This window comes from Chelonoidis abingdonii, chromosome 23 (assembly GCF_003597395.2).
Source record: "Chelonoidis abingdonii isolate Lonesome George chromosome 23, CheloAbing_2.0, whole genome shotgun sequence".
NCBI lineage: Eukaryota > Metazoa > Chordata > Testudines > Testudinidae > Chelonoidis > Chelonoidis abingdonii.
The window spans coordinates 18,472,624-18,537,307 of NC_133791.1; the positions used below are offsets into that span (position 1 = coordinate 18,472,624).

General features: G+C 45.8%; 1 protein-coding gene across 1 annotated transcript; it reads right to left on the reverse strand.

Annotated features, from left to right (window-relative positions):
• Positions 1 to 33,074: 33,074 nt before the first annotated feature.
• LACTBL1 (lactamase beta like 1) lies at positions 33,075 to 59,940 on the reverse strand. Its single transcript, XM_075060240.1, has 7 exons — positions 59,920 to 59,940; positions 56,250 to 56,394; positions 54,431 to 54,540; positions 46,543 to 46,700; positions 44,586 to 44,833; positions 39,037 to 39,142; positions 33,075 to 35,720 (listed from the first exon to the last, which is right to left on the reverse strand). Exons 1-7 carry the CDS (start codon positions 59,938 to 59,940, stop codon positions 34,742 to 34,744), a joined length of 1,767 nt encoding a protein of 588 aa, XP_074916341.1. The 3' UTR covers positions 33,075 to 34,741.
• Between the last annotated feature and the right edge of the window lie 4,744 nt (positions 59,941 to 64,684).

The following is a 64,684-nucleotide window of genomic DNA, read 5'->3' on the forward strand; positions in this document are numbered from 1 at the left end:
ATTAGTTACACAGATTAACATAGGGCACTTTAGCCATTAGGCTGTCTGTCACAGACTTCAAAGAGATCTATAGACAACGACATTATTTCACCCAAGATTAATCTAAAAGTTAATATTCCCTTGTGAGCTCTGAATTAGTAGCTATAGCATAGAATGGCCCTAATTACCACATCTAACATGTCTTTAAAGGTGGGCTTTGGGCTAATTAGCCTGCAAGCTGTTTAACCCTTTCTGGCCACGAGTTATATTTTGTATAAGATTTGCTGCAATATAGCAGGGGTAGCGAAAATGATTTGCATGATTATATTTTAATTAGACAACATCACAAGTGGGAACAACAAAGAAAATGGAAAAAGAAGGCATCGTTGCTAAAGTTGCAGCTTCTGCAAGTTGGATAAGCAGCATGGTAGCAACTGAGAAGCCAGACAAGCTGCACATTTACCTACAGGAGAACCTCAAAATTACAAACACCAGAGTTATGAACTGGCCAGTCAACCACGTACCTCATTTGGAACCGGAAGCCCACTCTCAGGCAGCAGCGGAGACCAAAGAACCAAACCACACCACAAAAATCCCAAATACAGTAAAGTATTACGTTAAATATAAATGGCTAAAAAAATTAAGGGAAAGCAGCATTTTTTTTTGCATAGTAAAGTTTCAAAGCTGTATTAAGTCAACGTATAGTTGTAAACTTTTGAAAGAACAACCCTAACGTTTTGTTCAGAGTTATGAACACCGTGGAAATGGAGGTTGTCTGTAACTCTGAACAAAATATTACAGTTGTTCTTTCAAAAGTTTACAACTAAACATTGACTCCATTTCCAAGGTGCTCGAAACTCTGAGGTTCTACTATAGATCTAAACAACTGAAAGCATTAAGCACAAATGCTGACAACTGAAGACTACCTGACTTGCCAAAAGCACAAGTATTCTCAGGATTTGTTGCCAAAGACAGACATTAGTGTGCTGCTAGCAGGGCCGGCTCCAGCTTTTTTGCCACCCCAAACGGTGAAGCAAAAAAAAAAAAAAAAAAAAAAAAATAAAGTTGCAATCAGTAGCACTTTGGCAGCAGCTCTATTGTTCCGTTTCATTCTTCGGCAACAATTTGGCGGCGGGTCCTTCCCGCCAAGAGGGAGTGAGGGACCCGCCGCCAAATTGCCGCTGAAGACCCGGACGTGCCGCCCCTTTTCATGGGCCGCCCCAAGCACCTGCTTCCTTCGCTGGTGCCTGGAGCCGGCCCTGGCTGCTAGATTTCACAGTCACCATCACCATCCTGGTCAGTAATATACCCCTACTACTATATTCTTATTATTAAAGCATGGAACTTCTATCCACAGAGATTTTATGGTACAGTTTGGTTTATTTAAGATTTTTATTACATTTGCGTCTCTGCGGTCTTTTGTATATAGTGCCACACCCGTGCCAGTACAACCAATTCTGTCATTCCTATATATTTTATTCCATGTTTTAACCATGTGGCACCCACCTCTCGTGAGCTCCCTCTGGCTGGGTGTGTGTCTGCACTTCTTTCAGTCTCTGATGACCCTTTCTGGCAGTTTCTCCAATGGTTTCTGTGACTCAGGCCTCCAGCTGAGTCTCACAGAGTCTGTATGGAACACAACTCAAACAGACCTTTCCAGGGCATTAGTCCAACAAAATATTGAAAGCCTCCGGGCCCTGTTAATGGGCCACATCCCCAGGACTTCCTCCTAGGAGACCTTTAGCCCATTCTGGTCTGTCTGCCTCATAACACAAGAACTAGGGCCCACCAAATGAAATTAATGGACAGGAGGTTTAAAATGAAGTATTTTTTCACACAACGCAGTGTCAACCTGTGGAACTCTTTGCCAGAGGATGCTGTGAAGGCCAAGACTATAAAAGGTTCAAAAAAGAACTAAATAAATTCATGGAGGATAGGTCCATCAATGGCTATTAGCCAGGATGGGCAGGTATGGTGTCCCTAGCCTCTGTTTGCCAGAAGCTGGGAATGGATGCCAGGGGATGGATCACTTGATGATTACCTGTTCTGTTCATTCCCTCTGGGGCACCTGGCATTGGCCACCATTGGAAGACAGGATACTGGGCTAGATGGACCTTTGGTCTGACCCAATATGGCCATTCTTATGTTCTGTCCTGGCCCCAACTCTCCAGCTGGGCCTCTTGGCTGTTCAGATCCCCTTCTGTGGATTTAATCACTGTCCAGTTGTAGGCCACTTCCTCAGGGGCTTATGGGAGCCAGGGGAGGGGGATGAGAATGGACCTGGGCCCGCTCACTACTCCAGTTCCTACTCCAGGAACCCTATGAATAGCAGCCACCTGCTGCATTCCTTTGACCACTTATGATGCTGCTATATTTCCCTGGTTACTTCCCTGTAGTCCCAGTCTTCACCGTTACCTCAGGGCCTTCTATCTTCAGTCCCAGCAGCCAGCCAAGAGCACCTTCTTGCTCCCCTGGTACCTGCCAGCACTGACCTTTCCATGGTATTCCAGTTCCCTTGGGCCAGCCAGGAGCACCACTGCACTCCTCTGGCTCCAGCAAGGTATTGAATCTGTTCTGAACTGCAGCTCCCTTTATATGGGTCTGCAGCCATCCTATTGGCTGCTCTCTGCAGCCTTTCCCTGATTGGCTGCCTCCTAAAGACTCACTAGGCCACTTGGAGGACTTAGCTCTACTGCTCCTTTCTGGGACAGGGTGTGGTAGGACCCTGAGGCCTCCAGCAGTGGGCCTCTGGGCCTGGTTCACTCTGTCACTCCCTGGTATTACCATGTCCCATTGATTATCATTGTTCCACCAAGTTTCTGTGATGCGTATTATATCAATATAATTTTACACCAGGCATTCAAGTTCACTCATCTTAGTATTTAGACTTCTAGCATTTGTATATAAGCACTTACAAAATCTGTCACTTTTTAACTGTCTGCCATTATGTGATGTAAATGAATAGGACCCTTTTACACTTGACTCTTTCTTGTTCACTCATCTTAGTATTTAGACTTCTAGCATTTGTATATAAGCACTTACAAAATTTGTCACTTTTTAACTGTCTGCCATTATGTGATGTAAATGAATAGGACCCTTTTACACTTGACTACCTGTACTTTACCATCTTCTTCTGAAGCCCAGAAAAGGGGTTCAGAAGGATTTCTTTCAGGATGTGGTCCTCATTGAGTATGGGTTTTAAGGCTTTAATGATACCCTGTATGGATTCCAGCGTGGAGTGGCAGGTGACAACTTGTGGTGTTAGAGGGTCAGTATTGAAACAGGTTCTCTTGGGTATTTGGGTGGTCCATTCCATGATGTGATCTACTTCTCTGCTGTAGTGTCCTTGTCTGGTGAAGGTGACTTTAAGTGTCTTAAGGTGTGTAACCAGGACTTTCTCCTCAGAGCACATTCTGTGGTATCTGAGTGTCTGGCTTTTGATAACCAATTTCTGGGTGTGTTTGTGGAGTTATGCTAAACAATCTGATCCCCCTTGTATTTAGCTCTGACACTCTGAGTATCTTTTCCAGGAAGAGCTGTGTGTAGCTTGAAAGCTTCCCTCTTTTGCCAACAGAAGTTAGTCCAATAAAAGATATTACCTGATCGACCTTGCCTCTATCAAATATAAAGGCAGTTAAATCATAACACACAAATCACTCAGTACGGAACTTCTCTTGAAAAATTTTTTTTGAGCATCTTGGAATAAAAGTCTGTATCAAAAAGCCAGAGATGCTCTATGCTGGCCAAAAATGACCAAGAATACTTGAGACCCGGTGAGCAGCTGTGAAATGTGTAGAAATGCAGACTAAGCAGCTAAAAGAGGCAACGAAAAAGCACGGCATCACCAACAGGCCTTGGAGAAAACTAGGAATGGACTTTTGCACCCAAACAAATTAATTATTGTAACAAATCATCCAAACAAATTAATTATTGTAGACAAACTGTCAGACACTATTGTCAAGCTGTCTGGAGTTTCTTGCCTTTGTGATAGATAGTCCAGTACATCAAAAATTCTATAATAAATTAACTAAAGATTTATTAACTAAGAAAAAGATATGAGAGTTATTTACAAGGTTAAAGGAGGTAAACACACACACGAATTACAGTCTTAGGTCTGGTCTACACAATAGAGTCTACACTAAAATGTAGCTCGAACTACACCCACTACACTGACTTAATAACTTCACCTCCTCAATAGGCGCAATCCTTAAGTCGCTGTAGTTAGGTTTAGTCGAGGTCTACATTGACACTTTGTTGCTTACATTGGCTGATGCTGTTTTTCAGAAACCATCCCACAAAGTCCCACAATGGCAGTTCAGTTGGTGCAAGTGCTCGTGGTGTGCACAGCTGACAAAAGGAGCATAGTGTGGACGTGTAAAACCGATTCAATTACTGGGGTGGCTAAGTAGATGTAACTTAAGTCGACTTAATTTTGTAGTGTAGACTTGCCCTTCAATTCTAAAATGTAATAGAAGCTTCTATAATAAGCAAGCTCTATATGTCCTTTAGAGCTAACCCAGGCCAAGCAGTGGGGATCTATTGCTTATGCTTAGTAATCCTTGCCCCTCAAAATCCAAGCAGCATGAAGATGCAGTATCTTCCTGTCGTAGATTTTTATTCCCTTCTCTCGGAGTTCAGGCTTCTGCATCTTCTCCTCATAGGCATGGGGGGAACAAGTAACAAAGTCATTTGTCCTCTCATGTTCCACAATGTTGGGTGTTTATCGACTTTCTTTTGTTGGGCAGGAGACAACAGCTCCTGTGGTAAACTGGTATTTCACACTTGGTAATGCTCCTCTCCTGACTGTGGGTGTTTACAGTTTCAGCGCAAACACTTAAACATTACCTTATAACACGGGATACAGCTGTTATAAATGAGATTACTGCATGCAGCAATTTACAAGGATTCCATAAGATCTAAACCATTTTCATAAACCTCATACCCATTTTAACAATGCTAACACATATGAGAGCCAGACTGGTTTCCAGCTATGCATTTGTCGGTCTTCAGCTGAGGTCTAGGGGCCTTGGCATGAACTGGCACCTGGTCTGCCAGCATCACGACTACCACAGCAACCATCACAGGCAAAAGAATAACGTATTTCAGCAAAAGTGGTATCTCCAAAAGTGTAATTTCAGACAACGGGCAGCAGTTTACTTGCAGTGAGTGTGCATTCAGAGTCAAGCATCAAGTATTGAACAGATAAATCCTTGTTCATATAATGTAGCAATAGAGGGCATATATTTAACTGAAACTGCAAATCCACATGCCTGCTACAAACACAAGATGAAACCACAGATGTGGAGGAAATGAAATACAGTCTGTTGTGAGAGTGGATCAGTAGGACATGGAAGGAACACAAATCTTTGAATGGCTGATAGATATAGGAGCAGATACTCAAAACGCCACCCCACTAGCACAGCCAAGTACAAGATGACAGGCTCCTGTTGTCACAAGTTCTTGTCGGTAGCTAGGAATGCTCCGAGTTTCATAGTTCTGACTTTTGTCATTATTCAGTTACAGCAAGGAAACCTTCTCAGGTGTAACATATATTAATTACCATAAGTGGTTTCACTTATGCCAAGGATGCTGTCTGAGAAAACGTTTGCCAACAAGTGAGTGAACTGTTCTATGCGACCTGCTGGTGTCTAATATCTTTTAGAAGTCTTGCTATCTATCACTTTAGACTATAAAAGTATAAAACCCTGTAGATAAAGAACAGGAAAGCCAGCACATTGGGACTCCCTCAGGCTCAGGCTGCCAGCAACAGCCCCTTTACATGCCAGAAAGGATTCTCAGCCCCTTTTAATTGCATGGGACAGGGCAAATTGCCTTATGTTCTCATACATGATTTAGCTTTTGATGACAGTACAAGTATACAGGCACATACTCCATTCTGAGCAGAGCGCAGCCCAAATACGAAACCATACTTACCCTGAATGTCCTCACACACTTTTGTCTATGTCACAGACATTTTAGGGTCTTTGCAGTGAAACAAGTCTATTTGCTGAAATGTAGGCCAAGTGGCTACAAATCCAACAGGGAATAGGATGTGCAGTTTTCCAGTTTTTCTAAGTAGTCCCGAACCATGTCTTTCTCCACAGAGGGCTGGTCACCTTCTCCCCATACTGTGCTGCCCAAACTGGACTAGCACAAGTCCATGGGGCCGGATGTGCTGCATCCGAGGATGCTAAAGGAATTGGCAGATGTGATTGCAGAGCCATTGGTCATTATCTTTGAAAACTCATGGCGATCGGGGAGGTACCGGATGAGTGGAAAAAGGCTCATGTAGTTCCCATCTTTAAAAAAGGGAAGGAGGAGGATCCGGGGAACTACAGGCCAGTCAGACTCACCTGAGTCCATGGAAAAATCATGGAGCAGGTCCTCAAGGAATCAATTCTGAAGCACTTAGAAGAGAGGAAAGTGATCAGGAACAGCCAGCATGAATTCTTCTGCTTTCTTTTTTTAAAAAATGTACCTTTTTTTAAGAACAGGATTGAGGTTTTTGTGTCCTAAGAGGTTTGTGCATGTGTTGTTTAATTAGCTGGTGGCAACAGTTGATTTCCTTTGTTTTTCTTTCTCAGCTCTTCCCCAGAGGGGGGATGAAAGCGCTTGAGGGTACCCCACAGAGAGGAATTCCCAAGTGTCTCTTCCTGGGTCCAAAGGGCTTTTTTGCACTTGGATGGAGGCAGCATCTACCCATCCAAGGTCAGAGAGAAGCTGTGACACCCTTAGGAGTTTAATACCAGCCTGGAGCAGCCAGTATTCATTTTTAGAATCCTTGCAAGCCCTCGATCTTCTGCACTCGAAGTGCCAGAGTGGGGAATCAACCTTGACAAAGACACGGGGGATTACATGCTTGGAGACATTTTGTAGCAGTACCTGCAAAGCAACACATATGTTTTTTTGTTCATCACCACATTCAAGGGGCCCTAAACAATTATTCTACTATTTTATATAACACTTTTATACAAGCTGTAACCGTAAAGTCTTTGCAGCATTAAATAATATAAAAGAGTAGATCAGAGATCTGAGAAATCACTGAACATGGAGATGTTCTGATGACTAACACCCAAATGCAGTGGGGGTGGGGGGGAAGGGAAATTAAAAGTTTCAGCTGAAGTGGAAAAAGGCCTGATTTCAGAGCAGATTTGAAGAAAAGGGTGGGGAAATTGTGTGGTTCAGAGCTACTTTGTGATGGCCGAGATGCCCTGCTGCTTATATTCCTAACACAGACACATACAATCATACAGGGGCCCTTGTCAGAAGAACAGGTCATTCATATGCCTTTTGATGTTGACAAATGGTAACTAACAACATGTATAAGATATGAAAATAATACAAAACTAAGTGTGCAACCTACTTCCCTTTTGACAACAATCCTCCTCCCACCATCTTACCATGACACAGACAGACGTTTTCTCCTTACCGAGGAAGGGAACCTGGTGGACTTTTGAAGTGTTGGCCCAAAACTACTGGCTCAGCAAGTCCTGCACAACCATTGGATGAGCTGTTCAAGTGGAGCTGTTGATTAAAGATGGAAGTGCCTAACTCCATCCCACAAGGAAATGAAGAGGCTGATTCTCTGAGAGTGCTACATTATAATTATACAGGAAAATTTATTCTAAGAGAAAAGCCAACTGATCTCATAGACTTAACAAATGTTGCATTTTTAATCATATGCACTTTCATAGCCTTAGATAACTTGAAAGTATCCACATGGACTCCTCCTGAGGGTCGAAATGACAGTCTGGACCTATACATTGAATGCTTCCGCCGATGTGCACAGGCAGAAATCGTGGAAAAACAACACCGCTTGCCTCATAACCTATGTCGTGCAGAACGCAATGCCATCCACAGCCTCAGAAACCACCCTGACATTATCATCAAAGAGGCTGATAAAGGAGGCGCTGTTGTCATCATGAACAGGTCTGACTACCAAAAGGAGGCCGCCAGACAACTCTCCAATACCAAATTCTACAGGCCACTTCCCTCAGATCCCACTGAGGAATACACTAAGAAACTGGACCATCTACTCAGGACACTCCCTACACTAACACCAGAACAAATCAGCATACCCTTAGAGCCCCGACCAGGGTTATTCTATCTACTACCCAAGATCCACAAACCCGGAAATCCTGGACGCCCCATCATCTCGGGCATTGGCACTCTCACTGAAGGACTGTCTGGATATGTGGACTCTCTACTCAGACCCTATGCCACCAGCACTCCCAGTTATCTCCGTGACACCACTGATTTCCTGAGGAAACTACAACGCATTGGTCACCTCCCAGAAAACACCATCCTAGCCACCATGGATGTAGAGGCTCTCTACACAAACATCCCACACACAGATGGAATACAAGCTGTTAGGAACAGTATCCCTGATGATGCCACAGCACAACTGGCTGCTGAGCTCTGTGCCTTTATACTCACACACAACTATTTCAAGTTTGATGACAATATATACCTCCAGATCAGTGGCACTGCTATGGGCACCCGCATGGCCCCACAATACGCCAATATTTTTATGGCTGACCTGGAACAACGCTTCCTCAGCTCTCGTCTACTCACGCCCCTTCTCTACCTACGCTACATTGATGACATCTTCATCATCTGGACCCATGGGAAGGAGACTCTAGAAAAATTCCACCACGATTTCAACAACTTCCACCCCACCATCAACCTCAGCCTGGACCAATCTACACAGGAGATCCACTTTCTAGACACCACGGTGCAAATAAGTGATGGTCACATTAACACCACTCTATATCAAAAACCTACCGACCGCTACGCCTACCTTCATGCCTCCAGCTTCCATCCCGGGCACATCACACGATCCATTGTCTACAGCCAAGCACTGAGGTACAACCGCATCTGCTCTAACCCCTCAGACAGAGACCAACACCTACAAAATCTCCACCAAGCATTCTCAAAACTACAATACCCGCACGAGGAAATTAGGAAACAGATCAACAGAGCCAGACGTGTACCCAGAAGCCTCCTACTGCAAGACAAACCCAAGAAAGAAACCAACAGGACTCCACTGGCCATCACATACAGCCCCCAGCTAAAACCCCTCCAACGCATCATCAGGGATCTACAACCCATCCTGGACAATGATCCCACACTTTCACAGGTCTTGGGTGGCAGGCCAATCCTTGCCCACAGACAACCTGCCAACCTGAAACGTATTCTCACCAGCAACTGCACACCGTACCATAGTAACTCTAGCTCAGGAACCAATCCATGCAACAAACCTCGATGCCAACTCTGCCCACATATCTACACCAGCGACACCATCACAGGACCTAACCAGATCAGCCATACCATCACTGGTTCATTCACCTGCACGTCCACCAATGTAATATACGCCATCATATGCCAGCAATGCCCCTCTGCTATGTACATCGGCCAAACTGGACAGTCTCTACGGAAAAGGATAAATGGACACAAATCAGATATCAGGAATGGCAATATACAAAAACCTGTAGGAGAGCACTTCAACCTCCCTGGCCACACTATAGCAGACCTTAAGGTGGCCATCCTGCAGCAAAAAAACTTCAGGACCAGACTTCAAAGAGAAACTGCTGAGCTTCAGTTCATCTGCAAATTTGACACCATCAGCTCAGGACTAAACAAAGACTGTGAATGGCTTGCCAATTACAGAACCAGTTTCTCCTCCCTTGGTTTTCACACCTCTACTGCTAGAACAGGGCCTCATCCTCCCTGATTGAACTAACCTCGTTATCTCTAGCTTGCTTGCTAGCATATATATACCTGCCCCTGGAAATTTCCACTACCTGCGTCTGACGAAGTGGGTATTCACCCACGAAAGCTCACGCTCCAAAACGTCTGTTAGTCTATAAGGTGCCACAGGATTCTCTGCTGCTTTTACAGATTCAGACTAACACGGCTACCCCTCTGATACTTGAAAGTATTGCTTGCCCTATTGAAAAACAACAGATTTCACAACTACGTCCTTTTTATCAGCAGTCTAACTCGCTGTGATTTGCCAACTAGTCTAGTTTACAAAGTAAACATTCTTATGTCTGGAAAGAAAACGCCGAGCCTGCCCTACACGACTGGTTTATTAGGGAAGGTGATACCTTTATCATAGTAGGAGGAACTGCGGTTTTTAGTTTCTTAGCCATAGCCATTATGATGCAAATAAAGTACAGGGTCTTCCGTCTTATTGGAATGTTAGCTTTCCTCGGTTTCCCTGGGAACCTGGCCAATCCTCGGCTGGAACTGTATCAACAGCTTACCAGCCTGCTCAATGGTTTTGCCTCAAAGAATAACAAGTGTCACCAAAACAGTTATAAAGATACTTATGCAAAATAAAACATATTTCTTGGAATAAAGAGAGAAAATTGTTGAGCACTGATACAGATGCTTCTTTTACTGGCAGGCACTGATGGAATCAAGCTCATTTCAGCAGGATCACATTTCACTTCTGAATTTTCTTGGAGAATGGGGGTTGTTTCCCATTTTATTGTTTATCAATGCTGGATAATTATCCACTCCTAAATCCTCAAAGGAATCCCAGAGTAAAACAGTCATCAAGGAAATGCATAACTGCAAAACTCCCCCACAGCGGAATTTCTGGTTTGTGGATGAATTAGTGTCCTCTGCAAAGATTAACCAGCTTTCACAGTAACCTTGGAAATTATGAAAGTAATTCAATTTCCTGGCCCAGTAAGTGAGAAGTTTTCTCTGAAAAGGGAAACATGGGCAGCATTTCTCTAGCATATTTTTCTTTATTTGTAACAGCTTTATTCTTGCCAGCGAAAAATGAAGAGATGGAAGGTCATTTGAGTTTAAGAACGAGAGCATGTATTTCAGTGCTCTAGAGGACAAGAAGATTTCTGTTACTCATACATGCCTTTCAGCTCAAGTATTCTGAAAAGGTCTTGAATTCATTGAACTGTAGATCCCAGGCTGAACCTATTGCAAAGCTTTCACATGTAATACTCCACACACAGTGCAAACCAAAACGCCCTTCAGACAGGACTTTCTAGGGGTCATAGACTGGGCACAACATGGCTAATGAACCCAGATAAATTTAACTTTGACCTGGAGTGACATCATGCAATAACCCCATGATTGTGATTAAACTGATTTTTAAAAAGACACAATAGATATTTTTTCAGTTTGTCTGGGTGCCTTACTGTGCTTTTCTTATCTTCCCATGTTTGAATTTCTTTTGAATGTAACTTTAACTTTCAGTTTCCTGGGTTTGTAATGTTTGGCTTGGGTATAATTACAAAATCCCTGTAATGTCTTTTACCTTTAAAGTTACTGATACAAACTTTCAACCTTAGCAAAGATGGGAATTTCCTTGGTTTCTTAAAATTATTAAAAATGTCAAACAAACCCCCCAAAGAGAATGCTGCCATATGCCTGTGTCTGATGGTTTGAAGTTATGCAGTGTCAACTGTAAATCACTGAAAAAAATCTTAACTTTTGAGAACAAGCTCACGGGTACAGCAAAACAGCCAGAGCTGAGTCAGAACCAGGGGTGCTGGAACAATTTCTGTAGTGGGGGTCCAGAGAGCCATTGAAGCAAAATGTAAACCCCATATAATGAAAACTTCCAGCCGGGGGTGCAGCAGCACCCCCGGAACCCCTAGTTCCAGCACCTATTGTCAGAAGAGCACAGAGCAGCTGAAGAGCACTGGTGAATAGATCCTTAGTCCCAGCTGGTTTAGGGCTGTGTCAGTGAGACCAGAGCGATAGGAAGGGTGGGCAGGGAGAGCCCACTCCCCGAATCCCCGTGTCGCTGTGCTTTAAGAGACTCCTCAGTTCCCCCAGCAGTGCTGCCTCGAAGCACAGTGGAGCGGTTGTAGAATTGCCACAGGGGCCTTATGCCCAAACTAGGCTGCGACGATGGCATCGTTAAAGACAGATGGGGCTAGGTCTGCCGGTGAGAGCCCTTGACAGATGTGCCCAGTCTCCCTCATGCCATGGAGTCATTACCACCAGTAGAACTGTTGCATGCACCTTACCTGTCCGGAAAGGGCTCTGATCAGCTGAGTTACTAGTGAGACCACAAAGAGCTTGAATCCCTGGTTTAAGGGCAAAAGAGAACTCAGCCTTACCCAGTGCATCCATAACCAGGCAGGCATCTGCTCCCACAAGCAGTGCATCTTCTAGCAGAGTGTCGCCAGGCTTCCTACCCCGGCGGAGAGGGTGGGGTGCTGTGGGGTGCACTGCAGTGAATTGTAACTTACTGCCCAACACCTCTCACATTTAAGTGTTGGGTGGCCTGTCTTTCTTGTGTCCCTTCCTCCCCCGACTCTTTCAACTCTTCTCATAACAGCTCAAGATGAATCTCTTACTGGGTTTCCTTCAGGGTCTGTTTCTTCTTTTCCTTTGCTCTCCCCACTACCTTTCCTTGCTCTCTCTACATCACACACTCTCTCTCTCCTCTCTGAGAGTTTCTCTCTCTCACCTCAAACGGGACGCTGAAGTTTTACTCCACGCTTAACAAGCAAATGACTAAACCAGCCAAAGACTGATACAAAAGATGGGGGTGGAGACAGTGCTCAGGGATAAGAAGCAAATTTTTCCCTTAAAGTCACCGGGAAAGAGGATGGTGCAGCGAGTGATTCCTTGGGGTGCGGTCTCGGAGCCATCTCTGGAGCTGCATCTTTGGCCTCAGACTCTAGCTAGTAGGTGACTGATCCAACGGAAGCCTCCTTGGCCCCCTCCTGACTACTGGCATGGAGAAGCGACATGCGGCAAGGGAGGTTTAGGTTGAACATTAGGAAAAACTTCCTACCTGTCAGGGTGGTTAAGAACTGGAATAAATTGCCTAGGGAGGTTGTGGGGTCTCAATCACTGGAGATTTGTAAGAGCAGGTTGGACAAAACACCTGTCAGGGATGGTCTAGCTAATATTTAGTCCTACCGTGAGTGCAGGGGACTGCACTAGATGACCTCTTGAGGTCCCTTCCCGTCCTATGATTCTCTCTCTTCCCCAGTGTAGATCCCCAACCCAGAGTCTCTGGGTTACCAGGAGAGTGAGTGGGGGGCTTTACTATTCCTCCCCTCTGCCAATCTCTTTTCATGAGCCTACCTCCCCTATAAATAATTGATAAGGCTACTCCTGGTCCTGCTACTGCTCAGAATGTCCCAGAAAACAGCAGATTGATGAAGCCACAGAAAGCAAAGCCAGGACTGGAACTCAAGACCCCTGGCTGTCAGCCCCACACTTAGACCATACTGCCTCTTAGGAAGCTTCCATTACTGCAAAGAATGAGCACTTGGGAAATCTCTGTTCCAAACTTTCCAGCAGCCTGAGTTGATATTGGCTGAGGCAATGCTAGCACTGCCATTTCTGCATGTTCGGTTGTTTCATATTTCCTGACCTGGGTTGTTTTTGTATTGCACTGTGATGAGTGGCAGGCTTGCCATTCTCACTGACTGATTCCTATTTCCAGAGAGGCCTCTCACAATGGCTTCTGGCAGCACATGACCCAAGGGGACAGTCCCATTATAAATATGTGTCTTCTGACCCATTACTAGATGGGAAGCATGGTACTTGAAATGCAGGCCGGGGAAAACAAGGAGACCTTTGTCGCTCTGAGAGAAGTCAGGGAGACTGGGACCTGATACACACCCTCCTAGAATCCCATGCAGCTTCCGGATGCAGCCTAGATGGATAAGGGATAAGCAGACCCAGTGTTGAGGTCGGTGGGAGAAGAGTGTAACTGAACATGCAGATAACGACAGACAAAGCAATGTGCTGCCCTGGTTCTGACTTCTTAATCTGCAGCTAGGTTTTGTTCTCCCTGTTGAAAGGTGCTTTTTTCAGATAGATAATTAGCATGCAGTAGCGATCTCGCTGTAAGACCCGTGTGCAGACACGGTCCCTGGACTGTTTAGCAGAGTGTAGCTGACCTTGCCTAATTTACATTACAGGAAAACTTCAGCGCCTTGTCTCCACATGGGTTTTTTAATAGTGAAGACAAAGCCTCAGGCGTTTTCTAGGGATCCTCTAAATCTCAGTCTCATTGCTGCAGCTTTCCAATGAGATAATGCAGTCAAGAGAGGGTGAGACTTACCGACAACAGTAAAATGGCATCCTCCCCCTGGACTCCGCAGCTGACCCCACCAGCGTGCCTCCAGGAACAAGGCCCGTGTAAAAAAGAGCAGTCCAAGAAACTGCATTCATTTAACATTTGTTCTTCCCTTTTCCTGCTGCTAGCAAAGGAAAAAAAAGAAGATTGGGAACTGCCTCCTAAGGAGCCATCGCTCTGCCCTACAGGGGATGCTGGAGAAAATTGTTGCAGCCAGGAGCTTTGTAACTGAAATCTCTGCAGTGGCATCACTTAAACCACGAGGGTATTCAAGCAGCTGCAGAGACGGGAATGGCTGGATTATGTGTGAAGGGGGAGGGTAGGCGCAGGAGAAGGAAGGGGGTATTCATATAATTTCACAGATATCCAGCAGCCATCATGAAAGGCAGGCAAAGAGTTCCCAACACTCCTCCACTGCCCTGTACTGGGTTTGGCGCTACTGTAAAAAGCATCCCTGGCTGGTATAATCGCCTAGCCCAGTGCTCCCTGAAGGGTCTGGGGTCCGCACAGAACTGGAATTCTCAGGCCGGCTTGTTTATCTCTGGGTTTTGCTCATTTGTCATCTGGAAAACCATTGAGGTATAAACAAGTCCTTCCCCTCCTATCCTGGGCTCACTCTGCGTCCCATGGCTGGTTTTCACTGTCATCGCACAGGGCCTTGCATCTCTTTGTTGCTCCCTCTCATCACTCCTGCTGCATTTGTAACCTTTCACCTGCCCCATGTCTGAGGCTTTGCCAAACTCTTCTGGGTGGCACATTCACAGCCTGGCCCGTGGGCAGCTGTCACTAAAACAGCACATCCCAGGCATGGATCACCTATTGCCCCGTGCCTCATGTGGGTATTTGCACCAAGACAGAGTGGGTCTAAAATGCTGCCCTGCTGATGTGGTAGCATTTCACACCTCTTGTCTTTTCCTTATGGGCCCAACTCAGCAGACCAGATTCTCCCCTGCTGCTGGATGTCAAATTCCACCATTCTGACTTGGTAGCTCTTTACATCCACTTGGCATTGTTTTACATAAAAAACATCATCCCTGTTTAGTGCGGGCTGATCTGAGCTACCTACCTGAGTATCCGTTTTGACTGGAATCTGCCCCTTTTGCTAAATAGCAGCCCCTGCTCCTAGCAGTATTTCCTGGTGTCTAAACCCTTCATTCCTTCTCTAACAGACACACAAAACATTTCAATTTATCTGTTGACAATATTTGTTCAGCAAGTTTCTGGCTTACTTGGAGAAGGCTATTTCCAAGTCTGCCAACAAAAGACTATAAAGATAGAGTTACACAGGGTGACCAGATGACAGTCCTGATATTCGGGGCTTTGTTTTATATAGGCTCTTATTACCCACCCCCCTACCTACATGCACACACACACTCCTGTTCCCAATTATTCACACTTGTTAGCTGATCACCCTAGAGTTAGAATTGAGGGTGTAAAGGCAAAAAAGAAAAAAAACTTGCAGATGTTTTAATCATCCCAAAAGGATGCATTATAAACCTAGGAAACTCAAAGTTAAGGTTACACTAAATAGAAATCCAAACATGTGTAACCCTTCTGCCCATCTGAGTTGGCAGCAACAAGGGCCGGGTTCAGTATCTAGGGGTTCCGTTTCAATAACATGATGCAAAACTAGCTCGAGCCCCCACCCAGTGACCTGGGACAATTACCTACCACCCTCGGGTGCCTCTAAGACACTATACTTCCCCTCTTGCAAGCACGGAGTCTGAGTGTAGCAAAATCCTTTTAATAAAGGAGGGAAACAATATGGCATTATGTTGGGGAAACACCACAAACAGGATTCATAACACAAACAATGAGCAATGAGACTCATCCCCAAGTAAGTTTGGCAGTGTCCTTTTCCCATCAGGGTCTTAAGTCCAGCAACCCAAAAAATCACCCAAAGTCCCAAAAGTCCAACACCCTGAAGATACTACTAACACCCTGAGTCCAACAACCCAGAAGTCTCTGTCCCTGGTCAGTGCAGCTCCAGAGTTCAAAAGTTTATCTGCAGAGTTTTATCTCCCAGTCTAGGGGGGTGGCAGCACAGTGGTGTTAAGGGGCACCTTACGTGGTCCAAGGCCGACTGCCCCACTTCTCTATGGGGTTCTGCTGCAGCCTTCATCGTGAGCCACTCCACCAGCTGCTCTGCTCCACCAGCCATCCCGTGAGCCACTCCAGCCATTCCACAAACTGCTCTGCCAGCTGCTCCACTCCACTAGCTGTCTCACAAAGTGCTCTGCTCCGCCAGCTTAGTTGATGGTGAGTCCCTCTGTCATAAAACAGTTTCATTGTCCTTGATTCACATAATCAGGGTAATACCACTTTATTCTTCCTGCCCCAATAACAGAGAAACTAGGGATCCCACAGCAGCCAAAGTTACTATTTGGACTGCTGTGGGCTCATGGTAGATGGGGTGGGTGTGCCTATGCAAACTAGATCAGCCCCTGAAGTTCTTTTCCACACTCACCACAATTCACCCCCAGATGTCAGGGTAGAGCTCATCCTGACTCTGCTTACACATGTTAAGATAAGAAAGGGTGGTCAAGGCCCTCAAATTACCTTAGCACTGCCCTAGAGTCAAGCCAGGTATTTTTTCTTGAAGTACATTTAATGAAAGGATTTTAGTGTTTTTTCTCCCACATTTGATTACACTACTTTTAAAAGACACATTTCCCCTAGGGTAGATATAAGATTGTTTGGATGCCCAAACTGTTCATTTCTCATCTTGACATGTTTGGCTTTCTTTTTCATGTAACCTCATCTCTGAATCTCCTGGGTTAACTACTGATATCTACTGTCAAAACTTTTTGCCTGGGAATTTCTTTAGCTTTTCCTCAGTATCTTGAAATTACTAAAAATCTCATATAAGAACACTAAACAAAAATGTGCAAAGAGGATACTGCTGTGTGATATGTCTAATGCTTTGAAGATCTATACTATCAACTGACACTCTGTCTGGAGTGGCTCATGACCAAGAGTGCCAACCTCAGAGGAGACTGTCAAAAGCCAGAGCAGACACCCCAAATTGGTGGTATATTCTCTAATTAGATTTCACCAACCCAGTAACAAATGTCAGCTTCCAAAATACAACAATAGTCCTATAATGGCGTCACAGACAGTCCCTTTGGACACTCCAGCCTATCTTGCCAGCTGGGCAAGCTGGACTATGTGATAAATAGTCACTTACATCAAAAAACAAAAAATCAGAAAATATTCAGATTGCTTCCAATCCCAAGAGACTGGCCACTTACCCCAGGTCAATTTGTACCTTAAATCTCAAATCAAATACAATGCTTTTAGCCAATCTTGTAATAAACTAATTAAAGGTTTATTAACTAGGAAATGAGAGTTACTGGTTAATGCAGGCGACATATACACACAATTGAGTTCAGTCTATGATTTCAAAAGGTGACAGATGTACTAATCTGTCAGTAATTCAGTTTCTTCTTATCATGGATTTTATCCCCTCCTCTCCAGAGTCCAAAATTGATAGGATGAGTTCATGCATAGGTCTGAACTTCCTGGAGGGAGTTAGGAATGCAGTCAACAAAGTTTGTCCTTTGATGCTACATGATACCTTATTTGCCTTCAACGGGCCATCTTTTATGCATGATGAGCATTTGACGTTAATTAATGCTTCTTTTCCTGTTTGGTGAGTTATACAATTACAGAAGTTTTACAGTGCAAATGCTCAATATAACTTTATACTCTGGGCTATAGAGATTATACATAAGATTAATACATACAGCATCCTACATGCATTTTTATAAAGTCTAAGCACATTCTTAACAATTTAACATCTAGTATCTATTCTGATAATGGTAACACACAGGTGAGCCAGACTGGTTTCCAGCTAAGTGTTCAGTGCAGCCTGAGGCCTTGGCATGAGCTGGCACCTGGTCTGCCAGAATCACATCAACCTTAAATCCTTTAAAACTTCTTAACTGGTGCAAGACTTTGATGTTACAAATGAGATGCAGATAGTGCATGTGAAAATCCTCAAGTTGTTTCAAGTGCCTACTGGAGAATGTCCATGTTTCATAGCTGTAGAGAAGAGAGCTTAATATGATCACACAATAGACACTAATCTTGGTGTGGAGCTCAGTGACTCTTACATCTCACAGGTGTTGACAAAGTCAACCATAGGCAGAACTGGCTTAAGAAATGAGCTACATGATTTCATCATCAATCATGGCATTATTGGATAAAGCTAGCAAAATTTTTCTACCACATTAAGCAGTGTCTCATCAGTTGCAATTACAGGGGCAGAATGCATTTTCCGTGGCTGATAAAGTACTTCGGTTTTCTTGAGGCTGATAGCAAGTCCAAATTGCTTTGCTGATCTAGAATAACAGTCAGTTAGATGCTGCCTGTCTTCACTGGTATGTACTATGAGTGCACAGTCATCCGTGAAGAGGAACTTCCTATGAGCAGGTCAATCACGTTGGCGCGAGAATGAAAATGCTGGAGATTGTGTGGAAGTGCATGTAAATGCCCCGGTCGCAGTCTTTGAAAGAATCTAGTAGCATAGCACCAAAGAGAATGATAAATAGGGTAGGAGCTAGCACACAGCCCTGCTTAATTCTTTTTATGACAAAGAAAGGCTCTGACAAAGCACCATTTTCCAGCACTCTAGCCAGCATATGATCATGATGGTGACGAATTTGTGTGGGCATCCAAGTTTGTGCAAGATCTGCCTTGTGACTAGCAGTGTTTTTTAATTGGAGATATACCTATATCTATCGGCTAGAACTGGAAGGAACCTTGAAAGGTCATCAAGTCCAGCCCCCTGCCTTCACTAGCAGGACTAAGTACTGATTTTTGCCCCAGATCCCTAAGTGGTCCCCTCAAGGATTGACCTCACAACCCTGGGTTTAGCAGGTCAATGTTCTTGCAACTTTTCCTGTATTGGCAAGCAGCAAAAATCACACCTACCATTTTAAGTCTCCCGTGCGAATGCCACACTGACTCTCTGAGATGATGTCATCACCAGCAATGGTGGCGAGTCTGTTCAGCAAGCCAGATGCCAAAATCTTCTCAGAAATGGAAAGATACGAGATATCATGATGGTTGTTGCAGACTGCTTGGTCACCTTTGCATTTATTTGTATATAAGGACGACTGAAGCATCCTTGAAACCTTGAGGCATGGTCTCCTGCTCCCAGATAATGTTGAAGAATCACATGAGCATTTGAGATGTGCAATAACCACCATGCTTATAGAATTCTAGCAATATTCTATCTAAGCCAAGTGCTTTGCTTTGCGACAATTGTTTGATGGTGGCTTCTGTCTCCATAATACTTTGAGGTCTAGTGAGTGCTTTGTATATTGGAAACTATGGTATACCATCGATAGCAGCTTCTGAAATTACATATGGATGACTGAGTAGACTGTTAAAATATTGGCCCAACAATCGATGATGGCTTCCTAGTCTGTGTCCAATATACTGGCATTTTTACTCCTTTGTTTCCAGTCTGAATTTGTCTAGCTTCAACTTCCAGCCATTGGATCGTGTGATACCTTTCTCTGCTAGCCTGAGGAGCCTGTTACTAAATATTTGTTCCCTGTGTAGGTACTTATATACTGTAATAAAGTCACCTGTTAACCTTCTCTTTGTTAAATCAAGCAGACTGAGCTCTCTGAGTTATCACTAGAAGGCATGTTTTCTAATCCTTTGGCAAGTTTCATGGCTCATCTCTGAACTCCCTCCAATTTTTTAACAATTCCTAGCTTCTGATTTATATTCATTCCTACCAACTTCACTTTTCTTCCATTTGTTATATATTATTCAATATTTTACAACTGATTTCACTTCCCCTCTAAATCAGGCCTTTAAAAAAAATCAACATGACCTTCTTCCTCAATTGTGGGATTATGGCTTTTGGGTCATTTAGTAAAGTGTTCTTAAACAAGTCACGATTATCAATCAGATTTTTTTTGATTAAATATTCCCTCCTAGCTGATTTTCCTCATTGTTTTCAGCTTTGTGAAATCAGCCCTTTAAAAGCCCCAAGTATACCTACAAATATATTACTGGTCTGGAATTTATTTGGTTTGCACATTATAAATGTGATCGAGTCATGATTACTTGTACCTAAGCTACCATTGATTTTTAGTATTGTGTTCAATTCCTCTTTATCTGTCAAGAAGAGGTCTAATATAGAATTCTCCCATGTTGGATGGAAATCTATTTGAGTAGGGAAATTATCATTAATAATATTTAGAAATTCCATGGATGTTTTGATACTGGCAGCATGAAATGTCAAGCATATGTCATCTAAATTGGAGTCCCGCATCATCAGACAGGTTTTTTTTCTTAAATAAAAATAGGTGCATAAGGAACTGGTTATCCTGTTCCCTAGTGTGATTTGTGGTCCATAGCAGACACCAACTAATAATGCTTGATTTGTTGGGACACTGATGCGTAAGCATTCAAGATCAAAAGTTTCAGGGTTATCAGTGATTTAGAAGCAGGTAATGCCATTTTTTACATAGAGTGCCTCTAACAGGTTGTGCTTTCACCACAGTGGCGCCTCCTGCTGGTCATTTGGGAATTAGCTCATCCTAGGAGCCTAGGAGCGCCTCCTGCTGGCCAGTGTCTCTGGTGCTGTCACTACTTGTCTGTCATTATTAATCTCCATCACTATACTTCAGACCCACATCCCTCCTGGCCCACAGTGTCCTTCTCCTGGGTACTGCCTGCAGCAGTACTCCCACACTTGAGGTCCTCCCCTCCCCAGGGAACCCCAATCCCCTAATCCCATTTTGCCTCAGTGATCCACTGCCAGTTTTCATCTAGCCCCTTCCCTCAGGGGCAAACTGCTGTCTGAAAGTGGTCACTCATCATCGGCCAGGGGGTTGGACCTGTTGCCTCCTCCTCCCCTGGCTGCCTCCTCACAGCCCTAGTACCTCCTCTGGCCCTGACAGCAAGGCCTAAGCCTGGGAATTTTCCAGGTTGGAGCTCCCACAGCTGCTCCTGCCCTTCCCCAGCACTGCGCTGTCCAAAGTACCCTTTTCCTCTTTCAGGCACCCATGTCCATCTCTCTCCAAGGCTGGAGAAAGACTGCCTGCCTTTCAGCCCTGAAGACCTTTTATAAGGCCCAGCCTGGCCCTGATTGGCTGCCTTCCAGCCTTTTCTGATTGGCTGTCTGCCCCAGCCCTCTCCAAGGGCTAGCTTTTAACCCTTTCAGGGCCGGAGCACTCTCCATCCCCTTTTGACCACTTGATCAAATAGCTTATAACCATTAATTTTAATATCTCAGTCCTAGGAATCATCCCACTAGGTTTCAGTAATACCAACTAGATCAAATATATGCTCATAAATGAGCAATTACAATGCCTTTTGATATTTATTCCCAAGATCCTAGCATCAATGTATAAGCAATTAAAGAACTTCTTCTCTTCATGTTTTTGGCTCTTTGATTAATTTTGTTCTCAGTATTTCAATTTGTGCTGAGTGCTCAGATCTTCCCTCTTTTTACCCTCCCTGCTTCTTATTAGTAATCCAGACAGCCTGTCCGTGAGAAGACTGATACACTTCTACTGAAATGGAGGCCATCCAAACTGTACCAATGTTCCACAAAACCAAAATCTTCCATGTGACACCACTTACTTAGACAGCAGTTCCTTTCCAGATACTTCAGCCTTCTGTGTTCCTTTGCTTGTGGGACAAGGAAGATCTCAGAGAAGATTACTGGGATGTACTTCTTCAGCACTCTTTTGAGTTCCCTGAAATCACCTACAATCTGCAAAATATCTCATGACACAGTGTCATTAGTGCTGATAAGAACTATCACCAGTGGATCCTTTCCCATCCATTTCAGAAGCTCAGAGTGACTACTCCTGAGGGGAATTCTGCGCCACTATGCAATACAGATTTTTGCAGAAATTAACCAGAATTCCCTTTTCCCCAGAGAAATGGGCTGCAGTGTTGCTGGCCGCCCAGCTTGCACGTGGAAGACACTTCTGGGGGGAGGGGAGGGAGCTAGAGGGTCCCTGGCAGCTGCAGGTCCCAGCATGCCTGAGAGGAAGGAGAGGGCAGCACGCAGGAAACTCCACACAAGCCTGGGACTGAGCATCAGGCTGTTTCTCCCTCTGCATCCCTGGGCTCTGGAGGGAGGAGGGGGCAGATGTCTGGGCTCTTTGCTCTTAGAACCCGTACTGAGATCCTGCACCCAGGGCAGCTGGCTCTGGCTCCCTGTTGAGAACAGAGACAGGGCAATAGAAAGGTATCAACCATGCAGCTCTCGGGCAGGTAGCCTGCCAGCATCCCATCCCAGTGGCACTAGCATGTCCTATTTCCTCTGAGTCCCGGCTCCTTTAGAGCTTTTCTGTATCCCCACACCGAGTCCTACAGGGAAAGAAATCCTGCTACACCTCACTATAATGCTTTAGCTTCTGCAGCATCTTGCAGCTTCATTGCACTGCCCCGTGCATGTCTCTACAGCCTTGTTAGCCCCCAAAATGGTATTTAATACCATTCCTGGGGATGGGGGCGCCTTTGTTCTGTGGAGAGTTGCCTTGGCTAACCCACGCAGACTAAGTCAGCTCTCCCCAGCCCAAATTCCATGGAAATGGGGCCAGCTTTTACAGCATTTTGTTCAGGCTGCATTGAAAAACGTCATGACCTTGATCTGCGTGTGCATCATTTGGACAAGAAAATGAAAATAATAGGCAAAAAGCAAAGCAGCATGTCACTGTTAGCATTCAGAGCATTACAGGAGATTAAAGGCAGAGAGCTACAGAAAGGGAGATACACAGTGAATCTGTGTCTAGTGGGGATTATGTTGGGATCTGACCAGTCATGGCCACAGATTTCTCCAGGAATCATTAGAGAGACAGAAGCAGCCAAGCAGGGCAGCAGAAGGCAGTGCAAATCACCCCAGAGAAAGCTGGATTTGGAACACTGTGTTGGTAATCCAAGCACTGCTTCTTCTGCCGGCAGCCCTGTTCATAATACCCCTGGGGGCTTCTCCCTTACAGGTTCTGTGCTCTTCCCTTAACAGTTCCCATCCAGGGAGTCCTTTATCCAGGGCTCCAAGAGGGATGGCAAGAGGGAAGGGATAGAGAAAGAAAAGGAAAACCAGCTGCAGCCACTAGTGAATATGCCCAGAAAAGGAGCTGGGAAACATTTTCTAAATCAGTGGAATATGTCATCTAGGGTGACCAGATGTCACAATTTTATAGGGACAGTCCCGATATTTGGGGCTTTTTTTATATGGGCTCCTATTACCCCCCACCCCTTGCCCTGATTTTTCACACTTACTATCTGGTCACCCTAGTGTCATCTTTAATGTTGCATGTGCCTAGTAGGCTTAGCCCCCAGGAGAGGGATCCCAGATTTGCTCCGGATCACTAAGTCTGTTCAGCTTTAGTACATTTTTCAAGGGATTGTCATGCTTTCCTCAGGGAAGGATGATGTGTTTCTCTGCACATAGCGGGGGTCTAAGAATCCACCTCATTTCATGATTTATACATCCAGCTGTGTCACCAAAGACTCACTGGCGCAAAGATAGAGAGGAAGCAAAGAGCAAAACTACTGACCAGTTGTCATGGAGTCCCCGGGCGATGCTCTGGAACAGCTCCCCACAAAGCCAGTCAGGACTTTGGGGAGCCTCCTCTCCCTTGGAGCAGACTTGTTCAGGGCAAGAAGCTCACAAAACTTCACCTCCTGGGTCTCTCCTTGGAGCATTCAGCATCCTCTGCCCCTCCGTGAGCTTCCCACAGCGAGCCCACCCAGGCAGGGTCCTAGGGAAGCCACAGAGTCCTGCACCCCCACTTTGCAGTCAGACGTGACTCTTAGCCAGCCAGTAAAACAGAGGTTTATTCGATGACAGGAACATGGTCTAAAGCAGAGCTTGTAGGTACAGAGAACAGGACCCCTCAGTCGGGTCCATCCTGGGGAGCAGTGAGCCAGACACCCCCCGTCTGCACTCACTCCTTGTCCCCAGCCAGCTCCAAACTGAAAACCACTCCAGCCCCTCGTTTCCGGCCTTTGTCTCTTTCCTGGGCCAGGAGGTCACCTGATCTCTTTGCTCACCTTTAGCCATCCCCTTGCAGGGGGGGAAGGGCCTCGGCCATTTGTTGCCAGGAGACAGAGTGTCGGCCACTTATGCACACTGGAGACTTAAGAAATGCATAGGGGAAACTGAGGCACCCACACAGTATTCAGGGGAAATATTAAGAACAGTCCCACTTCGTCACACCAGTGTCCCTCTCCCAGTACTCGACAAGTAATACATCACCTCCCTGCTGCACGGGGGATCTGTAAAGCCAATGAGGAGATGAAGTGTTGCCAGGAGAAAGGCTATGTTAAGGCCTTGCTACATGAGATTTTTAAAAATCTGATTTAGTTAAACCTGAGTAAAAGGCCGTGTGGACATTCTCAGTTTGGCTTAAGAGTGATTTATTTCAGTTTAGCTTAAACTGATTCCTAAATTACTTAAAGCTAAATCAGCCAGTTTAAACCAAAACCAGAATGTCCACACATGGGTTTGCACCAGTTTAGTTAAATCAGTTTAAAATGCATTGTTAAATCAATGCAGCTTTCTTGTATGGAGAAACCTTAAATCTCTGAGCATGCTCAGTGTGAACTAGATGTTTCCAGAAGTGTGAGCAGGCTCAGGCTGTGCTGATTACTTGGGGCAGTTAATGAAAGTGCTGGGCCCAGTTCCCCGACAAACCTGCTAACCGACTGCTCCCTGACAATTACATGAGTTTTGTCAGACCATAGACAGAGTGGCTGTTTCTTCAAAGGTCACTGCTGGATTTGCAGAAAAATAGCGTTTGTTTAAGCCAAAGTAAGGGTGTGTGTGTGTGTCAAACACAAGCCCCTCTGACCCAGAGTGTGTGCAACATCATAACTTTGCGTAGGCCCCAGTGGCTTCCCTTCCACTCTGTGCAGTTCCTCTTGGGCCAGGTGGCCCATTTGTGGTCTAGGTTAATGATAATGGTACGTATTACTTCTCTTAGCAATTGCCATGAGCATGGGTCTTTGAGAACTAATATATTTGGCAATCGATGGCGAATGAACAATACTCCAAGGAGTGCAGATATCCTTCCTACCCATCTCCATACGTGGTCTGCCATTGCAGAGACACTTCTGGCTTTGGAAGACTTCACAGGCATGAATGTGAAAAGGAGTCCAGTGGTTGAGACCGATTGGTATGTGACTCAGGTAGCATTTCGCTTTCCCAGGGAACGTCTCAGGACACACTAGTGCTCTGCACTATTAGTGTGGTATATACAGGGTTATCACCAGCAGAGATGAAGCCCTAGCAGGCCTGGATGCCTCCTTGAAACATTCTAAATTTAAGAAGGAGCCTATCAGGGGGCTGCCTTACCAAACAATTGCTGGGGAGAGGGAGAAAGGACCAGCCCTGGGCTGAAATCCGGAAACTGCAGTGGAGAGGATCTGGGGGGCTGCACTGTGGAGGGACTATATTCCTGCATTCAGTCAGGATGAAGGATGAGCAGACTTTGCTTTTTCCCTTATAAATTATTCTACCCCAAGGACTCTGTGAGGTTTTAGAACATGTATTAGAGACAAGTACTGCAGGAGCAAAGGCAATAATAGAAAGATAATTTTCAGTGACAGAGTTTTCTCCAAATCAACTGTCCTTTTGAATTAAAAAATGTCACAAAATCCCTCTCCCAGGAGCAAGAACACACTTCAGGAAACAGGGTTCTAAGGCCTTTTGCACTGTCTATACACAGGAGCTTTCATCTAAAGACTTCAAGGAGCTTTACAAACCTCACAGCACCCTTGAAAGCTGACCCCATCCAATCTCTGCTTTTGTTCGCATCACTCTCTGTGTCCCATGGCTTTACATCGCGTCTCTGCCACCTGTCTTCTCATACTTCACCCATCTTTCCACTTCTCTTCTAGTGCTAATGTCCACGGACTTTGGAAAAAATCAGTGATACATTGTCAGCAAGGTGTAAAAAGGTGCTCTCAAGTGTACTAATTTCATAATTGATCTGTGGATTAACTTGAGTATCTCAGCGGTTGCATGGCAGGGTCTCCCCATTGCAGATTATGCATAGTGGAATCAGTGGGTAGTGAATCTTGTCACATAACAGCAATATCAGACTTTTCTTACTGTAGTGCACAGGAACTGGGTAGTGTTCATTTAAATAATTTGTGAACCTCACTGTGTTCAATCGGTAGAATTTTGCCAAAGCAGCAGTGCTCCTACCCAGCTAGATTACGCATGTTGTTTATAGTTAGTAAACATCATTCCTTTGACCACACTGTGCCCATGTGTTTTCTTCATATTACATTTGTTGTGTAAACAGTGTGGCAAATTGCCGGTACTGTTATGCTGGGTCTCGCGCTTTCTCTTCTTTGGGGAAGGTTCAGGGCACCATTGCTTGCCTCTGAACTGGTAGTTTAATTACCCCACTAGTGTCCTTGAGGAGGGGAGTGGAGAGGGAGAGACCTGGGCCCGCTCTCTTCTCTAGGTCCCAACCCAGGGGCCCTGAGGCTTGTGGTGAACCACTTGAACTAGCGGTTCCTTCCCCTGGGTTACTTCCCTCTCCTGCCTTTCAGCTTGTGAAGGGGCTTCTTGCCCTCCTTCTACACAAGCCAGATGCCCCTTACCTAGGGTTTCTTTTGGATTTATCAGCCCACCGCAGCACTCTTCTCTTCTCTTCTCTTCTCTTCTCTTCTCTTCTCTTCTCTTCTCTTCTCCTTCAAACTGCTCTCTGCTCCAACCAAACCTTCCTGCTCCAACTCCCACACTGTCTGACTGAAGCAGGGGTTTTTATCACATGACTGGCTGCTGGTGCTCTAATTGGCTGCAGGTGCTCTAATTGGCTACAGGTGCTCTAATTGGCTTCAAGTGCTCTAGTTAATCTATAGCAAACCTTCCTCCCCTTGCAGGCTCCCTGCTAACACTCTCCTGCTGCCCTCTGGCCATGCTGTATCACAAGAGAAAAAGACACAACATTAGTCCTGAGGCACATCAAGAGACCGGAGTTGGAAAATGAAGACCAGATTTACCAGTACTTCTGCATGCCACTCTCCTACCACAGAGAAGAAGGGCAGCGTTAAGAACAACTTCACCAAAGAGGATGCCAGCTTGATTGTGTGCTACTCACAGAGTGAATTAAACCTAGGCTGTACACAGAAAACACATTGTACAGAGCTGTTGTTGTAGGAACTGGCCAGATCGTCGTTCTATTTATCAGTGAACTGACCTGTTATGATGCTCATGGGCAGCATCTCCTTTGATGGCAACTCTCTCTAACCCCAAACAGTATGAGTCAATATTCACCTTGTCAGTTCCTGTTCTCAGAGATGCTCACTGGAGTATAGGGTTTATCATATCACATCAGACTATGGGTTCATTTGGGTAGAATCTTACGTAGCCACTAGTCCCTGATGCTTCTGCAGAAAGTTCAATCTCTCCATAATGCATCTTGTCAGTTGTGCAGTGCACATGGGGAAGGGAGATTCCTTCCTGGCTCCTGTAGCACTCAGCATATGCCCTAAAGTGTGAGGTTTCACTAAACTTTCCATAGTATCAGTGATCAGAGAAGTCATTTGCCATAAAATTATCCAGTGCCTTCATAATAACCCCTTAAACAAGGATTATTGCAGCCGCAGTATTCAACTCATGACCCACCTTCATCTCATGTATCTTCTTCTGGTGGCTCTAATTTGTGAAATGTTGTGAGATTATGGTTACAACCATCTAACCAGTCATAATGCCAGGGAATCTCTGGAACCTCAGATAGCTTGTTAATGGCTAGCTAATAGCTATGGGATCAGGTATCCTATAGCTACTGGAAGCATACATTTATCAGCCAGGCCCCCCACCTGTGTTTATCAGCTATTCCTCACTTAACTTTGTCTTTGCTCTGCTATTTATGTCTCTAGCTCTCTGCCTAGCCTTCACCCTTGTCATGGTGGTGGTGTTCACCATCTGCTGGGCTCCATTCCTCATCAAAAGGCTGGCATGAAGTTCTGCCACCCAGGGGAGCACATCATATCTGTCCACTTCCACTACATCTCCAGGGTCTTCTGCCTGAGCATCAACCACATTATCTACAACCTTCTCCCCACCATGTTCTGCAGCTCCCTCCGGGAAATGGTCTGCTGCTATGCTTCGTGCAGGGCTTCCACACAGCTCTCCAGGCCTCAGCAAGGTATACGAGGTCCCCCTCTCAGCTAGAAAAAACCTGCAGGACTATCAGACACTGTTACTAATGTCTAAATACACCAGGAGTCTATGAGTCTAAGTGCATGCCACTCTCCAGTGACACCAAGATGAAGCAGCTTGTATACATCCCTCACAGAAAGTGCATGATCTGTATACCGGATGGCTCCTGGACAGTTCTAGTGTAACAGAGCCAAGCCTCCTTGGGCCTTTTGAGTCGACAGTGCCCCTTTTTTCAGCTGATATTCACAGGAACTTGTCACAGCAGTTTACAAAAGCAGCTGTCTGCTCATCCCCTGACAGAGGGAAGAGATTGAGAGAGAGTTCCCAGGATGACAGGTCAGCACAAATCCCAGTCTCCTCCCAGCCTCTGAAGTGAGAGAATGATTGGAGAATGAGTGAGCAAAAAGCCCATCTTGAGTAAAGGGGAGGAGAGAACAGAAAGACAGAATGATCCATGAGGGCAGTTTTCTGATATAATTGTTTAATAAAGGCAGCATTCAAATAGCTAACTGGCTGCTTCCCAGCTGTGCCATTTCATCTTCCAGCTGCTTATCTCTAATGGGGAGAGAGAAGGACTCTTTTGACACCAAGTCCTTGAGTCAGCTGTGCTGGCTTCATCCATTCCCCACCCACTTCTTGGGGGGAAGTAGCAGACACCCAGCATCTCCTTACTGCTGTGCTCCCAGACCCAAGTACCAGTGAGGCTGCACTGGGGCATCATGGGATTTGCACTCCCCCTTGTGCCCCAATCATAGCAACAATTGAGCCCATATGGTTTTGGTTGAGGATATGTATGGTTCAGGATGAAGTTAAATGCTTATTGGGTAAGTAGTTGCTTGCTAAAACTTGTGACATCAGTGCTCAACAGTGATTTTACTGTCACTGGAACTTTTCCAGAGCTGTGTATGTTAGATTAACAAGGCAATCTCAGCTGTTCCTAGATGGCTGATAGCACACGGTTATGGTGCCTGCAAGTTTTATCAGTGGCTCTTCAGGGCAGTAGGGCTGTGCTGATTTACCCCAGCTGAAGATCTGCCCTTTTCCCTGTGGTTAATTCAGTCAATTAGAACATTCTTTTATCTCGACATAGTAAAGTACTTGAAATATTCAGTTAATGAAAAACATTAAAACTCACTGGTCAAATTCCACTCTCAGGTGCAAGGGTGTAAATCTAGTGTAATTACTTGACAGTTATACCCATGCAACTGAGAGCAGAATATGGCCCGCTGACATCATTTGTATATGATGACCTCTTTGTTCATATCTCTCCTTAAAATTAACGGCTGTTCTGTTTAAATATTATTACTGGTGACAGAATACTGTGCCCATGGGCCACATATTTCTGAGCCCTCGCCCGCAGAAAAATGCAAAAGAAATCTGCGGGGGGAAATGTGCCTCTTCCCTGACAGCCCAGTCAGCGCGTCTGTTCCAGCATGCCTGGAGCAGCCTGAGAGACGCAAATCACTGCAGGGGGAGGGAGGCTGGACATGTGTGCCTGTGGGGGAAACGTTGATCACCATCAGGGGCAGGACTGGGCGGGCGTGCATGCCTTCCTGCCAACAAGCAAGAGAGACTCTGAGACTCTGTCCCTCTCACTTGCTACTGTGACTCGCAGGGCATGGAGAGGTAGGGCTTTGCATTGTGCACAAGGAAGGCTCTGTTCCTGAGGCAGAAATGTAGCAGCCTGCCTGCTAGTTAATTGATCTTATTCTCTGAGGCAGAAGGTAGCAGCCTGCCTGCACAGTAACGTTGTTAATGTTCCTATTATTAACTGTTTCCATTCTCAGTCAATTCCCCCAGGAGCATAAAACCTGTAAAAGTTTTAAGAACTCTAGACTGCCAGAGTGAAGTAAAGCCTTAAAAATGGCAGTCAGGGAATCAGCTAGGAAGATCTATGCGCTTTCTCACTTTTTTCCTGTGCCAGAGTGGCACAATAGAGTTAGATTACAGCTCAGGATTTATTTTACTTACCCATTAAAAAATACTTTGAGGGCAGATAACACAGACCAAGCGTTAATAAAATGTGAGGACAATCAGAAGCAAACACTTCCCAAAGTACGCAGCCAGGTCCAGGACAATGATGAGCGAAACTGTATGATTTTCATGTGTGAAAGTCTGAGCAATTTAAAATGACATTCTACTTTTTTGGGGAAGTTTGTGTTCTGTAATGTAATTTAAATGAAAATCCAGGATTATAACCGGAATGCAGGGTATTAGTTACCACATGTTTGTAACTTAACTTTCATGTGTTTAGAAAATGCTTAATAGTTGTTGTGACTTTTTTCTATATTGTAGTTTAAATAAATTACCAAAACAATTGAAACTGATGTGATTATATTACATTATTTTGACAAATAAAATGTTCAGAATTTTGCAGAATTTTTAATTTTTTTGGTGCAGAATTTTTAATTTTTGGTGCAGAATCCCCCCAAGAGTAAAATATGGGATTTCCCCCAAGATGTTTCTGTGTCACTATCACAGATGTTTATAAATTAAATGTTTTAAAAAACCCATAATAAATGGTTCCAACCAAGCTTTGAAATTCATACCTCACTGAGGTGTGCAGGGTTGAGTAGCATTCACACCACAGCTGTTGTTTGTCTGGAGTTAGTTTCCAGTGTGGCTAACACAAAGGCTAGAATGTTATTTAAAAGGAAAGCTGAGATTCTGCAGCAAACAGCAATGTTTGTGGAGCGATCTTAAAAATTGTGGCATATGCTTGCTCACCTGCCTTTCCACTGATGGAAGCAGAGGTCACTGGGGGTCTATTCAGCTCCCATTAGAATCAAGGAGAGTCTTTTAGCTGATATCAGTGGAAGTTGGATTAGGTGCTAGGGGTCAAGCTCATATGAGGAAATATTTTTTAACAAATACCCTGCCCCCTCATTTCAACTGGTTTTCAAAGTTGTTTGGTCATCTAGGAAGGATGAGGCCAAACTGACTTATAACCCTGTTTAAAAATATGGTCTAGAATCAAGCCTATGGCCATTTTATAATCTCTCACGATTACACAGGAGTAAATCCACTGGGAGCGTAGGTCGTTGATGGATGATTTTACAAAAAGCAAGAGTCAGTTAAAGTCAGGCAAAACACATCCCTAGGGATTATACCCTTCTGGTACCAAAGTTTCACACTTATGTTAATGAACTTTGTAACAGTATTAATTCGCACAAGGCAAACATGGGCTACAGACCATCCTCCCACATTGCTGATTTATTCAGAGCTGGGATCTGCAATACCTGCTTTACCGGCTTTGAGCTAGACACACGGATCTCTGTGCAATCAGATAAATCACTGCTTGAATTCTGTTGGAAAGAGAACTAAACTCTAGGGAGCCTGTAATTTCCCAGAGATGGTGGATTTTGCATTTCTGCTTTTAGTAGTGTGCTAACGCCAGCGAGATGCAGCCAACACGTCTAAGGGAGGTCATAAGGGATCCGGTCCATGTCCCTTTTGGAAGGGGTTAGTCATGGACATTCTGCCATAGTCCCATGGACATTTCACTACTATAGTGAAAAAAGGGCCTGAGCTAGAAACTATAGGTTTTCTCTTCCTCTCACTTCCATCAATTTTTTTTATTTTGCCATGTTACTCCATGGACATCAATGGAGCTAGTCACTATTTATACCAGTGGGAATGAGAGCAAATCAGATCCTGTAAATCCAGATCCTTTTATAGTGTCTCCTCCCCCCAGCACCCACAAGAAAAGCTCTGTTAGTTTAAAATTCAGGTTATTGAGTGAATTCTCCTTTACAAACATAGACCATGAATATGGTGTCTCATTTATATTTAGGAAATGAAGCTGTAGAATACACAGGACAGGCTTCTGTAGCACCTGTGGGTGCCAAGGTGCCAACAGGAGTATTAGTCCAGCCTACTGCATAAGCTGGAGGAGTGACGCCGTAGAAAATAAAAACGCTCGCTGTCAGCAAGGGCTTCTCCTTGGGGGTCAATGTCAACAGGAAAGTAAAAGATTTTGCTGTAACAGACACTGTCCAGCTCGGGGGGCTCAGCCCTGACCTTTAGCCTCTGGATGCAGAGCCCCATTTTCCCAAAGGCATCCTACCCCGTCTCCTAAGCAACCCAAGTACACTGTGCCCTTCCCCCAGTGCTAGAAGAAATGGAAGGTAAGAGTGAGGATTAACCCCTTGTACGCTAGGACCAGAGAAGTTCCAGCCCCCGCATCAGACAGCTGGTTCTAGGGTGTAAGGGCAACATAAGAGAACTTGCCATGAGCTCAAAATCCTGAAAGCTGCATTTTGCAGAAAGTGTCTACAGGAGCATTGCAGTCAGTTGTATTCACACACACACACACACACAAAATCTCAGTCCAGTAGTCACACTGTCTGCAGCCTTGTGTTCACCAGGCACCATCACTCACCGAAGCAGTCAGAATTTAGACAGGGTTTAATATCATTGTTATTGCACAGTGTAAATATCTGAACGTCGGAAGATGCACAAGGTGTGAACTGTGATCACTTACAGAGAACAACACTAGGACCAAAACTGCACTGCAGCAACAGCTGTGACTCCAGGGCTTGGATGGAGCAGAGGAGCAGTCCTTACATCATATCCTATGTTTAATGATGAGCTTAGATGGAGGAGAACAAGGGAGGTGGAGAGGGGGTAAATCACAGATTTCTAGGCTCTGTTCATACCCTCTTTTCCCAGTGAACTTGAAGATGGGAAGGATGGAAGGGACAGAGACAGGGGAACAGGAAGAGAAGCAGAGAGGACAAGGTCCATGTCTTCCAGCTCTGGCAACTCCTGAGGATCAGCCAGGCTTTCCTAAATCCTGCAAGAATGAACAGCAGAACACGTTGCAGTCACTGCTGGCTGCCAACAAGGGCTTGTGACCAAGTGGAGGAAATGAACCGGTCACAAGAGACCAGGGCAGGTTCGAGAGAACATGCACTGCCGAAAAAGTCATTGAAGCGAGATTTACTTACCAGGCCTTTGCCCAGCACCCCAGCCCAGGATTTCAGGACTATACAGCCCATGCCAAGTCTGAGCCAGCACTCAGCAGTGAGGTTGATTAATCACAATGGAAACATTTATCTAGCTCCAGGCCTCTGATGGGTTTGAACTCAGGCTCCAGGCAGGGCTATAAGCAGTGATGGTGCCCTCAGCCCAAGGTCTCTGTCAGCTGGAGTCCTTCCTTTGCTGATGGTCATGTCCCTACAGCCTCTGCTCCCCTTGCACGGATATGATGTTTTGCCATCACTGCCAGCTGCCCCCAGGAGAAGGATAAAAGCAAATGCCTTAACGTAGCAACATGTTGGGTGTCATCTGTCATCCCTACCTAGGCAGCCAGGTGGGTACAAGGAAGAAGGCAAATGCATCAGTGGCATTACAAGGTACTTGAAGGTGGCCCTAGTTTAAAGGGATCAAGTTCCAGGGCAGTGGCCTATCATGTGTCTTCAGTCTGTGTTCTAGCTAATTCTTCAGCCAGCCAGCCAGCGCTGAAGCTTCTTTCTGCCACACATGGGAAACTGGGAAAGGTTAGAGCCCATTGGAGCCACAGTCCCAACATAGCTCAGTCTCCGCTCACAATGTACACACAGGGATTTACACTCACTTCTGAGCCACAACACAGGACAAAAACACAGAGTACTCACAACTACAACCCCCCACAGGGACGCACGTCAGCTACAGCACACACACCAATACCCACAACACACAGACATTCATGCATTCCTACTCACGACCCCTACACACAGACATCTACCTAGAGACACAGCCCTGAAACCAACGTTTTACAAGTGTGCGCACACACTCCCATATCTACATGCACTCAGAGTACATCTACTCAATCTAGGTACTCATATAGCTCGTCACTATAGTACTTCAGCATCAACCAATCTAATCCCCTTTGACCTTCTATATCTAAACACTACGATTTCCTTTGTGGACTCACACAACCCATAGTGAAACTACGTGGCTCCCTACCACTCACATGGATTGCTGTACCCCACTCAGCCATATGGAAGAGATGGACTCCACTCTCTCTTAGGTGTTACAAAGTGGTCTAGGATGTCAGATTATGGCAAACCCAAATGGGCAAGGCAGTTTGATCCTAGTAGCCAGGCTGCTGAAGAGGATAGCTGCCTGAAAAACCCTTGGATGCCAGACTAGATTCTGGCTCAAAAGCACAGGAGAGTCTCAATGGTCCATTGAAGCCAGTCACACTTTGTGGTGGTTGCCAAATGGGCAGCTTTAGCACTGGAAGATTTAAGTGCTGGGAAGTATGCAGTGGAGTCCATATCCCAGACACCCAACATATCCAGCATGTAGTTTCTACAGGCTCCCCCAGCTGTCAGCACAGCCCTGCGGTGCCAAGGGGACACAAACCATTGCAGTCATTTCAGAAGAGGGAGTTTTTGTTAGATGGAACAGTCAGTTTGCCAGCATCGTTCCCATTTAAGCTACATCCCCAAAGCCTTGGGAGCAGGCGAGTCAGGCACACACAGAGCAGAAGCCAACTTCCACACATGGTCACGCAGGTGCAAGGGCAGTTAGCTGTAGAATATGGGCTTGCGAAGTATGCGCACCACATTGTACGTGTTTAGTCCTGGGGCGTCAAAGCCGGGAGATAAACCCTTGCGGTCAAAAGGATAGAAATTAAAAAGCTGCCCATCCTGGGTCTCCAGTGAGACTGAGGCAGAGCCCAGCCGCAGAATGCATGGGAACTCCTTGTCAAAAACCACCTGGAAGACTCTGTCTTCCAGGTGGTGGAGCTTGATTGTCCGGTAGTTTTCAGGGATCAGCTCTTCAATATGAGGTCCAAACTGTTGCATGACCAGAATCCCAGTGGACCCAACTTTAATCTCGTAGAAGGTCAGGTTGGAATAAGTGTAATAGCCAACATAAGGGGCAGGATTTGGGGGAGGGCTCAGGCTCTTCTCTGCCTCCCGGAACGCTGTCTCCATGGCAGGGATAAGGTACTCATATGTCTGAGTCACAATATTTCCTCCTTGGGGCCTGGGCCCTGCTATTAGCACTATGAAGCTTAAGCGGAGCTTGGGGACAAGGGAGAAGGTGGCTGAGTAGCCATCGATGTCGCCATCCTTCCTGATAATATCATAGCCCAGCTGCTCATTGATCTCCCAGGGTGTGCCAGTCTTATTGGCAAAGTATTCACTGGAGCACTTAAAAAGAGGTGTCAGCATTGTCTTCACTGTGTCAGGCTCCAACAGGCGCCGGTGGTAGGTGCCTAGGAAGACCATTGCCAGCTTGGCAAGGTCAGCGGCTGTGGAGTACATCTGGCCAGATGGCCTGTACCAGCCCAAGTCATAAAGGGGGGCAGGCTGCCCACTGCTATAGAACCCGACAGCCATTTGGGAACGGATTGGTGGTGTGATATCAAAGCCAGTATCCTCCATGCCCAAGTGGTCCAGGATATTCTCTGAGACCCACCGCTGGTACTCCCCTTCAGCGGCATGATCTGCCAACACGTGGGCCATCAGAGAGAAGGCCAAATTACTGTAATGGCACCTGAAATGAGAAAGAAATGGAACTCAGTGTCATCTCTAAACATGGTTGCAACTGTGACGCTGGCAGTTTAGGTGCCCACTTATGCCAAGGCCTCAGGCCTCACTGATCTCTCACAAACGCATAGCTGGAAACCAGTCTTGCTTACGTGTGTCAGCATCACCAAACTAGACATTAGATGTTAAGTTGATATGAATGTGTTTAGTGTTTTATAAAATGTGTGTAGGATGGTGCATGTATTGTTCTCACTCAACTATGCCTCATGTTATAATGTAACAGCAAACATCTGCATTGTATCTACCGCTAACCAAGTAATCCATCAAATGAGAAAGAAGCCTGGTGTAATGCAAATGATGGTGTCTTACAAGAAGATGTTAAATCCTGTTTATTAAACACAAATGAGTCATTGTGTGAGACCAAGAGTCAAAGACTTTGTTAACTGCACTCCCCTCTCCCCTTGTCCTATGAAGAAGGGAACATGTGTGGGAACTGCTGCTGTCAGCTTGGTTTCTGTGAGAAGAAGCTATAAATATAGACACAAGGAAAAATTCTTCATCTCTGGACAGTCTGGATTCTAACAGGGCAGAATAACTGAATGGGAAGATGGCAGTCCCCAGAGTTATGCTGTAGTCCTTAAAGACATTTGGGAAACTGGCAGATTACTACATCTCTGCTACCATTTGAAATTATAGACTGTGACTCGCATGTACATATGTTTTTATCTGCTTTAACCTCTCAGTAACTCTCATTCCTTTTTTTAACCTAACAAACATTTAGTAATTTTACTATAGAACTGGCTAAAAGTGTTGGCTTTGATGTAAGGTACAAATTGAGCTGGGGTAAGTGACTGGTCTCTTGGGGCTGGAAGCAACCTGCATATTTTGTGATTTTTTTGGTGTAAGTGACCATTTATCATCTAGTCCAGCTTGCCTGGTTGGCAAGATAGGCTGGAGTGTCCAAGGGGACGGTCTGTGACTCCATTGTACGACCATTGTCGTACTTTGGGAGTTCACATTTGTTACTGGGTTGGCGAAATCTAATTCTAGAACATACCACCAGTTTGGGGTGTCCGCGCTGGTTTGACAGTCTGCTCTGAGTTTGGCACTCATGGTCCAGAGCCACTCCAGACAGTGTGACAGCAACAACCCTGACCTCCATCGATTCCACAGCATTAGACATTCTCTAAAAGCCACAGGCAGACTGTGATGTGGTCTGATCACGTGCTAATGGGAACTAAGAAAAGATATTTCCAAACTCTACTCTCTTGTGCCCTGAAACCACCATAAATTTTCAGAGGGACGAAGGGCAGGCAGATTGAGTGCAGAAAGGAGGAAGAAAGAAAGAGAAGCAGAGATTTTGCCAGTCTGAATTTCTGGTAATTCAGGAAATGTAGATGGGAAGATTCCTACAGCAGCATTAACTTAGCCACACTGATTCACAGAGCCATAGATTTCAAGGCCAGAAAGGGCCACTGTGATCTGGTCTCCTGTACAACACAAGCCAGAGAACATCCCCCCTCAAATTTCTAGAGCACATCTTTTAGAAACAAACATATCTTGATGCGTGACCTGTAGATATCACAGCCACATTCAGCAATATAGACTGGAAACAGTACATCCAATACATGCCAAAAGACATCACTGCAAGAACAGTTAATTCTGCATTTCCTACCTTGTTGTTTTTAGTTGTTCAGCAGACAGTGCATTAAGTTTTCTGCACTTAATTTCTCTTCACTGTTTTCTTTTAAAAAAGGAAGGCTTGGGCTGAAGGCCTGTAGATGCAAAAATGCACCATGTCTCTCAGGAGCAGGCCATAAAAGTCCCAGCTAAGCTGCTTTGCAGACTTAACATGGCACAAGCATTTAAACCACCTTAAGGTGGCAAAAGCACTTCAATAGCTTTGAGTCTGCAAGGCAGCATCACTGCAATGTTAAGTCCTTAAGGAAGCCTAAGTGCTTGAGTCCTGTAAGGCCATAAGCTGTTTTAAAAGTCTTAAGCTTGAATGGTGTCTATTGACATAAAACAGAGAAGTTCCCACTTCAGAAACAACACACATGGGCACACTGTCTTTCTAGAAGTGTTTTCCACCAGTCATAATGTTGTTATTTAAAATCAGGTTTTATTTCCATGCTTGGGCATGGCCATTGTTCTCAATCGGCGCTTCATAGACACCAAGCTCAGACATTTTTGAACTAACCGAAAAAAAAGCATGATGATAGTTTTAAACAGCAGGAAAATATTTTTTTTCCTCCTTTCTATCACAAAAGTGGCTGAAAATATTCTGTTCAAAGTTCCCAGAAAAATGTTACCATTGCATGGATGCAAAGACAGAAAATGTTCCTGTGAAAAGATTAACTTTTCAGAATGCTATGGGCATGTATGAACAAGGGAAAAAACCCCAATAATTTTGACCTCCCAAGTACCAAGGTGCTCAGAGACCAGCAAGTGATCCCGGAGGCACACGAACCTCAGTGACGAGTTAGACAGGTTAACAGGCCATAAGTAATCATTATGCTCATGTAGTCTGGCTGCCTGGCCAGGATTTCACCCAGTTTCCTGAACCAATCCCATAATTTCAGGTGGAACTAGAGCAGAGCATTTAGAAACAGGTAGCCACTCTGCATGTGTAATGGAGACTCTGCCAGCTCCCTAGGCTAGTTGTTCCAATGATTAATTACCCTCACTAAAAATATGCAAAGTTTAAGTTTGAATGTGTCTACTGTCAGCTTCCAGTCATTGGAACCTGTTCTGCCTTTGTCTCCTAGATTGATGAGGCGTCTGTTATCAGGCACCTTAAATTTTGGCATTTTCTAACTGTTAAATGCTTGACTTTGCAAACCCAGGTAATGGGCTTGCAACAGGGTTTTTTGTTGCAATGGACATTTATAGATATTATTGACAGTGTGTTGATTTTCATGTAATTTCTTTACCTGACAGCTGGATTTTTTTCTGGAATGGATCACCAAGACCTCAGCCTGTGCCTTCTCCACTGAAGATGTAAATTCTGTCCTGTTCTATTCTACAAGGCATGGGACCTGGGGTTAATGTGGTGGAATGGCCTTGCATCCCTTCTGACTATGTTGCCACTAGTTGCTAATGCTGACTTCCAAATTGTTTCACTTTGTCTTCTGTCTGTGTATCTAGTGGTACCTGAGTGAATGATGCATGTTAAAGGAGAGCGAGGAGTGCAGGCACTGTACTGTAACCAGAAGGAGCTGGCTGCACCGCTTGCAGCTTTGGTTCTGACTCCTTATCAGTAAAGCACTGCTATAGTCGCTGGATATTAGCCAAGAGAAGAGTTAGTTGTGCATACACCTGACCTGGTTCCTGGGTCAACTACCAGAACGTCATCCTTCAGGAGAGCGAGGGCATCCTGTGTGCTTCCTCTCCACAGCAGACTGGTGGACCGCAGCCTCCTGGGCAGCCCTGTGCCATGGGAACAAGAGGACATAAAACAGCAAGAGACAAATACTGATTTTTGTTAGGATAACATCAAGATTCACTCATGGAGTCTGATCAATAATGATCCAAAATGGGAGAGCCGAAGACAAAGGAAAAGAGCAGTGGTTAATTACACTCTCTACCACAGATACAGCAAATGTGCTTCTACTCACAGACCCATAGACTTTATGGCCAGAAGAGACCATCATGATCATCTAGTCCGACCTCCTGCACATCACAGGCCATAGAACCTCGTCCACCCATTCCTGTAATTGACCCATATCCTCTGGCTGAGTCACTGACGTCCTCAAATCATGGTTTAAAGACTTCAAATTAAAGAGAATTCACCATTTACACTGGTTTAAACCTGCAAGTGACCCGTGCCCCAGGCTGCAGAGGAAGGTGACCCCAGCCCCCCAGGATCTCTGCCAGTCTGAGCCAGGGACCTCAGGACACTGAACGGAGCTATACAGGGGACAGGCCAATCATTCGGTCATAAGGTAAGAGCTGACCCACACTTTTCTGCCATACTTATTCTGCTTCCTTTTAGTAAAACGTCCTGAAGAATTATGAAACCCTAGCTGGGTCCAGGCATATGCAAGAGCCTTTTGGAAGGAAAGACTGATTGAAAGGGCTCAGTAAATCCCAGCCTGAGCTTTCAAGTGAACATGATCCATTAGCTTAGCAGCTCCTGCAAATCTGACCCAGGGACAACTGCTCCTGCAGTTTCCATTACATCCCCAGTTGTCACATATTTATAAATGTCAGGAACATCATTTGGGGGGGTTGAAATTTTCCAAACTTGTTTCTGTCCCAAAGTGATTTTTTGTTTCAGTTTGTGCTAAATTCCTCCAGATTTTTTTGGGTTGTAGGAGAGTGAAAATGGTTCACTTTTCCCACTGGAAATAAAATACATTTTAACCACATTTTTCAGAACAGGGCTCCATTAAACAACCCCCCTGAGGCCATATTCTCAGCAAAGCATCACAGCTACAGTGACTTCATTGAGATGATTTACACAAACTGAGGATCCGGAAGTGTAGAAACTGGAACTTGTCATGGACAGAATCCTCAGCGGTCTAGGGCCTGAGCATGGTTTGGGGGGAACTTGTCACTGAGAGGGTAAAAGCAATAGAAAAATTACTTAGTATGCATCAAGCTTAGTGAGCACTTGCCAACAGTCATAGATTGTTAATCCAGAAGGGACCACTGTGATCCTCATCTGACATGTATAAAAAAGGCCATAATAGCGGATTTTAGCTCCCTTAGAGAAATGATGGGCAGGATTCCCTGGGAAGCTGAACTGAAGGGGATGGGTGTCCAGGACAGCTGGCAGTTTTTTAAAGAAACCATGCTAAGAGCACAGGAAAATACCATACCGATGTGCAGAAAGAACAGCAAGCGTAGAAAGTGCCCAGCATGGCTTAGCAGGGAACTCAGTGGTGAGCTGAAGCAAAAGAAGGAAGCTTACAAAAAATGGAAGCTTGGACAGATGACTGGGGAGGCATATAAGATTATTGCTCTCGGCGGCTGCAGGATAGAATCAGAAGGCCAAAGGCAATTTGAGTTGAAACTAGCAAGGATGTGAAGATAATAGAAGGGGTTTTCAAGTATGTAAGCAACAAGAAGCAGGACTAGATGGTGTAGGTCCCTTACTCATTGAGCAGTATCCTATGGTGGAAGATATGGAAAAGCTGAAGTACTCAATTCCTTCTTCACTTCAGTCTTTCGCAGGATCAACTCCAGACACTACACTGGGAACGCAGAGGAGAGGAGAGACAGCCACTGTGATAGAGGATCAGGTTAGGGACTACTTAAAGACGCTTAGACGCTGCACAAGTCTATGGACCGGACGAACTGCATCGAGGGTGCTGAGGGAGTTAGCTGATTGATGCGAGGACTGTTGACCTTATCTTGAAAATTCATGGCGAACCGAGAGTCCCAAGACTGGAAAAGCAAATATATACCTATCTTTAAGAAAGGGAAAAAGGAAGACCAGGGAACTACGACCAATCAGTCTCACCTCAATCCCTGGAAATCTGGAGCAGGTGCTGAAGAACATCCTGAAACACTTAGAGGAAACAAGGTATCAGAAGCAGTCAGCATGGATCACCAAGGTAAATCATGTCTGACCAACCTGAATTGCTTCTATGATGAGATGACTGGACTGTGGATGGAGGCAAAGCTGTGATGTTATACCTTGACTTTGTACAGCTTTTGACCGGTTTGCCACAGCTCTCATCAGCAAACTAAGGAGTATGGGTTGAGGAATGGACTGGTGAAGTGGATAGAAAATGTGAATCAACGGCTCAGTGGAGTAGGTATCAATGGCACCACTCTCTAGTTGCAACCAGTAACAATTGGTGTGCGCCCCAGGGTCTGTCTTAGGCCCGTTCTTTCAATGTCTTCATTAAGATCTTGATGATGGTAGCTTGCACATAAGTAAATTGCAGATGACACCAGTTGGGGGTTGACACGCTGAGGCAGGATATTCAGGGCGACTTTAGACAAATTGGAGAAGTGGGCACAAAGAACCTCATGAGTTCAACAAGGACAATGCAATCCTGCACTTAGGACAGAAACAACCCACTGCACTGCTACAGGCTGGTGATGTTTGTTATAGTCCTGCGAACAGAAAAGATCTTGGCTGGTACTTAGACTGGACGTTGAAACATGACGCCCTACAGGTGCTCTGAGCCAACAGGCTTAATGCACCCTGGCTGGGATTATTTAGGGAAAATGGTCCTGCCTTTAGCAGGGGGTTGGACTAGATGACCTCGTGAGGTCCCTTCCAACCTTTTGATTCTATGATTCTATGATTCTATGTGGGCAAAGTATAATGAAGCCCCTCGCTCTTATGAGATCAATGCAGGACTTCCCTATCTATCCAAACCTGGGTAGCTGGGCAGGCTGTAGGGACCAGGTGGAGGCAGTCATGCCTAGGGTTACTATATTTGAATACTGGGAAAAAAAGGGGTTGCCAGGTGTCCGGTTTCCAACCAGAAAGTCCAGTCGAAAAGGGACCCTGGCAGTTCCAGTCAGCACCGCTGACCGGGCCATTAAAAGTCCAGTCAGTGGCGCAGGCAGGCTCCCTGCCTGGCTCCATGTGACTCCTGGGAAGCTGCCAGCATCTCCCTCTGGCTCCTAGGCGGAGGGAGGGTCACTGGGGCTCTCTGCACTGCCCCCTCCCCCAGCACCAGCTCAGCTGCTCCCATTGGTCAGGAACCGCAGCCAATAGGAGCTGAGGTGGTGGTGCCTGCAGGTGCAGGCAGCACAGAGAGCCACATGGTCGTGCCTCTCTGAGGAGCTGGAAGGAGATGCTGGCAGCTTCCTGGGAGCCTCCTGAGGTAAGTGCTGCCTGGAGCCTGCACCCCCGTCTGCACCCCAAACCCCAGCCTCACCTCAGACCCTGCACCCCCAGCCAGAGTCATCACCCCCGTGCACCTCAACCTGCTGTCCCAGCCCAGATCCCTCTCCTGCACCCTGAACTCCTCATTTCTAGCCCTCACCCTGGATCCTGCACCCCCAGCCCAGAGCCTATACCCCCTTCCACACCCCAACTCCCTGCCCTAGCCTGGAGCCCTCTCCTGTACCCCAAACTTCTCATCTCTGGCCCCACCCCAGAGCCTGCACCCCTGTTCCATCCTAGTGCCCTCTCCTACACCCCAAACCCCTCATCTCCACCACTACCACCACCACCCCAGATCCCAATCCCCTGCCCCAGCTCAGTGAAAATAAGCGAGTGAGCGGGGTTGGGGGAGAGCAAGCAACTGAGGGAGGGGGATGGAGTGAGTGGGGGCGGGATCTCAGAAAAGAGGTGGGGCAGGGGGCAACCCTAGCACCAAAGGCAATGCTCAATCCATTGTAGAGTCAGGGGCTGATACAGTAGAGCCTCCCTAATTAGCACCACTGATAGGGAGGTACATAGCAAGGTACTGAAATCTGCAAATTAGGGAGCAAAGAAGCATAACTGAAAAAACCAAGGTCATTGCTTTATGCAACGCACTTTGTTAACTGAGCCAACAAGTGTAGTCATAATTATTTATAACAGCTTTTCATATGATCATAAATACATAAGTACATTTCAACATAACAAAATCTTAGTAACCTAGCACTTCACTCCAGCACTATCTCTGCTCAGAGGTGTGAGTGGATTTTACAGCCTGCAGACCAGAGAAGTGCAGGGTAGTGAGGCTGTATTGTATATTCCTATTTATGCTGTAAAAAGCCACTGCTAAGATATACATCATGTGCAATACTGCAGCATTAACGCTGCTATTAAAATCTGAACTTTTGCATTTCATGACTTTGGGGGTTTAACTGTGCAACTATAACATTGCATTTGGTATTGGATTCACTTTTAAAATCTTCCTTCTCTAATTACTAGACTGGAATGGGTGTATGCAGCTAACCACACCTTGCTGACAATAAAACCATGCGTAACGTGTGTTGGGTTTACTCTGTAAGGTGCTTTTCATCCCTCAGTTTTAAAGCACCTTACAAGGTGTGCTAGCATCATTATCCCTATTTTACAGGAAGTGCAGTGAAGGCAAAGGCAAATCCCTGCCTGCTGATGACAAGCTTACCTGCTTCCAAAAGATCTCAGAATAGCAATGCCAACTAATTCTGGGTTAATAATAGAACCTGCACACTTCTAAAGGAGCGTCAAAGCAGGGCACTTGATGCCAGCTAACAGCAGGCACTAATAGCCGTACCTTTTGAGGGATTTCCAGATTACATCAGGCCCTGCCATTTACAGCTACTTTAGTATCGAAGTTACTCATTTATAAGAGATACAGAAAATTAAGAGCCGTCCCCTGACAACGAATCCCAGGCTATTAAGAGTTCAGGAACACCAGATCAGGAGGCTGCACGGCTAACCTGTTGATGATAGAAGCTATATCCCTTCAAAACAAACAATGCTTAGCAATTCTCTGCCTCCCAACTCCACCTCTCAGCCAGTGGCAGCACTTTGGGCTGGGGTGCAACTGTGGTGAGAAGAAGCTGTCTCGCATTTCATCCCTGATTTCAATGCAGGAGCCTGAATTACAAAGAAAGATTATTCTGACAGGAAACAGCCAGCAGCTCCTACTGGCTTAGCCATGAGAAGACCTACTCATCATAGCTTCTACCAGCTCAGTCAGTGGGAGGCATTTCCCTGATAACAGACCAACTCAGTGTACTTCCCAGTAGCTGGGCTGGAGAGAGGCTCCCTTTTGGCTCACCTGTTGGAGCGGCTGGAGGATCCTGGTTCACACCAGGAGGGGTTGTTTGCACTGCCTGACAAACATACAGACAGGTTTTTGCATTGCTGAACCTGTTCTCACTGGGGACAGGGAGTTTTGTTGTTTTAACTAGTATGTTGATGCACGGAGCCAAGGTGGGGAATTTAGTGAGGACTGAAGAACTGGGAGTGGGGTTCTCTCACCTGAGAGCTGGCTAGCCATCCTGCGCAGTGTAACAGGTGATGGCTTGAGTGGCAGTGACCCCTTCTCCAGGAAGATCAGCCCATCTGCTGTGTATCTTTGTTCAGATTCCTTGAGTCGCCCCAGAGGATTTTTAATAATGAAGCTCTGGGCATAGCGTTCCAAAGGATCATCCAGCGATGTCACCTTCCCTTCCTCCCACAGTTTGTAGAGCATGATAGCGGGGAAGATCTTGGAGATGCTGGCAATCCTGTCATGGAACAAATAGTTACATGGCTTCACCACCAGCTGCTAGTCCAGCATTAACTAGCCCATAGGCCAAGCAACGTTCTCTCTAATTTTTTACATCCATGTGCGGAATGAATTTTGTTATATGCACCAATATGGAGGTGATGTGTGGCAGGGATGTGGCCAAGGAGTTTGGAGCGTGGGAAGGGGCTCAGGGCTGGGGCAGAGGGTTGGGGTGCAGGGAATGAGGATTCTGGCTGGGAGATGAAAGCTCTGGGGTGGGGCTGGGGATGAAGTACTTGGGGTGCAGGCTGCCCTGAGGCTGCAGCGGGGAGAGAGGACTCCCCCAGCCCTTGATAACCTGCATGACTACACAGCTTAGAAAGAACTTAGGGGCCAAGGCCTTTCAGGCTACCATGTCATGCCAAACATTCTCTGAACAACTCAGCTATTCTAAACAAGTCCAAACAGGGGACAACATTGAAGGGATGCTCAGTACATCAGATTGCTCAAGTAACTGATTATCTGTCACTTTAATAAATATAAAACCTACATTAATGCAACAGTAAGGGACCAAAAGTCAGGAAAGATGACTGTTAAGTGTGAACTTAACTCTGGCCTAGTGCTCATATGCATGATGATACAACTTTCACTTATGGGATCAAATAATCCAATAGAAATAATATAATAGAATTGTTTTGAAATAATACAATGGATTTTTACAGTATTTTCTACAGCCCTTGAGATACTCGGGTATATTTAAGATAGATTGTGTTCATTTAATTAAAACTGTAACATGATGTGTATTGTGACAAAGTTCCTCCTCTGCCTTGGTGAGTCCTGTGATTATTGGCAGATTTGGTCTCCTCAGAGATTCACAGCAACCCTCAGTTTGGCCACTTTCACCAGTGGCTCAAACCTGCCATCCACTCAGCTAACCTCATTGCTGGCCAGCATGGGGGAAACAGAGAACAATCCCTGCAGTCTCTGCTGATCATCATAGGGGGTCAGGGGACAGGCCAGGGACCTTCCCTTCTGGTGGGACCCACAGTCCAGGTCAACACCTCTTGTATCCAGTAGGGGGCAGGAGGGATGGGGGAACCTGGGTCCACCCTCTACTCTGGGTTTCAGCCCAGGGCCCTATGTATCACAGCTGTCTAGAGTGCCTCTTGGTACAGCTGGGCGACAGCTGCAACTCTCTGGGCTGCTTCCCCATGGCATCCTCCCAATACCTTCTTTATCCTCACCACAGGACCTTCCTCCTGATGCCAGATAGTGTTTGTACTCCTCAGTCCTCCAGCAGCACACCCTCTCACTTCCCACTCCTTGCACACCCTGACTGAAGTGATGTCCTTTTTAAACCAGGTGCCCTGATTAGTCTGCCTGTCTTAGTTGATTCTTGCAGCTTCTTAATCGGCTCCAGGTGTCCTAATTAGCCTGCTTGCCTTAGTTGGTTCCAGTAAGTTGTTGATTGTTCTGGGACCACTCCTGTTACCTTACCCAGGGAAAAGGGACCTGCGTAATCTGCGGCTAATATATCTACCTTTGATGACTGTCCAATTTAAATATGTCAAGTCATAAGATTTCAAAATGTATTTATGTAATTGAATTGATATAAAGTGTATACATCTCTCCCACTTGCTGTTTATCAGGGTATGGTGACAGTAATTTTCCACTAACCCAATAGCTAAACCATATCCAATTCCTTCTGTATAAACCTGCAAACCCCACCTGTAAATGGTGTACTCATTGGGCATTGCTGAGAAGGGGTCAGAGCCATTCTTCTTCCCAAAGTTGCCTGTCCAGAGCACAGTGTCATTGTAGATAACAATGGCAGACATGGCAGGGAGGCCTGGGCTATGGATTTTATGGCGCAGAAGCATGTCCACCTAGGAGAAGATTAGAAAGTGGTGAGGAGTTTGAAGGTGAGCAGAGAGTAGAACAAAGAAATGAATCAATACAATAATGCACTCACAGTGAACAGGGATAATTACCTTTATCTACAAACAGTTCTGCACTAAGACAAGTCAAAATATTTAAAACAAAGCATTTTTCATTAATGATCTGTCTCTGAAAATGGATTTTTTCACAAAATCTTAGCTTTTGAATGTCCCATCATTTCTTCAATGTTTTTGAATGTATTCAAATGAGTGGGGTCTGATGCTATTCATCCAAGGACGCTGAAGGACTTAGCTGAAGAAATCTCGGAACCACGGGCAATAATATTTACAAACTCACAGATGACAGGAGAGGTCGCAGAAGACTGGACAAGAGCTAGCGTAGTGCCCATCTTTAAAAACGGGAAAAAGGGAGAGCCCAGGAACTACAGACCAATCAGACTGACCTCAATACTGGGGAAGCTACTATTGCAATGTATAAAACATTCAGTTTGCGAATATCTGGCAGATGAAGACATAATCACTAGCAGCCAGCATGGGTTTGCCAAGAACAAATCATGCCAAATCAGCTTGATTTCCTTCACTGGCAGGGGAGCTGATTTGGTGGATGGGGGAATGCAGTGGACATAATATACTTGGACTTCAGCAAGGTTTTTGACTCAGTCCCACATGACAGTCTGATGAGTAAGCTGGAGAAATGTGGGCTCGGAAGAACTATCATTAAGTGGATACATAATTGGTTAAGCAACTGCAAACAAAGAGTAACTATTAATGGAATGATGTCAGACTGAAGGGAGGTCTCAAGTGGGGTTTCAGAGGGATCCGTTCTGGGTCCGGTGTTGTTTAACATCTTTGTTAATAACCTGGATGTAGGACTAGAGAGCACATTGATCAAATTTGCAGATGACACAAAGCTGTGGAGGTTGCCAACACTTTGGTGGATAGAGCTAAATTCAGAGGATAAATTGTAGAACTGAGCTATAGAAAACAAAATGAAATTTGATGTAGACAAATGAAAGTTGCTACACTTAGGGAAGAAAAACTAAATGTACAAATGCACAATGGGGAATAACTGGTTTGGCAGCAGCGCTGCTGAGAAGGATCCAGGAGTTGTGGTGGATCGCAGCCTCAGCATGAGTCAGCAATGTGATGCTGAGCAAAAAAACCCCAAGCAAATGCAATTTTAAGTTGCATTAACAGAGGCATAGCATGCAAGTCATGGGAGGTGATAGTACCGAAGGCCTCAGATGGAGTATCTTGTGCAATTTTGGTCACCAACGTATAGAAAGGATGTAGAGAAACTGGAAAAGATCCAGAGGTGAGTGACAAAGATGACCAAAGGGAAGGAATGCAAGCCACAGGAACTGGGTATGTTTAGTCTGGAAAAGAGATTATGGAGGGATATGATAATGGTCTTCAAATACTTAAAAGGCTGCTGTAAAAAGAGGCAATGGATTCAAAATACAACATAGCAGATTTAAATGAAAATCTCAGGAAAAACCATAGGCGCTGACTCCATGGGTGATCTGGAGCTCAAGCCCCCACAGAAAAAAATAAGGGGCACTCAGCACCACCAGCCACAACTGTTTGGCTTGGGCTGCCGATCAGCTCTTTGGCCACTGGTGGGAGGCACTCACAGGAGGGCAGAGACCCTTGGGGGCTGGGTGGAGACTCAAGGCAGAGCAGGTGTGGAGCACACACTGGGAAAAATAAAACTCAGTGCCTGTGGGAAAAACTTCCTAACTGTCAGAACAGTAGGACAATGGAACAGACACCTCAGGAGTCGGGTGGTCATGGAAGCTCCTTCACTGGAGGCTTTCAAAATGAGGGTGGATAGTCACCTGCCTTGGATGGTTGAGATATAATAAATCTGTAACTTGGCAGGGGGTTAGACAAGATAGCCCTTGCGGCCCCTTCTGTCACTATGCTTCTATGAGTCTATGAAATGTGAGTCCTCACACTTATATCGTAGGGTAGAAGATGCATGAAGCCAAGGTCCCGACCATCTGTGCATATTAGAAGATTCCACAGGGCTTTTAGAACATCAGGCAGATCAATCCTTGTGTCTTGCCCAAATTCCAATCTGGAATCTCTTTTTTACTTGTGGTATCAATTGGATTGACCAGATTTTTTTTGCTCTACTGTGCACATGGCTGAGCAGTGTTAGAAGTTACTGCACTCCCCAGGGAGGTGATTCTCAGTGATGGACTCTTACATACAATAGCTTTGTAAAAGCCTTGGAATCATTATGGATAAAAGCCTCCATCACACAGGACAGCACTCACCCCCAAACCCTTCCCTTTGTTCAGCCCACACCCCTCTCCCATGCTCACCTAAACAATTCCCCACTCTCCCACTCAAACCCCTCCCCCATATTCATTACTAGAGCTGATGAAAAACCCAATGAAATGCCTGACTCTTGGCAGCCATGCAACTTCATTGAGGAGATCAGCTTCCCTGGAGACCTGAGTTTAACCCCATGATAGCCCCATATGGCCTTGATTGGCACATCAGCATCCCAAAGGGAGCATAGTGTGAAATCCATTGGCCAAGTACGACCCTACCTTTAGTTTCCACAAGGAATGCTGAGAGGTACCCATGTAGCCATGTCCAACCCAATAAAGAGCTCAAGGGAATATAAGAATTTCCACATGCAGTCAGACCAGTAGCCCATCCAGTTCAATATCCTCTCTCTTATTTTGGCCAATACCAGAGGAAGGTACAAGAATTCCTGTAACGGGCTGGTACACTGTCTGGAGTGGCTCATGACCAAGAGTGCCAACCTCAGAGCAGACTGTCAAAAAGCAGAGTGGACACCCCAAACTGGTGGTATGTTCTAGAATTAGATTTCACCAACCCAATAACAAAGGTGAGCTTCCAAAGTACGACAATAGTCCTATAATGGAGTCACAGACAGTCCCCTTGGACACTCCAGCCTATCTTGCCAGCCAGGCAAGCTGGACTATGTGATAAATGGTCACTTACACCAAAAATCACAAAATATTCAGGTTGCTTCTAGTCCCAAGAGACGGGTCACTTACCCCAAGTCAATTTGTACCTTACATCAAAGAGAACACTTTTAGCCAATCCTGTAATAAATTAACTAAATGTGCATTAACTGGGAAAAAGAAATAGCATTATTTAGGGTTAAAGCAAGCAAGCATATAGACACAAATAAGTTTCATATTGTGATTCAAAAGCTGACAGCACTGTAGTAATCTGTCAGTTCAAAACATCTTTCAGGGCTAACCAATGCCAGCAGCATGGGGATCTCTTTTGCTTATGTTTAGGAATCTTTGCCTCTCAGAGTCCAGACAGGGTGAAAGAGATTCAGTTTTTCCTTGTCAGGGACTTTAAACCCCTCCATTCCAGGGTCCCAGATGATGGGATAAATTGTAGATCTCTCTTTCCTGGAGGGAGTTAGGAATGCCATCAACAGGGTCTCTGTCCTTTGATGCTACACAGTACCTCATTTGCCTTCAATGGGCCATCTTGTATGCAGGCTCAGCACTTTACCTTAATTAATGCTTCTTTTACTGTGTGGTGAGTTACACAAATACAGAGGTTTACAATGCAAACACTCAGTATAACTTTATACCATGGGCTATTGAGGTTGTAAGTGAGATCAATACAGGTATCTTATAAAGTCTAAACACTAAGCACATTCTTATCAACTTAACATCTAATATCTATTCTGATAATATTAACACACAGATAAGCCAGCATGGTTTCCCAGCTATGAAACTGTAACTGTTCAGTGCGGCCTGGGGCCTTGGAATGAGCTGGCACCTAGTCTGCCATCATCACATGGGCAATTATAGATAATCTATAACAATCTATCCCACTGGGGGAAAGTTTTCCTAAACCCCATCTCTTAGTGAATATAACCTCTCATTTCTTCCCAGGATAGAGTCCCCCATCCTATAAGTATGACCTGCATTCTTTGTTCCTAGATGCATACATTTATATTTAACCATATTAAATTGCACATAGTTTACTTACAACCAGTTTACCAAGAGATCTGGATCACTCTGAATCAGTAATCTATCCTCTTTATTATTTACCACCCCCCTCAATTTTTGTATCATCTGCACACTTTATCAATAAAAGCAGCAGAGAATCCAGTGGCACCTTATAGACTAACAGACGTTTTGGATCATGAGCTTTCGTGGGTGAATACCCACTTCGTCAGATGAATGTAGTGGAAATTTCCAGGGGCAGGTATATATATGCTAGCAAGCAAGCTAGAGATAACGAGGTTAGTTCAATCAGGGAGGATGAGGCCGCTGTTCTAGCAGTTAGAAGAGTGTGAACAACAGGTAGTGCAGAAACTGGTGTTTGTTATTGGCAAGCCATTCGACTGAGTCTTTGTTAAGTCCAAGCAGCTGAAATGGGTTTGGAGTTCCAAATTTTGGCAAAGATGAACTGGACGCCAGCCAGTTTCTCTTGAAGTCTGGTCCTCGAAGTTTTTTTGCTGCAAGGAGGGCCCACCTTAAGGTCTGCTATTTGTGGCCAGGAGGATGAAGTGCTCTCTACAGGTTTTGTATATTGGCCATTCCTAATATCTGATTTGTGTCCATTATCTTTTTCCGTAGAGACTGCCATTTGGCCAATGTACATAGCAGAGGGCATTGCGCATATGAGTGGTGTAGTTACATTGGTGGAAAGCGTGCCAGTGAATGAACTGGGTGATGGGGCTGCCGACTGGTTAGGTCTGTTGATGCTGTTTCGCCGGTGTAGATATGTGGACTAGAGTCGGCATCGAGGGAGGTTTTTTGCAATGGATTGGTTGATGAGCTATTGGAGCCTATCATGGTGCGGTGTGCAGATCGTGGGTGAGAAGATCAGTTCAGGTTGGCAGGGTTGGTCTGTGGCAGGGATTGGCTGCCACCTGCAAGCACTCGTGAAAGGTGGGCATCATTGTCAGGATTGGTTTCGATCCTGATGATGGTTGCGAAGGGGTTTTAGCTGGGGGCTGTATGTGATGCCAGGGAGTCCTGTTGGTTTCTTTTTGGGTTTGTCTGGCAAAGTAGGAGGCCTTTTCTGGTTTCAGAAGTCGAGGACGTCTGGCCTCTGTTGACTATACTACTTCGGGTTTTCGCTTATTTTGGCTCCGCGGAGGTCTGGTAGTTTTGAGAATGCCTTGGTGGGATTTTTGTGGTGTTGGTCTCTGTTTGAGGGGTTAAGAGCAGATGCGGTTTGCTTACCTCCGTGCTTGGTGTAGACCATCGGATCGTGTGGGATGTTCCCGGGATGGAAGCTGGCGCATGAGGTAGGCATAGCCAGTCAGCTAGTTTTTGCATATAGGGTGGTGTTCATGTGACCATCACTTATTTGCATGTGGTGTCTAGAAAGTGGACCTCCAGTGTAGACTGGTCAGGCTGAGGTTGAATGGTGGGTAGAGCTGTTACATGACATCGTGTTGGAATCTTAGAAGTTCTCTTCACCATGGGTCCAGATCGGATGAAGATGTCATCAATGTAGGTAGGTAGAGAAGGGCGTGAGTGGATGAACTCTGGAAGCTTGTCCGCAGGTCAGCCATAAAAATATTGGCCTATATGGCTATTGTGGGGCCATGCGGGTTGCCTACGCGGTGCCTCTGATCTGAGATATATATTGTCCTCTGAAATTTTGAATAGTTTGTGGTGAGCGATAAAGGCAAGAGTCAGCAGCCAGTTGTGCTGTGGAGGGATAGGCTGTTTTCGCTAGACAGACTGATATTTGCCATTGTGTGTGGATGTCTTGTGTAGAGATAAAGCCTCTACCACTCCATGGTGGCAAGAGAATGGCTCGGTTTTCGGGAGGTGACCATATCAGCTGTAGTCTTCTAGGACAATCAGTGGTGTCACGGAGATAGCTGGCGTGCTGGTTCGGCATGGCGTCGCAGTACGAGAGTCATATGCACGACATTCTATCGTGGCAGTGCCAATGCCGGAGATGATGGGCTCCAGGATTTCGGGTTTGTGGATCCCTTGAGGTAGTAAGAGTAATAATGCCGGTCGGCTGATTGGCTCTAGGGTATGTTTGATCTTTGTCTCTCGGTGGTTATTGTAGGGAGTGTTCTGAGTAGCCTGGTGAGTCTTAGTGTAGTCCTCAGTGGTGATCTGAGGGAAGTGGCCTCGTAAGGAATTTGGTATTGGAGAGTTGTCTGGCGAGCCCCTTTTTGATAGTCGACCTGTTCATTCGATGATAACACACCTCCTTTATCAGCCTCTTTGATGATATGTCAGGGTGGTTCTGGCCTGCGGATGGCTGCAATTTGACATCATCAGCTCAGGGTTGAACAAAGACTGTGAATGGCTTGCCAAAAACTACAGAACCAGTTTCTCCTCCCTTGGTTTTCACACCTCAACTGCTAGAACAGGGCCTCATCCTCCCTGATTGAACTAACCTCGTTATCTCTAGCTTGCTTGCTAGCATATATATACCTGCCCCTGGAAATTTCCACTACATTCATCTGACGAAGTGGGTATTCACCCACGAAAGCTCATGATCCAAAATGTCTGTTAGTCTATAAGGTGCCACAGGATTCTCTGCTGCTTTTACAGATCCAGACTAACATGGCTACCCCTCTGATACTTGACACTTTATCAATGATATTATGTTTTCTTCCAGGTAATTGATAAAAATATTAAATAGCATAGGCCAAGAACAGATCCATGCAGGACCACACTGGAAACACACCTGCCAGGTGGTGATTTTAAGAACAAGAAGTGCAATTCATTGATTCATAGATTATAAGGCCACTGTGTTCATCCAGTCAGACTTCCTGTATAACACAGACCAGAGAATTTACCTGAATTAATTCCTGTTTGAATTAGAAGGTATTTTTAGAAAACATCCAGTCTTGGTTTAAAAATTGTCAGCAGTGGAGGATCCATCACGACCCTCAGTAAATTATTCCAATGGTTAATTATTCTCATTGTTGAAAATTTGCACCTTATTTCCAGTCTGAATTTATCTAGTTTCAATTTGCAGCCCTGAATCATGTTATATCTTTGTCTGCCAGACCCAAGAGCCCATTTTGTTCCCCACATAGGTATTTATAGATTGTAATCAAGTCACCCTTTAATCTTCTCTTTGTTAAGCTAAATAGATTGAGCTCCTTGTGTTTATCACTATAGGGCAGGTTTTCCAATTGTTTAATCATTCTCACGGCTCTTCTCTGAACCCTCTCCAATTTATCAACATTCTCCTTGATTTGTGGGCACTAGAATTGGACACATATTCCAAATACAGAGGTAAAATAACCTCTCTTCTCCTACTTGAGACTCTTCTGTTTATAAAGCCATGTAATTAGGAATAAGAGTTACATCAGAGGGGCACACTAATCTCCAGAAGCTTCTGGTACTTTGGCTCTTTTTTCTCAGAGCCCTGCTCACCTTTCCACACATACAAGTGCTTCTCAGTGAAGTCACAGAGAGACACTCATATTTTCCCGTGAAGGAGTCATGCACCAGAAGGGGAAGTGTGGAGTTGTGCTCCTCAAACTGGATGTTGTTGTTACTGTGTTATCCAGAGGATAACCAAGATTGTGAGGGGGCTTAGAGTTCAACTGGTCCTGGATACACCTGTCCTAATATGACACTGTGATTCTGACCAGCCCAAGAGACTGAAGAACCCAGATCTCTTCCTTCCTACATTCCTAGACTCTCTTCCCTACACCTACAGGTCACTGAGTTTAAGACATATACACTCCCATCCATGCCATCCCCACAGACCTTCTCCAGGGCATCCTTCAGGACTGGGATTGGGTGGTCCAATGGTACAGGTTCTGGATAGCGGGGACACATCTGAATTGCTTCTGATCTCACCTCCATTGCAGATGGGCCTGGAAATAGTTCCAGAGAGGAGGCTGGTTGAGTGGATGGGTTTGCTGACATGTTTCACATAGAGGATTACTCAGAATGCAGAAGTGCAGATAAGGCCACTAACCTTACAGAGCTTGCCATCCACAGCCTTGCTTAAAGCAAAGTTGGGGGCTGATAGACCTACGACTCACACAGAATTTCAGCACATGACATGTCGTTGGTGCACTTTCAAATCTACCCCAGCAAGGTACTGAGTACATGAGGGAAATCCTTGACTGAGTGTGCTAGTGGCAGCGAGCTGGCAGAGCATAGTTGACACAGGGCTCAATCCTGGTCCTACTGAAGTTAGTAAGAGTTTTGCTGTTGAGTTCAGTGGGACCAGGTTGTGTCCCAAAGTCCCCCTTGTGAGCATCAATAGGGCACTGTGACTCCATTGGGAGGGAATGAAGCAGCAAACCAAAATAAGCTTTTCCAGTAAATATTGTGAATACTGCTGGAAGGTGACCTGGATGCCTAAGGAAACAAACCAGCTCTAAAATAGAACACATTGGACACATGGGGCCACCACAGGAAACAGCTGCCCATCTGCCATGCCAGGGAGAAATCAGGGGCCCAATAATTTTCTCTCTCATTTTAAATTTTTGGTGCAGATGAAGAACACTCATTTCCCAATGAAAATGGGAATTCTCCTACCTGGGGCCAATATTTGCCCATCTGATTCCATTGAGCTTCTGAAGCACAGCTCCCCAGCCCTGCCGACTATAAAGAAAATCTCTGTGATTTCCCCTTCTTTTACCCCTTTGGGGTGGGTATGTGCCCCTGTTATGGTGCTGTGTAACAGAGGAGAAATGTCACTGCAGAACCTTCAGGCTGAGACCATTGTGGACCAATGACCATGATAGCGCAGGCAGATTCTGACCAGTGCAGCCCCATAAGAAGAAAGTGAGATCCAGACTCAGAGATGAGTCCAAATGAGTTTAGAAGGAGTCTATGTTGGTGTGATACCTTCTTCTGACCTCTTCAAAGTGTCTTTCTGTAACCCCCTGAGCTCCCCCAGCCTTACATCCACTTACCAGTTTATGAATTACATCCCTGCATGTGCTGCCTCTGAATCTGTCCCACTCAGTTTCCAATAACCAAGGGTGAGGAAGTCTAAGTGAATCTATGGGGCCTAAGTGAAACTATGGGGTCTGACCCATATGGCAAGGGGCCAGGAGAGAAGAGTAGCAGGTAACGCTGCTAGCAGGAGGAGGTACGCAGATGTACAAGTAGCTACCCACAGCTTAACATGCACATTCTGACTCCCTCTTTAGGATGTAAATTACTCCTGCGCGGTTTTAGCAGGTATAAGGGAATCCAGCTAGGTGTAAGGGGGGCTTATCATGCCACACTTTACTCACCACCCATGACTTTGCTTCTGAGTGTAGCATCTGACTTCCTGAGACAACCCTTTTTTATCGTCACTGGCAGGTTATCGTTTTTCATCTGGAATCTCATTCACACCTGTTTGCCCCTTTCATCTCATTGAAGCCACTGGGCAAATAATTAGGTTGTGTGTAATGAAATCGGGGGCGGGAGGGCTCTATCTGCTACTTCCCCTGCAGGGTCCAACCAACTAACTGCAGCACTCAACCCTGCAGTTTATTCAGACAACCACCTCTTGATTTCAATGGCATCGGACCTCCGGGTTCTGAGACCCCTGTGTGCAGGCTGATTGCTAGATACTCACCGGGCTCCTCCTTGGGGAGGCTGTACTGCCACAGGAAGCAGCCCATCATGGCCACAGACAGCAGGAAAAAGAAGATTAATGCCACATGGATCCACTTCACTTCCATCATCGAGAGCCTAAGGAGACTCCTCCCTCTGGAGGCCTGCTGCAAAGAAGAGACATGGGGGTTTCAGTGGTACTGTTTGTAGGACAGAGAGAGAGAGGAACTGCATCCCATGCTTATAAATTAGGTATGTACATGAACTACAGGCAAGGATATGAGTTCCTGGTGCAATCACTGTAGCATTAATAGATAACTTATAATGTGTCCAGCTGAAATGCCACAACATTCTGTGACAAATCTATGCCACCATTGATGCAGCCGGTGCTGGAAGTTGCTTAAAAGCTGGTTTAGGTTTCAGCAGGCGAGCTCATGCTATTAAATCATGCCCTGTCTGGGACAGAATAATCATGGCTCAGTCCCAGCATCCCTACCACACCTTCAGTCTGAGTCATGTCATGCGCAATGTCGTTTGCATGCAAGATGTACACGCACAAAGATTTGCATTAAATTGTCCGCACTCTCACTTATCTCTAACCAGGATAGACTGAGCCACTCCCCAGGGACTATACTACAGTCTGGTCTCCTCCCCAGGACTGGAATCTAAGATGGCTCATTCAGGATTTCTCCAAACCCATTGGTGCATGGGCCATTTCTCATGTAACAAGGGTACTAAGAAACCCACGGTCAGACCTGCAGGTTCCCTTTCTCAACCTCTGGTCCATGTGACTGAGGATCCTAATGGGGAACCCAGACCCCATCAGCACTTAGCCCCTTTCCCCCCTCCAAAACTCACAGGGCATTTTCTGAATGAGAACAGATGTTTGTTACAAATATTTTGTGAAACCTTTTGGTCTATTTCAAACATTTCCACGGCAGATTTTGAAGTTGCTTAGCACTCTGGGCTCCTCCATCCCTAAGTGGGAAGGTAACAGCCCTTATCCCTTCTCGCTGCCTCTATCAGCCATGTGTCCTGACATCACCCATCCTGGTGCATGCTGGATGGACCAAAGAGCTGACAGCCAGAATACTTGCATTCTCCATGCTCCAACTGCCTGAGCAAGGACAGTTCTCACCTGCCAGGGGAACACCCATCAGCAGTAAGGAAAGCAGCCTATACCAGAATAGTACCCCATTCTGGATCTGTTACAGACCCAGTTTCCCACAGGAACTGGGGCGAGGGAAACCAGCATGCACCAGGAAGGATGATGTCAGGTCATCTGTCTGATGGAGGCAGCAAGAAGCAGGGGATGAGAGTGAAGGGCGGGAAGGGGTAAGGAGGGAGAATGACATACAGAGGAAGGACAAAGACCATTCAGTCCAGATGGCCTGGTCTGAAAGAACAAGAGAAGATGGTGGTGAAAAGAGGATAAATAGATAGGGGAGAAGGAAAAAAGAGAAGCCAGGGCCACATTGCTCAGCTCAGAGAGAGACAGCGAAGCCCTGAGCTACACAGAAACATACTGTGCCTTAGCAAAGGCTCATATGGGTGGAAGGAATTGATCAGATCCTATGTTGCTATCAGCCAGGTCCATTGGTAGGGTCCCACTGCCCCCCACCAACCCCTGCAATCCTGAGTGACAAAGCTCTCTCTTACCCATCTGTTAGTCCATGCCCGAGAGCTGCTTCTTAGAGCTGCAACGAGATGCCATGTTCCTGCTGCTGGATCTGAGAGTGCAGACCAGGGCCTTCACTTTTCATTTTCAGCTCCCATATGGTAAAGCGGCCTTTTCACTGATGCGCTCCTGCCCAGCCTATCTCCTCCTGGCTTCTTCCCCCACCCCATTGCTGCCGGTGACTCCCAGGGCCCTGACGTCAGAGTGAAATGGGATTTTCTTGGTTTAATCTTTGGAGGAGGAGGTAATCCTCAATCTGCTCACTTCATGCACTTCGGACTTTCCCAGTGCACTAGACATTGATCCAAAAGTGATGGGCGCCCAGATCCTTCTCACCTGACTCCACCTCTGTTCACCTCCCCTGGCAGGCAAGCACTCTGAACCCCCAGTCCCATGTCGTCACACCTCAGTCCCACTGCAGCGTCAGCGACCATGTCCTGCTTTCTAAGCCCAGAGACAAATGGCCCTTACACAACAACATGAATGGGACACCTCTCGCCATCGACTGGAATGCTGAGCACTTAAATCTGACTGACTGCGCAGAACTATTCATTCTCCATGGGATTTACAGAAAATGAATTACCCACAAATAACTCCCAACCCAGTCTGTGGGGAAACACGCCCATCTACTCATCTCTTCTTATTCAGCAACAGAGAAAGAGAGAGAGGGGGGAAAAGAAAGATTCCATACAATTCCTGTCCCAAGTGGGAGAGGAGACCCCCTGGTGCTCAATACACTTTCAGTCTCACTGTGGTGTCACACACACACACACACAGAGTCGGGGAGAGACAAACCTCAGGGTGATTTGATCCATGACCCATTTTCTCTGAGCCCCCAAAGTTTGGGGAGAGGTTCAGATAAGTCACCCTCGATTAAACCCCTCTCTTCCACCATGCAGTGTAATACTGCCCTGTGTCCCTCCCAGTGAATTAACGCTGAAGAGTAGCAGGTAACGCTGCTAGCAGGAGGAGGTACGCAGGTGTACATTCAAATAGCTACCCACAGCTTTACATGCACATTCTGACTCCCTCTTTAGGATGTAAATTACTCCAGCACGGTTTTAGCAGGTATAACGGAATCCAGCCGGTGACAGACCTTATCACAAGTTATTAAGGTCCAACAGGATTCACAGCTCTCATCGGTACCATCCTCAGATGATGTCTCAGTCACACAGGCCACTGCCAGGTAGCACAAAATGTGCTGGATGTATCCAATCCAGGCTAGCTGATCTTAAGTGTGGCAACAGCAGAGCAGAGATCTGCCAGCCACCCTGTCTCGCCATGCTCCAAGGTGCAACCTCCTGTCCCAGAGAGGAGCTGCTTGGCCTCTGGCAGTGTCTGGAGTGAGCTTTGCTCTCTAGCTGACCCTTCCTTTGTCTCTGTGTTTCTCTGTCCATTTAACCCAATCAGAGCTTCCAGAAAGTGCCATTCCCTCTACTCCCTCCTCTGCAAGAAGATTAAAGCTACAGGGCCAGAGTGGAATTTGCTTTTCACTCTCTCAGGGTTGAAAGCGCCTGGGAGATTGAATATTAATTCTGTCTAATGCTTATCTGCCATGTGTGTGAATTGGGGCTGAAACCAGCTGGGCTTTGCTAACTATTTATAGTATCTTCATCTCCTCTTGGCATCTGCGTGGGGAGGCGATTAACCCTTGTGACGGACAAGCACCTCAACGCCTGTGGCATGTAGCTCACTCACACAGCCCCAGTGCGTTTACAAAACACAGGAGGAGCAAGCCCAGATGGGCAGAGACAGGGGACACAGGGGGTAGATCCTGCTCTCATGTCCACCAGAGCTAGTGAGGAATAACCCCATTAGAGTCAATAGAGTTATCGTGCTGTAAGCAAGAGGAGAATCAGCCCCAGCCCTTTGTTGGTGAACTACATACTTAATTTGGATACAACAATGTCAGCGTATTTCCTCTCCATTGGTCTGGGATCTGATCCTGACAATCATCAGCCAAGGGAACGGGAGCAGTGAAGAGGCTGTGGATGGTGGGAAGCTTCAGCCTTACCTGTATCTGTAACCCTTCCATGGCTGATTAGGAGTCGCTTCTCATCACCAGCGCTGGTGGACTTTCGCAAGTCCAGGGCAGGAAAATCCTATGAGCAGGGAACAAAGGGTTAGAACAGAGAAAAAAGAGGGATCGCAGGGTGAATCTGAGCAAGGGGAAGAGAGAACCCAGATGCCAGAGTATGGAAAGTGAGGGCAGGGCTGTCTCTTAGGCAGGAGAGCCCAGCGCTAGGGGATGAAGCAGGAGAGAGGGGATTACTCCAGAAAATAAGCTGGACCCTAGGGCCAGAGCTCAGAGATTGCCAGATCAGGTGGCATCTTCACACCCTCTGCTTCTCTCTGGTTTTGCGTGATACCAGCCCACCCCCTAAGCAGTGGCTCTCACCCTTTCCAGATGACTGTACCATTTTCAGGAGTCTGATTTGTCTTGCGTACCCCCAAGTTTCACCTCACTTAAAAACGAATTGCTTACAAAATCAGACAAAAGTGTCACAGCACACTATGACTGAAGAATTGCTTCCTTTCTCATTTTTACCATATAATTATAAAATAAATGTAAAATGAATTGAAATATAAATATTGTATTTGCAATTCAGCATATAGTATATAGAGCAGTATAAACAAGTCATTGTCTGTATGAAATTTGAGTTTGTACTGACTTCGCTAGAACTTTTTATGTAGCCTGTTGTAAAACTAGATAATATCTAGATGAGTTTATGTCCCCCTGGAAGATCTCTGCATACCCCCAAGGGTACACATATCCCTGGTTGAGAACCACTGACCTAAAGGAACTAGCTAGCAATACAGAGTCCTTTTCAAATTGCCCAGGCCCCTTTCCCTCCTGTTGCCGGGACCCTGCCCCCAAAGTCCCCTGGTTGGCAGCAGCTTCCCCTCCCTTCCCTCCACAGCTCTCCCAGAGAATTAGAGCACAGAGTTCTTCAAGGCTGAAACTTCCCCACTGGTTGAGGTGTGACATGATCCTTCATCCCACCCAGGCCCGGTAAGGATGGTTGAACCCCTCCCCTTCCCTGGCCTCTCTCTGCAGGACATTTACTGAACCTGAGGAGACATGAACTCATCTCAGCTACCTATGATTAGAGAAGCCAAGAAGGAGGCATTGATCTGGGTGCTCTCAGGGCTGGAGGTAGTGCCCAGGGCCTGTGTCACAGGCTCCAAGCGCACAAGGAACCACAATGTCACCGCTCCTCAAGCCAACAAGCCTCTCCCGTCCTTGCCTCCCATTAGCAGTGATTTCTGCGGTGGGTAAAAGAACCTTGGAAAGCTCTTACCAGCCTTGCTGCTGTCGTCCTCCAGGTTCCAGTGCTGATGAATTTGGGGCTTTCCTGCTGCAGATGTTGTTAAGAGTGGCTGGAGCACTAATCCCAGCAGGCAGCCTCTCAGCGCAGCTTATTCCCTCTGCCTCACCCTTGCGTAGGGGATGGAACATCTGTCCAGGGAAGCTGCCAAAAAAGAGAGTGGCATTGCTATTCTCATGGAATGCAACAAGGGCAGAGTGAGGATTGCAGGAGTGGCTGGTTTTAACATGCCCCAGGGATGAAACATTCATTAATCCCCAGTGCACCCCTTGGGAAGCTCTTTATAGATACCCCTGGTGCTGGGGCAGAGAGGCGGGAAGTGACCTGCCCGAGGCCACATGCAGAATCAGTAGCAGAGCCAGGACCTGAACCCAGGAGTCCTGATTCTCCATCCCTTGTGCTCACTCTTAGGCCACGTGCACACTACAAGCTAGGGGTGTGATTCTCGGCTCATGGACACAGCCTGAAACCGGTGGGTACGTACTCAGTCATGCCTCTGCTGCCACTACCCATGCTACCAAAGCTACACTGATATCTGTACTCTCCCTAGCTCAGTGTACATAAGCAGAGAACTCACACTCCCATCCCATAGTGTAGACTGACCCATTGATGACCCTCTTTCGTACATTTCAGAATCCAAGGGGCTCCAGGCTTGCGGCCCTCCAGCAATGAAAATAGAGGAGGTGAATGCCCTTCCTCAATGACCATGGGCCTGGTGCCAGTGGGGCAATGCATAAGGCCATTCCTTCCAGAAAGGAGAGTACAGACAACATTTTCTAGTTGCTGATTAATGTGTATGGGGAATGACGGACCCAGATGCCACCCTGAAGTGAAAGGACTGAGGGATGATGATTTAAGACATGAAATGAAGAGGAGATTCAAGGAGCAGCCTACATTGACTTTTCCTGACCTGATGAGGGTAGCCTTTGAGGGGCTGAGCAGGATGAAAAGAGTATTGAAGAAGTTGAAAATAAAATAGTTATAGAGGGAAAAAATGAAGTCGTTATCCAAGCCATTCTGTCTTTGAGAGTTTGAACAAAGACTTAGTGATCAACAAGAACTGTTTAAAATAGTGCATCAACCAAATATTTCATGAGGCCAAAAGCAAACAATGCATGCTGAGGGGCAGAAAATGTCAGGACATCTCTATTAAGAGATAACTAGGACAACCGGGTTTGCTGTGGATGCCATGAGTCCGATCACATCTGGAGAGAATCCCCACGTAACAGAAAGGATCAAGGAAGAATTCTCTCTCTTGATAGGGAGAGATTTGAAGTTCGAAATTCAAGTGAGGGCAGAAGAGACTCTTAAAAAGGGGATGAGACACCCACTACTTCGCTTAGGGTGGATTTACAATGCTAGAACTATGGACAGTCCATGGAGAGAGGAAAAGAAAGCCAGAGCTTTCGGAGCCAGCCCCATCATGGAAGTGGCTATTGGAGGGGTGAAGACATGGTCTTTACATGACATAAGGTCTGAAGTCACCACCATGAGGGCAAGTTACTTTTATAAGAACTTTGAAAGACCTCATTCTATAGGGGATGCCCCCTGGGTAAAGCTGATAGCAGCTAACAGATTAGATACACCTGCAATTGGGTGTTTGGAGGCAGATATCCAGTGTTTAGGGCAAGTATTGCCTCAGAAGTGCATTTTCTTTGCCCAGGCTGGTTGTGAGTGTCTGGAAGATGCCATGATTAGAGTTCCCATTATCCTAGGTAATGACTGTCCTGAAGGATTTAGATGGACTCTTTGGACACTATTGCAGCTTTCAGGAGGACTCTACCACAAGGAGAGCACCACACATCTGGGCAAAAATGAATGTTCAATGTCAGAAGATTTGACAGCCAGGTAGGATTGGACAGGTACAGGGAGTAGGGGGGGATTTTCCTCTGCTCAGAGTCCATTTCTGAAACACTGGCTGCTCTACTGTGCCACTGCCTCTTTGCCCCTAACAGAGCAACCCTACACCCCATCCCCAGGAACCTCCCCTCAGGGAGTATGGACAATAGCAAACACCATCTCTAGGGAGACTATGGATTTTGTGAACAAAACCAATGCCACTGCTGCTGTGCAAGGACTCTCTTTTCTCAGTTCCGTCTCCAACATGGAGTTGCAGGAGAAAGAGTTTCCTGGCAGAGGTGTTGGGGGTGGACAGGTGAAAGCGAGTCTAGCATGGAGTGTGTCCTGTGGACTGTGGCATGCTGGGAGGTACTTGTCATGATTAGCAGTATTGTTCGGGGGAGATGCAGCAGGTGACTAGGGAGATGTTTCTTTGGGTTTACTCAGCACTATTTTGGGGATGGACACAGGAGCCAAAGCCTGATTTTGGGCATGTCCGTGCAGCTTCTGCCATTTGGGCACAGCCCAGAACTCTACATCAGGGTTTGTGTGGGCCATTAAAGGTGAACAGGTCCTGGTGCCCCACGTGTGGGAAGAGGAGGAGCTCTCTGTGGCCTGGGAGGGGCTTGGCAGGGAATGGGGTTATTTATTAGTGTTAAGAACAGTGGCAGAAAGATCCTCCTGATTCAGTGGGTGCACTCCTCCTTCACTTCCACCTCCTCCTCCTCGCCCTGCCAAGGGGGCACCAACTGTCTGCATCCCCACCCTCCGCCTGGCACCACAACCTTAAACCCAGCCCAGTGCAGATAGGAGGCCTTGGAATGGGGATGGGGATGAGGAGTAAACTCACCCCACACTCACCCTGCTGCATCAGTTCCTGTCCCTTGGGGCTGGGGAGCTCCCCTCCTGTCATAACAGATAGCTAAGGGTTAATGTTTCTTTTATCTGTAAAGGGTTAACAAAGGGAACCAAACACCTGACCAGAGGACCAATCAGGAAACCGGATTTTTCAAAGTGAGGGAGGGAACTTCTGGGTGTGTTTTGTCTTTGTTCTGGCTGTTTGTTTCTCTCGGCTATGAGGGAAGAGCTTTTTTTTTTTTTTTGCTATCTGTCCAAGCTTCTCTACCTTCTGTTCCCAAGGTGTGAAGTCAAAAGGAAAATCAATAGGTATTTTAATATTGTATTGTATTACAGTGTGGAGTTGCTGGAAATGTATTTAAATTGGATATCTCTTATTGAATAAGGCTTGACTATATTCATATTTTTTTCTTTTAAAGCAATAGCCCTGTGTATGTCATCTTGATCAGTGCAATAGATGTCATGGTGTTTTCTTCTTTTGTTAAAAGCTTTTTAAAAACATGTTGGATTTCTTTTTCCTAGTTAAGGCAAGGGGATAGGAATCTCTGTGCAGGAAGCAACTGTCTCTCTCAGGGAAAGACTGGAGGGGAAAGTGAAGAAGGAGAGGGAAAAAGTGTAAATCGCCTCTCTGTTTTGTGTAGGATTGAAGCAGGAAATTCTCCTAAGTATCCCTCAAGGGTCGGGAAAATCCTGGGAGGAATAAAGAGCAAGAAGAATGGGTTTCCTACCGATTGGGGTTTTTTTTTTAGCAAT

Bases quoted from the DNA above. Each gene is read 5' to 3' on its own strand.
- LACTBL1 (XM_075060240.1), bottom strand. From the start codon at position 59,940: ATGGAAGGGTTACAGATACAG. The intron at 46,701-54,430 runs GTCTGTGGGGAT...ATCTTCTCCTAG, and splicing joins TGAAGGATGCCCTGGAGAAG to GTGGACATGCTTCTGCGCCA. The intron at 39,143-44,585 runs GTGAGAGAACCC...CCCATGGCACAG, and splicing joins GATGGCTAGCCAGCTCTCAG to GGCTGCCCAGGAGGCTGCGG.